Genomic DNA, 62,279 nt, shown 5'->3' with positions numbered 1-62,279 from the left:
TTCTCCATGGAGACAGTTTGCTTTAGTTGGTGTTCTGGTCTAACGAAGATAAACTTCATGTTAGGACATGAAAAAAAAATAAGAAAGTCATTTACACACGATTAACTAAGTTTTAAAATAACTTTTATATTTGAAAGCTTTCACAAAACACACCGTTTACTAGTTTAAAAAAATATACTAACAGAAACAGAGATAAAATACATTTCTTAATTAAAAAAACCACTTTACTCTCTCTCGTCGTGTACTCCTGCTGACATTTTTCTTTCTTCTTCGGTCTCTTTGTTCTTGACAGTTGACACCAACTTCGTTTGCTACTCTGAATTTAGAGCGTTTTGCTCATCAGCAAAGTTGAAATAATGCACACCAACACGGTGCCTGCATTTCTCAGGTGGAAGTGTAACCCGGGCCGGTTAATTACAGGTCGAGTAGTAAAATGGCACCCAGTTGCCATGTGTGCTGATCTAGCTATACATTACTCCTACGTGTCTGGCTCTACGTACGTACAGCTAGGCCATTTTGCCTTTGTCGTTTCCGATGGGAAACTACACGACCTACTTGCAGTTGTCAACTTGTCAAGTACTCCATACACGCACTTGCCGGTGTTCGACGGCATGGCGACGGCAAGGGTGTATCGAGGCGCCCCAAAAAAACAAGCCTCGGAGAGCTCGCCCTTTGCCCGATCGAACCAAATACTTGTATAGCTGCATTTTATACTGTACTGATCTCTATTATACTCGTGCATTGATGCGTAGTAAGCTGGAGTGTTAATGTAGCATCAAGTGCCGGCCACTTGTTTAGTAGGAGTAACTAAATTAGTACTCCGTAGTACTCTACGTGGTTAGAGATCACAATCTGAGGAGGAACGTGCATGCAAATAGTGTGAGAGCTAGGAGACAAGCGCTGGCTGCGCCGTACCGGTAACCCATCTGGTCGATCCGTGCATGGCGCAACTTCTTTCTTTCTTTTTTTTTTTTTTACCCTTTCGCTTTCTCTCTGCTTCTTTTCCGGTGAAGATTTTCTCGGCCTCTCTTCCTGACCAAGATCAACACATACAAGTGTGCTATACCAACGAGAGGAAAAAGAAAAGAGGAAACGAAAAGAAAAGGGGAAAAAAATAAAGGGAGAAAGGCTGTCGAGTGTCTAGGCAATTCATCACGTATTTCGATCTGGTTGGTTGCTCTGTTTCCTTGGTTTTGTGTGAAATGGAAGAGATGATAGGTCGCCACTCAGCAATGCACACACACTATGGTAGTAGTACTAGTAACTGCCGAGTACGGAGAGTCAGTAGAAAGTGAAAAAAGGAGTGCAGATTATGTGATGGAACAGAAGGGTGATTTTGTGCAGGTTTTTTTGCAGCGTGGCAGAAACTGGCACGAGTCAACTCTTGCTAGGGGAAGGATCATAATCGTCTGCTTGCTTGTGTCCGGAGTCACGCAGCATTCAACGATCGATTACTGGGTCTCCAATTGGAAGGCCGTGATTTACGAGAATTGTTCAAGTGCTTGCACGGATAAATAAAAATAGTATTAACAATGTAGTGATGAATGGTTAGAGCAAAAAAGAAATGCATAATAGGTGTGGCCAATGCATGGATTGCGTGCTTTAGCTACTCAAATTTTTCTGTTAAGTCAAGTGGTATTCATGTGTATTAGGCCAAAATCCTTAGCTAGCTAGCTCATGGGTGGATCGAATCATCATGAGCATGACTGCATCCATGCATTTTGACATGTTGCAGCGGCTATCAGGTAGCATTTACAGTTTGTTAATCTGCCACGACCGCATAGTTGCATTAGGTGCACGATCGATAGATACGGTCCGAATCTTCGAGGAAGCAACGTTGAAAGGGCAGGCTTAAGGCTGACTGAGAAATCGGTCCAATTGTTGGGAAAATCCAGTGTTTTAAGCTGCAGGTACTTGGCGTATCGTTATTATTTATTTATTGGATCCTTTCCAGCCAAGCATACCAAATGCTAGCATGACTATACTTTTCTTTCTTCTCCATTTTTTTAATAAAAAAACATCATACCCTAACAATCTCACATTTTCTTTCAAGATACCTTGTACTACTGTTGTATGAAATACATGGAGTATGGTTTTTCAACTGGATGAAAATATTGGCAGCGCATATATATTGGATTGCAAGCAGGCAGGATTGATAGGACTACACGTGCGACCAAGAGATGCATATGCACATTTCAGCGCACTGTCTAGACAGGAGCAAGAGGGGATAACAGTGAGAAACCTGTACAAGGAGTCGAGGATGCTTCAGTCCAAAAACAACCAAACCATGCATATACCAACAAATTGCTCGCAGATACATATAACAAGAACTGCTAGTCCTCGAGCACATACCCAATTATTATGTGTGCAACAAACAGTTCAAAGGCCTTATCTCCTTGTCATTGGCAAGATGGCTAGGTAGCTACTACTCTCTAGGCAATAGAGCATCGATCCTAGCTGCCGTTTTCTAGGGTTTTAGCTGGGGTGTTGTGCATTTTTTGGGAGGCTACATTACTTGTAGCCATGTGCCACAAGGAGCTTGGGGCTGAGGATATTCATGCACATAATCACACATAGTACATTTTTGGGATATATAGGACGGTGATGATGTGTTCACTAACCAATTCAAGTCATGTGTAGCTTGATATTATAACTGATAGGCATTGCTTGTCCTCTCCAACTAGCCATGTTCGAAATGGTTAGCCACCAAGCTCAACTCCTGTCGAGACCCGTTTGTTGCTAGGCAGGCGCTAGCCTCTGAGACCTAAGCTGTTCTTGGTCATTGCCATTGAGCTAATCAAAATTTGCCTGGATTAAATAAAAACATAGGCTTCGTACGCAAGATTACTTTTAAGTACTTCTATGATGCTTCGTGCTTTTGCTTACAATATGTATCACAACAGAGAAGGAACCATTTGGCACTTGACCAAAACCCAGGCCGAGGACGGCATTGGGTGAGAATGAGTATGAATAAGCTTATAAAAGCAGCATGTTTATCTTTGTAATGTTTAAATGTCAAACACAAGCAGGATTTTGTGATTCAAGGAACCAAAGGAAGTCGCAATGCAAACTAAAATGCATAGCTTCAGTTTCAGACAAGCAACACAAGTACAAAACACACCAGAAGCTTCATTCTCCCCATGGATAAGGTCCATCCATTCCAGTCCTTCAGACATGGAGAAAATAAACAAGGGCAATGCCTGCCTTTGGCTTTCCTATGGAGTAGCTCCTTTATGGCCAGTGACCGCCATGCTCATACAATACTAGGAAGGGTGTGCCCAAAAAGAAAAGTGCAACGAAGGACATAAAGCCTCAAGGAGTACCCTACTCATGTTTGCTTGTGCCCTAAAGTTCCCAAGGCTAAGCAAATGCCCCTCCTTTTTTTTCCTTACACCAAGCTCAAGCAAATATCATTTCAGACGACAAAATATTTGCCCCAATGTCTCCTATCATTCCCACTCATCTCTCACTCTCTGTCTCCTCCTTTTAGGTGGTTGCACTACTGCAAACCTTGTCTCGAATGTGTTCTTTTTCTGATTGAACTGGTCGGTTGCACTTTGATATGAACATCTCTCTCAAAAATTAGATAAATGATGTACCTATTGTGCATATACATGGACCAAAACCAAGCTTCAAGCATCATATAATCCTGTGTGGCCCATGGTAATTATGGAGTACTCTAGACTTCAAAAAGGACACCAAAGATAAAAGAGACTACATCATAATAATGCACACAGCCAGTGGAGCACGCATATCGTACAAGTATATCTTTACCTGGATTCTCCAAAGACCCAGTGTTGTTTGCAAGCTGAACTGACCTTTTCGACCTTTGGTTAATTGGGGTGTCAAACTGTGGCTACAAGTGGTTATCTATGGCCTAAAGCTAGTAGTGATATAGTAATAGTAACATGTAGTATATGACTAGTACTAATAAAGATGTATCATGACAAGGAAGACCTCTCTTGCCTATCCCAGATGGATTGATGAGACACCACCAAAGTCAGTCAGAAATGGCTATTGATGTCAACTGGATGTAGAAGATGTATGTTTTACTTCACAAACGACAATGGCAGGGAAAAAATTATACAATCTGGTCAGTAAGGCAAGGATGAGATGACTACTGTTCAGAGGGTATATGATAGAGTACTACGTAAAAGCTATACAGGAATAATAATGATAAGGGGACGTCTAAGATTGTGAGATAACAAAAGTCTTAAGCCTCAAGCAATACGAGAAATTGTACTGCTAAAAGAACCAACAGGTCAAATTGTACATGCCATATTCTCGGAAACATTGAGAAATTTATTTGGTTGTCAAAAAATAGTACAAGTCAAGAATCACTGTTCAAAAAAACATGAGCATCTCAAGCGACCATAATGTCTTTTAGGACTATGTTCCCATCTTTACATGAGTGGATATACTATAGCAAGAGAAAAATATGAAACTGGAAATCATGTGAACCTTTTCAATTTACATAAAGTGAGCAAATTTGTCTGAAATTGCTTAAGGTCAGATACCTTAAATGCTAATTGTCCTGATCTGTGCAAGATTCAAGATAAGAGATCACAAGGTCAGCAGCCTTGCTTCCTGAAGCTATAACATTTCCAACAGCCAACCCATCCTTGTTATTTCCTACAGATACAGAAAAAGCTTCAATTATTTTTTTGAAGTTAATTTCAAGGTAAAGTATTACATGCTGGGATTACAGTTCCTGGCTTGCTCTAGGAAACTCATCATTCTCAGCAAATCAAGGAGCCCCATAAGTTGCATGAGAAATACCAAATTGACTTACTAGAAACAGCAAATTATTCACGTACTCAATCAACAGGAATATGTTTCAAATATCTAAGATTTCTTTTGTACAATAGGGGTGCCTTCATTGACTTGCCTGCGTAAAAGAACCCTGGAAGATTGTTCTCCATTTTTGCTATAGCTTCCAGTACCAGATCATAATTCTGGCCATATAAAGGAAAAGCATTTCTCCAATGTACATGCCTGTGTAAAAGAACATCATATTGAATTCGCAAGTGGTAGTGCAAAAACCTGAATGAATCCTCAAAACTCCATAGTGATGGAAAACCATAACACAAGCACAACAAGAGAAAACATATAGATACTCTAAACCATGGCAGTAGTTTCTTATCACTTACTTCACAAAAGTAGGTTGTCCCTCAACACCCAAGAGCTTTCTTAGGTCAGAGGTCACAAGTTGTTTCAGAATAGCCCTACATAAGTATATATATCAGAAAAATCTAGCAAGAAAAGAAAAAACAACCAAAACATAAATGATCATAATATGGAAGTATACGTTGGAGCCCCAGCGAGGTCTCTATTATGGCTCCCCCCAATGAAAGATGTATATAGATATTGATCATTAGGAGCTCGATCTGGAAACATCATCGAGGAGAAGAGGGTCCCTGTACAAGACGACATGTATAGATTAGAATAAATAGAAATCAGAGTAAATAAGACCTGAGAAAAAGTAGAGCAATGTAGCAAGGTTGATTTGTATATTGAGTTCAATACAGCTAGCAGGGTGACCTGCGCAATTGCGCGGTGCACCAAATTTATCTAAATTTTTATATACGTTATTCTCTTTAAATTTTATTAAATAGTCATCTTGTTGTAATAGTATTTTAGAAAATCGAACCTTATCATCATGGAACCCTAGTCAGGCAGTAAGCGTGTAGTCCGCGAGCAATTACAACCAAGTGCTCAATTGGTCTGATCAACAGTTCAGATCCATGTTGAATTAGTACTATCTATTTATGTATCTGGTATTTGTTCATACTGAGTCCAAATATGATATATATTCAATCCATCAATCTCAACCATTAAAACTTGCACTTGCCAAAATCATAGGGTGTAAATATTTCTCTTTCCCCAATTAATGTGGGAATTTCTAGTCTCCACAGCGAACATGGTTTCTTCTTTCAAGGCTGTTTTAATAATTTTTAATTCGCAAATCAAAATATAAGCAGCTACAAGCTGGATAAAATATAAGTGTAAAGCTGAATTAACCTACCAAGGGTTTTGAGACCATGCTTTTGCTGTTCCTTATAGGGTATCAAGGCACCAAATCCTTCCAATGGTTTTTTGACATCTTCCTTCTTAAAAGCTGTTACCATGAGAGATAGTGGTAGATAATCGACCTGCATATAATAAATAAATATGGATTAAGATTTCTATGCATACTTGATAATTCTAAGGAGCCCAGCTAGGAGCTGCATAGTTTCAAGTTTGAGTACATCAAATAGATATGGATTAAGAGTAGACTTCTATGCATACTCGATAAATTCTAAGGATACCAGCTAGGAGCTGCATAGTTTGAGTATATCAAGTTAGTTAATCATTATGACAGAAATCAAAGTCCACCTATCTCATAATTCTGTAATATGGCAGCATATGTAGGCTGTGGCAGGCAAGCAGCTAACAATACCAGTTTGCTGTTGTATTTCCAATCACGTTCCAAATGCACATATATCTAAGGAAGAACACATTCAAATAATAGGGGAACTGGTACTACAAGGCATCTTAACATGTGGAAGACAATCCCATAAGGTGCAGAATATGGGAAACAAGAAAAGGTGACGAAAGGTATGTCTTCACAGCGGAGAAGTAACCAAGCAATAATACCATTGTTACAATAATTGTGTATTCATGCCAGTAAAATAAAGTCTGGCATCTCCAGCATAAAGTTCCATATTCAATTCAGTACATGTTCAACATATAATGTTACTTGTTTTGATTGGGAATGGAAAATTTACTTAAAAATCACCAGGTGCTGCTATACAAATGACTGTTACTTTAATACACTGTTCAAAACAGTGGTGAAAGTTTCAAACAAGTGGCCTTTGGAAACAATAGTTTCCGTTGCCTTCTCAAATAAACCATATTGCTGATGAACTGCTGATATGCTCAGATTCAAGGGAGTGATGATTGACTCCTGTAAATTCACAAACTAAGAGACAGTCTTACATATATAATAGAAATCTAGAAGATAAACAAAATATTTTCTGTGACATGGATCCATCGACCTAATGGATGAAATTAAATGCAATTTGAAGGATTAAGAGGAATTTCCCCCAGCACAAATTTCTCAAGAACATGCTAGTGCAACACTGCATTTGTTAAATCTAAAAGAGTGATTCTAACCTGACCTTAGGAAGAAAGTCTAGCACAAAGGGAACTCCACCTTTTGTAAACTTCATCCTCTGGACATTAGACAATGGAGCCTAAAGGGGCAAAAAGAAAAACACGGTAAAATATTTTAATTTGTGGCTGTCAAATGATCAAGCTTCTAAAGAGATGAATACAGATAATTTTTTTCTTACAGTCATTATAACAGCATCGAAAGATTGGTTCTTTCTGAGATCTTTCCCTTTAGCATCTTTTGAATCAACAGAAATTGACCAACCACCAGAAGAAGAGACTCCATCACAGCAACATGCCAATGACAACACTTCTGTACCAAGCTTCACGTTACCATCTCCAACTTCATTGTGAAGTGCATCTATTAGTGACTGAAAAGCAATGAACAACATAAAACCTTTACACACCCAGATGTTATGTAGTATAACTGTGAAACTTTTCAGCATGTTTAGCGTGCAGGGCAAGTATCGCAACTCCCAATTAATAAAGTATACTACACGATAATATTTCCCAAAATGTCATCTTCTGAGATTATTCGCTATCACTACCATTCACACTATTTAGTGGTGTCTAAGGCTCTTGGTATGTTTTATTCTTATAGCAGATTTGGCTCGTGTGATACTTCTGTTGCATATCCTGTACTTATCAGTAGCTTTGAGTTTTTTGTTCGATCTAGCTTCAACCTAACTTATGCAACATAATAAGCTCATGTCAGGCTGATAAAAAAAATGATTATGGCAGGATCAGGGTGCAGATGGATGGATAAGCTTGGCTGGATCATAAATATAAAGCAGGACATCAAATCAAAAAAAAAAAAAACAAGACAGTTTTCTCTGGCCTGTAAGACTTCTTAAAGCAGCAATGAAGTTTCACCGACTAAACATATGTCCTAGTTGCAGGAAAATAACAGGTCTTCAATTCACAACATATGAATTCGGCATTTTTTAGTGGCATGTAGAATTGCTCAAACTAAAGTTCAGGGTTTATCACTGTCTTTGATATCTTTGACACTGACAAAAGAAACTACAGGACATCTGTGGAGTACCTGCATTCCACCATGAAATGAAAATGACACACGTTTATTCCTTCCTTTCCCTGGCGAAGCACCTCCTGTCTTCACTGAATCACCCTTAGTGGATAGTTTGGACAAGATGGCACCAGCAATGACAGAGCCATACCTGTGAGCATTGAAAGTGCATGGAGCAACAAATTATGAAGAAGATGACCAAAGAACATAACTGGGCACTAATGGCTTGTTTGGCAACTTGAGGGAAGGGGATTGGGAGTTTACACGAGGGAATTGATGGTGAGATTAAGATGGGAATTTGATTTTTAATCCCAATATCTTGTTTGGCAGAGGTGGTGGAAATTGACAGGAAGTTTAGTTGGAGATTAGGTCATTAATGAAAACGGATGGCTGAGATTTGTTTAGGCAAAGTAAAGGAGGAATTCCCTCCCAATTACCACCCCCTACCCAGGTATTGAAAAGGAGGGAGTTCCTTCCTCAATTCCCCATCTCCATCCCACCAAAATTCCCATCTCTCCCAACCAAACAAAACAGTTAATAGCTCCATCCCTCTAAACTCCCAATCCCTCCTAAAAACTCCCTCCAACCAAACGGACCGTAAAGAAATGTTGTTGACCATATTTATTGCAATAGAAGTGTTGTAGGGTAAATTAAGTGGAAACCCAAAGAAGCAATTATGCCTATTTTGACTCTACAAGCTCATATAGTTAACTATCATGGCCCATGAAGGAAAAAAAATTATATACTTATGAATAAATTTAGATTCTATTCTAGGTCCAATGGTCCACATGTAAGAAGCCTTTGAAGCTTGTATAGTTGCATGAGTGGTACCAGAATTTCCTTCCATCGTTTATCAGATAAATTTAACTTACAAATTAGATCATGTTATGCTCCAACGAATTGAACATATAGCAATTGGACTTATGTTCAAGATCTTAAATTCTTGATACATATACCCACTGCATTCAACTGCCATGATTTTTTATTTTGACATCATGTTTTTTTAATTTCGATTGCCAAAAATAAGTATTAATGATACCATGACTATAAAATACTAAAAATCATAACATTAACTTCAAGTAGGTGCATATCAGGTTAACAAATAATAAGCAGTAAGGACTGAGAGCACCATCTGTCCAATGAAAAAATGATAGAAAAGAAATAGGTAACAGCAGGAACCAAAAACAAGCTAACAGCAGGAGCCCAAAAAAGAGATGCAAGCAACAAGGATAAATGAAATCATTAAAATGCACTATGCAGTAAATTCACATGGCGGTGTTGACATTTGAATGGACAGGATATAGCACGAGCATATGGACGTGGACAAGTGAATTATTGATAAGGTAAATCTTGAATGAACATCAATGCACAAACTACAAACTTACTTATTCTCCAAACAAACTACTACAAACTTACTTATTCTCCAAATTCCATAATGCTGGAAATGCATGACGAATCTGCACAGAAGAAAATATTACTCAAAACCAGAACAGTTCTACACAAGAAGGTGATATGTTTTGATCATTATGAATGAGAATTGTTATGACTTACTGATACGGCTCAAGGAGATTAGCCCCCAAAAGTTCTAGCCGTATCAGTTATCATCCCCAAGAACACATCACAAAGTCAAGCACATATGTTGTTTATACGCACAATTTACATAAAAATAATTATGACTACAATTTACTGTAGAAATGCAAAGGTGCTGATATGGAAAATGCAAATAGTGAGACATGTTATAATAACTTACTGATAATGACTCAGGATCTCCTCCGCTTGTTCCAGCCACAAATGGATCAATAAGATAATCAACAACCTGTAATAAAGTTATAAATTCTTACCCTCTACTGATTATAATGGGCATGTAAGTTGCAAAGTGTTGATTGTATTCACTTAACAATCCATAAATTTCTTCATTAAAAATGAACTTGCCTCTTTTCCAAAGTGGCGTTCAAAGAAACTTGCAACACTGCAAAAGAGAAACCTGATTATCTCTACATATACACAGAAAAATCACACTGCAAATGTATTCTCTCTGGTCAGAAAACATGCTGTTTTTGACATCAATAAGGTCTTCAAAGTGTAGCTTTGACCACTAAATTCTGTTGCAACGTATATGAAAAAAATGGTAAAATCATAATATTATGAAAATACTTTCTCATGCGTTCAATCTAAATATTGAACTGATTTTATGTACAAAGTTTTAAAAGTTTGACATGAAAAATGACCAAAGGGAGTGTGTGATATGAAGTATATATTTGTATTTCACAAGGGCATGAGAATGAAGGAAGAACACAGGAAAAAAACATATAACTATATTATCAGTGGTTCAAGTTTACAACAACTCAAAATAACATCAGTATGAAGGCTCACCTCTCACTTAAATGTTCATCAGACACTTTTCCCGAGGTCCTTCTGCTAGATTTCTCATAGAGAAATGGTTCCAGAAATAGCTTGAGCTGCAAAGATAAGACCATGTTTTACTAAACTCAATACAGTAATATAATATGACGGTTGCAATCAGTCGATCACACAGCTTGAACACGAAAGATCAGGAAATGTACAAATTTGTAATAGTGAACTGAAAACAAGTAAATCAAGTCACGGTGATCAGTTTAATATGATTGTTTCTACACTAGTGAATTTTAATCCATCAGTGACAAGTGGAAACAACAAGCAACTTGTTGCAAATAGGTCAGGAGGTCATGATATGTTGTAGCAATTAGCACTCAATAACTTACATACCTTTGATTTTGTAGAAAGAACAGTGCTTTTCATGAGCGCAATGGGATCTGAGGGAATCTTATGTGACAAAAAAATATATTCAAAAGTGAGGCATACTATAGGAAGAACAAAACAAAATGCATCATATCATGAAAAGTCTATTTACCAGTGTTGGTGCTCCATCTTTGACAATGTAACGCTTGTGTTGTGAGTTAGGCTAAAGGATATCGAAATATTAAACATATCAGTGTAAATTATGAAACAGAAGACATTCAAAGCAGTTAACCATCACAGATAACATTAGCACATACATACTGCTGTTTGCCTTGTAGGCCAAGATCGTCAATAAGCCTGCTTGCCTCCAATTCACTCTCTGTCTGGAGGCAAAATAATTAAATTACAGAGAGAACGGCAAATTGAATCAAGCAGGCATGATAAGATTTGCACGCAGGTAAAAAAAATGCGACTAGTATTGCACATGTGCCCAAGCAATGAAACAATCTTAACCTATTTTGTCAGTGGAGTATTAAAATAATTTATTTATTTTACTAAGAGTAGTACAAAGTAACTAATATGGTAAGTATAATAGTTATAGATCATGGTGAATGAAATCGAATCAGGCTATGATAAGTTACATAACGGTGTTCAATGATGCTCATAGCAGAAAGGGTTCACGTCTGTTGTGGGATACGAATGCAGAAGAAAACACTTCTCCATTTGCAGGAACAACTGTCTGCATTAGTGAGCAGCTTGCATTTCGTTCACAAACACAAGTTTCCTCAGCCTGCGCACCAAGGAGCACTACTCGCTAGTGTGCTCCAGCCCTCAAATAGCCGCAGCAGCGCCAGTGCGCCACAATCCAAAACATACAGAAGCAGCATTTGCAGCAATGCAGACCAACACAGCCCGAGATTGTGATCAAACAGAAGCAGCGAGGCACACCAAAGCGCGCTCACCATGGTGTTGGCCCCTTCGTCCCAGATGAACCCGCCCTCGGAGTTGGTCCGTATCTTCCCACCCGCCCTGTCGGCCGCCTCGAACACCGTCACCTGCACGCCGCGCTTCCTCAGCCTGTACGCCGCCGCGAGCCCACTGCAGAGAGGCAACCATTTCATCAATCATCAAAAAAAACAACCTCCCCACTCACACGCACACGGCACCCCAAACCTAGGGCAGAACTGAACCCACGGAGAGCGCGCGCGGCTCCCCACCCACCTGACGCCGGCGCCGACGACGGCGACGGACCTCCCGCCGCGGGGGTCGTCGGAGGCGGCCATGGCGCGCGCGGGGCGGAACCGTGCGGCGCGCGCGGATGCTGCGACCGCGAAGCGGGTGGGAGCGCGAGCGTGGGCGCGCGACGGCGACGAGGAGGAGGAGGAGGAGGAGAAGGTGGTGGCAGGAGAGAGCATCTGATTTGGGGCTCTTGGATAGCTATGGATGGGGATTTACTTGTTGTCTTGTGCGGGGTTCGTCCTTCGGATCGGAGCCGGTGGGGAAGGAAGGAAGGAAGAGAAGTGGACTGGGAGTGGGAGGCGTGGACTAGTCGCCGAGGAGGCTTGAGGTCAAAACCCACAGGCTTCGCACGCAGTTTTGACCTTTTTTTTTAGTATTGTACTCCACGGGCCAAGGCCCAACTGGTCAGCCAGACTTGGCGTGCATACGGCCCACAATTTGGTTCATGCGAATTTCCGCTCAAATACCAGGGTGCACTGTTTGTCCGAGAGAGAAGATTAAATACTCCCTCCGGTTTTTAATAGATGACGCCGTTGACTTTTTCTCACATGTTTGACCATTCGTCTTATTCGAAAAATTTACATAATTATAATTTATTTTGTTATGAGTTGTTTTATCACTTATAGTACTTTAAGTGTGATTTATATCTTATACATTTGCATAAAATTTTTGAATAAGACGAATGGTCAAACATGTGAGAAAAAGTCAATGGCGTCATCTATTAAAAAACGGAGGTAGTATATAAAAAACGAGATAAGTCATTAGCTTATAATTTATTAGTTAAATATTAATTATTTAAAATTTAAAAAATAGATTAATATAATATTTTTAAAGCAACATTTCCAAAGATTTTTCTTTAAAAAAACAGAAAGTGTGCTTGGAACGAACGCACACGTACGCGACTACTCCCGTCTCGAAAAAAACGGGAGTAGCTATACAACTGTCGACAGTTTTTGGGATGAAAAACTTTCAAATATGACTACTATGTAATTACATTGTAACTACTATATAACTACTATATAACTAATATGTAACTCAAGTGTAACTCAAAATAGCCCGATGGGAGAACTGGTTAGGTGAACAAGCCTCCAAGTTGGAGGTGTTGGGTTTGATCCCTACTGCACGCGTGTGAATTTTTTAAGCCGTTTTCCCTCACTAGCACAAATCTCAAAGCATATTAGACAGCTTAAAATTTGAAAGTTTTCACCCCTGAATTTTTTAAGCTGTTTTCCCTCACTAGCACAAATCTCAAAGCATATTAGACAGCTTAAAATTTGAAAGTTTTCACCCCCTGTTAACTGTCGCCAGTTGTATAGCAAATCCGAAAAAAAAAGAAATCATGATTATGTATTTGAACATACCCTATGTTTAGTAAGGATTTGGTTTTTTTTTTTTGACAGATGAAGTATGTTCCAAATAGAATTAGGCTAAAACGACCTCAATAAAATGGGTTTCCTATTCTTTTCTTAAAAATCTTTAATTTGGGTTTTCTTAAAAATCTTTAATTTGGGTTACGTATTATATAATTAGATTTATGACCTGAATTAATCCTTGTTACACACTTTGATGATCGCACTTAATCCTTGTTAACACATCTTGGCTTACATTTTGGCAAAACACAATAAGCTTAAACCCTTTTTACTAATTTTGCCTTAGCACAAGGTTAATAGGTACAGAGAGACGGTCAATGCCCGCATAAGTGAGACGAGTATGGATATCGCGGCAATGCGAAGGAGACGAAAACGAGTGAGTCAACCCACACGGGAAGATAACATTGATATTGCATTTGCCAAAGTTCACACTAGCCGACGTGGTTCTTTCCTCTGTAGTAGATCAGATCAGCGGATGCCCCATTTCTTGAGCAACCTAGCCAGGGCCCTCGTGAACCTTCTCAACTTCGACTTTGAATTGCGCAGCCGCGACATCTTGTCGCTGCCTGGCTCGCTGCTTTCTTCTTGTTGCTGCTGCTGCTGCTGCTCGTGCTGCGCGGTTGCCTGGCTCACCACCTCGTGCAGCTGCACCCTTGGCTGCAGCTGCTCGACCTCCCGCTGCCGCTTCCCGCGGAACAGCAGGAGCAGCCTCTGCGCCTTATCCTTCGTCTTGCCCGTGCCGTTGGCCGTCAGGGACACCAGCGCCGGGATCACGCCTTCCTGGAGCACCATCTGGCTGCCGCCGTCATCGCCGCTGCAGATGATCCACAGGCACGACACGGCCTTCTCCTTCTCGGCGGGGTCCCCGTTCTCGAGGATGACGACGATGGCGCCCACCATGTCCGAGTCGGCCATGATCTCCTTCTTGCCGGCGCGGGTCAGCGCCAAGTTGATCAGCACGGCCAGGGCCTTCTCCGTCGTCGGGGAGGACGGCGTCAGGACGTCGTGGAGGCTCTGCATGATGCCGGAGGAGATGAGGGTCGGGATGTTTGACGATTGCAGCGACAGGTTGTACAGCGTCAGGAGAGCGTCGAGGCAGCAGGTCTTGCTCATCCGGAAGCCGTCTCCTTGCAGGCCCTTGATCAGGAGAGGCGCGGCCTCGCTCTGCCCGATGATCGCCTGCGCCTCGGCGAGGCAGGAAATGTTCAGGTACATTGCGACGGCAGCCTCGTAGGTTTCAGGCTTCTGTATCATCTGCTCCATCAAGGGGAGGACTCCACCTGAGAGAAGTTGTTTCTTGTTCCTGGAAAATCAAATGCAGAGGTGGAAAATGTGAGATGATGGCAACTAAGATCAATTAAATCATCTACCTATAGAGTGTTACTGCAAGTTGTACGTGTAATAAACTATTGTAACAACATCGTTAGAAGGAACAAAGCATACGTGACATTTTACCTATCATTGCTGACAGCAAGGTTGAACAGAGCCATTGTTCCAACCACCTGGCACTGAACATCATCTCTGCAGACTGCCTTCTTCACAAAGTGGATGAGTAGCTCGGTAATACCATTAGCACCCGCGTATTTCCTAAGCTCGTTGTCATCCTTCAAAAGGAATCTAATCTGCTCGATCACCTCACGTTGCTCGTCGACACACTCATCGTCGTCCTTGCTCAGCACACGCAGCCAAAGCTCACATGTCGCCTCTGCTACCTTCTCGGAGTTCTCATGAGGATGTTTTTCTGGTGAGGCCTGATCAACTTCACATATCTCAGATGGAGCCTCTCCGGAGTTCTGCCGAGTGCACTCCTCCGAAGCAACTTTACCACCATCCTTAATATCATCCTCCGCGCATGTGTCTTCAAACAAGACCGTGCTAACGCCATTGGTCACAAGACATTTGCTACTATTCAAGGATGATATCCTCAGGTACTTGAGCTTGGGAGAATCAGGCGGCGCCGATGGAACTAGAACCCCGTTCTGCTCGCACCATGAAGCTATCAAACCCTTGATGCAATAGTTGGGCGTCATGGAGAGCTGGGATAATTCATTCCGAGTCTTTGGGCAGGTTGTGTTGCCGCTGCTAAACCATTTCTCAATGCAAGCCCGCTCATATGTCTGACCAGATGCGATAATAACAGGGTCATGCATGAGTTGCAAGGAGATCGGGCACCTTAGTTCCTCAGGTGGCAATGGCATGCTACCTGATAAGCCTTTGATCTGCCTGAGATTGAAGGAGCCAACCCTAGATATCGACTTTTCAATAACATGACCATTTCCATGGAGATCAATCGAGCTGGACAATGAACGGGAAGAGCAAGAAGGGCTTGAGCACATGGATGTGTTGGTGAAATCCGTCGTTTCGCTCCTAAAAATGCTTGAGTATTTCCTCATTAGGTGCAGTAGATAAGATGCAACTGATTCTTTCTTTATGTCTTCCTCTGCATGAGCCCTCTCAAGAAGCCTTCTAAGTGCTCTTCTCTCGGTAAGAGCTGTTGCCGATGACGCAACGCCGACCCGAAATGCAGTTTGTCGGAAAAATTCAAGTTCATTGTCATGAAGAAAGCCATTGGATTTTGCCTCATTCTGAACTAATTGATTCACATCCACACCAGCTTGCTTTTCAATCAGATCCAAGGTAAAAACTGCTTTCTCCAGATCTTTTGCGATATCTAGTATCTGAAAATTTCCCAAATAAGTGTGAATTAGAGGAAAAGGTTAAATTAAATCATGCGATTACAATTAGGGTGAAAGCTGCAATACGTCAAACTCATTCATTAATTTAGTAAACTATATAACACTGATAAAGAAGGATCCTTCCGCAATATTTTATAGGTATCTATTTAAGACAGAGCCGGCAAGGACAAATTCTTGTATAACCAGTGGCAACCTGAGAACTGGCTGCTTCTGGAAGTGTTTCTTCCAATTGGTGAAGACTTTCCAGAAGCGCATATCTTGCTTTCTCAAATTTTGCCAGGACATTTTCTGCTGTAAAGGCCTGCATGCAGTTAGGATGTGTAAGTATGAAATTTTGTATTTCTATAATAACAAATAAATTTGGCAGTACTTGATATCCATATACGATGAAACATATCCAAGTACCATCAATTATATACAGTAGCACAAAGACATGTATCCATATTTCACACATTTTTATTTCTCAAAACTAGGAAACATAAATATGTTTGCACTTATGAAAACTGCATACCAAGTATAGCTTGCTGCACTCTGAGCAATACTGAAGTAGATTCTTGGCCTTCTCAACAGCTATGCGCAAGGAACTCAATGCAAGAAGTCCAGAACTGTTTCCAGGCCTTGTAGCTTCAAGGACAGGAATAACATCCAATACTTCAAGAACTACTTTGTGAAGTTGCTTACATAGTGCTCCATGCAGCTGCACAAAGAGGTAGGAACAAACCAGCTTAATCTACCATCCTAATACTCACATTATTAATAAATAGAAATCATTCCTCCCCAAAGAGGGGGGGGGGGGGGCAAAATTATGATATCAAACAGCGGAGCTAAAGAAAATTAAAAAGAAAGAAAGAAGGTGGATGAGATCTATTATTTATCACAATTTACCAACTAATAATTGGTAACTTTATGAGATCAAATATCTTCATATATAAAAAATTATCATATATATATGATGCAACTATGTTATGATTTCTTCTAACTTTTTGTTGAACTAGTGGTAGTATTGTGATATTTATACTTTTACAGGAGGCATTTGCCTTTGCTTTTAAAGGGTGACTATATAATATGTACACAAGTATCACAAAAACTCAATAGTATTGTTCTGAAAGTTCCCTACATTATAAAATGATCTCAGATCAACATAATTAATCATATTAACATTGTAGAACAATTAGCTTTTAGTGAAATGAGGTCAGGTGAATTACCTTCCAATTACCCGTACCAATGAAGTTCCCATCGACCTCGACTTTCTCCATGGTGCCTCTCCTAGTCAAATTTCATCCGCTGAGAAATAAGAGAAGTCATAGAATGAAGAAGTTATTAGTCCTAGAAGAGAATAGTTTCGGCACAAGTATGTGGCAAGGGCGATCATCCACGGTTCCGCCGGAACCAACCAAAACCAGACTAAAAAACCTCAATTAAGCTAAGGATTAGCATAGCCACCAGTCAATTAGTTTGTTGGCTTGCTGCAAAATTAATACAATCGGTTTGACCTTTTTCTTTCAACCCAAGATGAACAACTTCAAGTATGTGCTGCGGAATCAAGATAGTGCATTATGTGTTCATGCATGAACTGAAGTAACCCCCATTAGAAATAAAGGGTTTAAATTTCTCACCGTGTGCAAAAACTGATGGTATAATCTATTTTCCTATATTGATGAAATTTCACCTGAAACATGCAAAGTGCATAAGTTACATATCTTATCACTATAAAAAAAATAAAGATCATTTAATAAATAAAAAAATTACAATCCTTTATATAATAAATTACATTGATCATATAGCCAGAAATAAAGCATATTAGCAACGAAGCACAAATCAAATGATGAAACCTTGACATGCAATTCAAAACACACACCCCAACAGTAAATGAAGAACCAAAAGTCCATGCACTGCTCTTATTGGCAGTTTGGCACATCTAGAAAAGGAGCAAATGGAGCCAATAGATAGAGTTTTAACCTCTAGATGTGATTGATAACCTTAACCCAAAAAGGGGGCCAACACATAGTAAAGTGAAGATGGAATAATAACTAAAAGTGCAAATTTTATCATTCGAACAACTAAACATACGTTAGGACAACTAGTTTCCCCCTGGAAAACATAGCTATAGTAAATCAATTGATCAAGAATGAATTTTGTGCACATTATTTTCTTACTAATGTTGCGACCGCAGGGATTATTCTGCATGGCATGGCATAATCAAACCACATGTTAAAGGACATGTAAAGTCACAAAAAAATAAAGAAAAAAAGTATGCCATGAAATTCAACTGAACCAACATTTTTTCCTTTACATAGCTAAGAGACTTGGTTATATTGTTTACAGGATGATATACCTTGTATTGGTTTACAGGATGTTGTTAGTAAGTTCATCGCCGGACATCCCTGACTTGATACTTATCCACAAATCCAAGACCAAATATAGTGATACTTATCAATTCGTGAATTCAAAAACTAGAAGGGCTCATTTGCACTGACTTTTGGTGGTGAGGGACGTCGAGCGGTGTTTGGTTGTACCAGATCCAACGGAGGGCAAACATACGTACCGTGATCAACGCCCCAAGTGATGCCATCCTCAAGCTAAGGTGGCGGGCTGCCATTGCCATGGCACCATGGACGGCGAACAGTGAAAATCGCAAACAACCAACTGCCCAAACCCCCAACTTTCGCGCGGTCGCTGAGACAATAAGCCATGGCGAAGCCGTTTGGGGGCCTAGATTCCAGTGGAGGAGAACAACGGAAGGGGCATGGGTGCAGTGTGGGCTGCCTCTAGAGACAGCGAGTGAATTGGCATTGGCAGAGGGGAGAGAGTGGGGGCTGGGCGATACAATTCAAAGGCGTAGGGACTTAGATGGAAATTTTCAGACCGCTAACAACATTGCTAGCAGTCCTAAATGTTTAGTTCACACAAAAATTGGAAGTTTAGTTGAAATTGGAACGATGTGACAGAAAAGTTGAAAGTTTGTGTGTAGGAATGTTTTAATGTGATGGAAAAGTTGAAAGTTTGAAGAATTATTTTGGAATTAAACACGGCGTTAAATAGGGACCAAAATGCATAATTTGGAAATGCTACCACTGGCAAGGAGTCCTAAAAGGGATCGCTTTGGAGATTTATCAACCCATCATCAGGTTGGCGGCGGAGGGATTTGGCAGGCGGTGGAGGCCGAGCCCGGCGCTTCCGGCTGGCGGCGGTTGGATCCGCTGTCCTCGCGGCTGGACCTCGTCGGACCCTTGGCGACGGCGACGGGTTCTCTCCGCGGTGCGGCACCCTCGCCGTTGCAGCTCCATGTGACCACGGAGGGCCTCGGCTCAGCATCCTCATCGTCGCGCCCCCCTCCCCCTGGTGCCGGCGGTGTGGGCTGGGCCCGGTGCCCCCAGCTGGCGGCGCCTAGCGATGGCGGGCTCCTTCCCCCGTTGTCCCCGTCCCCCCCCCCACAGGTTGTCCATGCGTGCAGCGTTGGGTCTGGGACGGCACACGTGGAGCTACGAGGGCCGGCGACGTAGCTCTACCCTCCAGCCGCCGCCGGCCGGGGTTGTGCGTGGAGGGGCTGGCTTCGGAAGCCCGGACGTCCTCCTACGCGCGTTTTGGCTGCCGACACGTCCCCTTGGTTGCAACAAACCTCTTCCCCTTCTCCCTAGTGCCCTCGATATTGTGCCTTCTTCCCTCCCCGCTCCAAACCTGGGCCTATTCCATTGTTCTTTGGTTTGCTGGTGTTATTCCCCGTTCAAAATCTTCTCATTTTCAGCTTGCTCTTGACAATTGGTCCAGATGTTTGTTCTGGGATTTGTGCTCCTCTAGCACCTTGGCTGGCCTCTGCTCTGTGCCCTCCGCTGAGGTTGCGGTTGATGATCTTTCATCAGTGAATTCCCCCCCTTAGCCATTTTCCTTTTGTCTAACTCCTGCTCATCTTCACCCCCTTCCTTGAGACCGTCCAAGACCTTTCAGCGTTTCTCCCTCCTTTTAGGCTTCCTTCCCTTGAAGGACGTTGGAGTGTGTTGATCTAACAAGCAACTCGATAAAGTTTGATTGAAGAAAACTCATTGTGGGTGGCCTTCGGCCACATCTTTCAGTGCCCTCCCTCTTCTGGGGCTTCCTTCCCCCAGAGGGCGTCGGCGGGCTTTGATCCAAACAACAATAAGATCAAGTTAGCTTCTTGATGACTTCATGCGGGTGGCCTAGGACTTCTACAACCTTTCTTTGGCCTTTCTTCTATTCCGGCATGCTTGTGGCTGCGTGAGGAAATGGATGTTGATAAGCTAGGGTGTTAGCTTTAGGTTTTGGTTTTGGCCGGGTAATTTTGTAGATGTCGTTTGTCAATTGTTATATTTTAGGAGGTTTTCCTTTCTCTGTTCTCTCCTCTTTGTATTCCCCGTGTATTCTGTTCTCCTATCCTCCAGGGCTTCTGCGTTTCTATAGGTGAAGCCTGCCCTGTGTAAGCTCATTTGGCTTAATATATTCAGGTGGGGACTCCCCCCCCTGCCGGTGATTTAGTCAAAAAAAAAATCATCAGGTTGGGCTGCGTGCTTCCCGGTGGCAACGCGGCATTGCGGCCGATATCGATCCAAGCCCAGATCCACTGGCCGTTCAAGGCCTCATGCTGAATTGCTGATGCTAAACATGCTGGCAACGTGTAAACTGAAATAAATTGAATACTAACCTACTGTGAACTGCTTGAACAAAACTAGTTGAATTGGAAGATATAAACAGTATCGCTTATGCTGACGCAAACCAAATGAGAATATGTTTTAGAAAAGGGCTGTAGCTGCATACTCTGTAGAATTCTGTTTTGCTGCTATTATGGTGGCCTGGCTTTCTTTTGCGTAGCATGGTGTAATCAACACTAATGTTTGGACATATGTAATATAAAATCTCGCACAAAAAATTCAAATACTACATGAAGGCCACCGGTGTCAAAGAAGGCAGACGCAGAGAGTCGGAAGGAAAAGAAATTAGGCAGAGCAACATCAGCTAGCTAAAATGTCAACGTAGAAAACAAATTTGCACCGTTCGCCTAAAAAGACTCTAACTCAAGAACAGAGATTAACCATAATGTTACTACTGAATAAGCTGAGGAATAATCATATATGGCGGGAGATCGTTCGTCCGTACTCGTACCCGAGGGAGACAAGGCGACGAAGGAGCGAGCCTTGAATTCCTCCATGGCTCGGTCCGTAGCTCGTCCTTTCGCCCCCTTGCTCGGTCGGGAGGAAGGAAATTGATTTGTTTTGGGAGAGGCACGAGGGGGGCGGGAGGAGGTGGAGATAACACGGGGAGAAGAGGAAAAACGGTGGCTTAATTTGTCCAGAGCCGCCGAATAATAGCGTATGGCCATGCCAAAGCATAGGCTTGGCGGTTGGCGTGGCGCTACTATTCTCGTCGTCCTCGTCGTCGTCGAACGCGGGTCGGGCAAATTTAGGGCGGCGAGTGAATCCGCGCGCGCGCGTGGCTCAAATGTTGGTTCGTTCTTTGCCAGATCGAGCTCTGGCTGGGGTGATCGGGCCAGCAATGGAGCAGAGCACGGATGGTGTTTTCCTGTGAGACATATGGCTGCGCTTCGGCTGAGTACAGAAACGGGGTGCAGGTTTTGCTGGCGATTACGGTGTCTGTTAGTTTGTGGCCTGATTATAAATACCGTAATGCTGCGAAAATTAACGTATCAGCTGGTTTGCCCGAGTGGTTAAGGGGGAAGACTTAAGATCTTCTGCACTGAAGTGCGCGTGGGTTCGAACCCCACAGCCAGCAATATTTAATTTTTTTAAAAAAAATCTCAAAATCTGCATTTTTTTAACAATAATACAAGTTTGAAAAGTAGGGTTTTGAACTATTTCAATTTATTTTTCTGATTTTCTCTCAAAAACTGCAATATTCGAACAATTTCATTACTCCAATAGAAATTTTGTTTTCTAAAATATTTTTTGAAGTCCAATACAAGTTTGAAAAGTAGGGTTTTGAGCTATTTCAATTTATTTTTCTGATTTTATCAAAAACTGGATTTTATTTTTGAAATATTTCGTAGCCCCAATAGAAGTTTAGTTTCTTTTAATAATTTCTGCAGTCCAATACAAGTCTGGAAAAAAACTGGATTTTTGAACAATATTGGGACCCAACACAAGTTTATATTTCAATAATGAATTTTTTGGACTCCAATACAAGTTTATTCATTTTTTTTCAAAAAGAAGTGTATCTTTGAATAATTTTGGGCCTCTAATACAAGTTTATTGTCAAAAAATGGGACTCCAATACAAGTTTATTTCTTTAAAATAAAATGTGGACAATTTTGGGACCTTCATACGTCTGTACAATTTTGGGCAACATTTTTTTTTTGGGATTCTGAACAATTTTGGAACAGCAATACAAGTTTATTTTCAAAAAATGTATACCAATTTTGGGATCTCCATACATGTGTACGGAAGTATGTTGAACAAAAAATTTGAACATTTTTTGGGACTGCAATACATGCGCGTTCTGAATCAATTTACGCTACGTTCTGGATTAAATTCAAAGAGAAAGCAATTTCGGGACTCCAATAGCGCTATGTTATGTTCCGGCAAATTTCAGTTTTTTTTCGTGAACACGCAAAAGTATTGCACGTCAATATATTAGAAGAAAAAGAGTTCTAGTTACTCTACGCAATCAGCCAGACCGGCTAATGCTAGGGAAAGGAAGAAAAAGCAAAAGAAAAAAAAACTGAAGCTTAGAGAAACTATGGTGGCTGAAAACAGACTCCAAGCAGCGGGAAGGGGCCAAGCCACACTAGACTCCCAACAAATCCCCAAAAGCGACGACGCCAGCTAAAGACCACATATGCCCCTCCGAATGGATGAACTCTAGAACCACTGAGATCGAAGAGAGAGCGGAGTCGAAAACCCTAGAATTCCGCTCCTTCCACAGACGCCAAGAGACCAGGAACACTAGGGAGTCGAAGCTGTCGTAGAGGTGCTCAGGTAAGCAGGCCCTGAAGGACGACCACCAGTCTTGGAACCAGCTGTCACGGGGGGAGAGAGGGCAGCCCAGCCAGGAGGCGACAATACTCGAAGCCAGACCTACCGAGCGAACATGCAGTCGAAGAGGATGTGGTTCGCCGTGTCAAGATCCTGAACGCAAAAGGGGCAGCCCAAGTGACTATCGATGCCACGCTTCTGGATGAGATCAGCCGTCCAGCAGCGCCGCTGGAATGCAAACCAAAGAAAGAACCTGCATTTGGCAGGACCCTTTGCATGCCAAAAAAGATCAGCACAGGCAAAGGAATGCTGGCCATAGAAGAATGCCTGGTATGCCGAACGCGCAGAGTAGCGCTGGTCAGCTGTCCAGCGCCAAATGAGACAATCCTCGACACCTGGCGAGAGTTGTACGTGAAGCACCGCATCCCAAATAAGGAGAAAATGGGAGATGACTGGGATAGTGAGGGCACCTCGAATATCAGAGACCCAGGAGTTGTTCGCTAGGGCAGAAGCAACTGTGCGTGAACCTCAAAAACGTTGGGGAACGACGAAGAGGAGATCTGGAGCCAAGGACGCCACCGAGCGGCCGTCGATCCATTGGTCAGATGAGAAGAGCATAGACTCACCATTTCCCGGCACAAAGAAAGTGGATGCCGCGAACATGTCGGAGACGGTCTGCTAGACTGGGGCCTTTAGGCCATCCTAGTAGGGGTGCCCTGAGCGCTGAAGCCAAAGCCAGCGAACACGTAGGGCAAACCCTGCCAACCTGAGGTCAGTGATCCCCAACTCACCACCGGTTTTGGAGCGACAAACATTCGTCCAAAACACCTGACACTGCCCACCATGGGCTGAGTCCGTACCTGTCCACAGGAAGGCGCGACGCTTATTGTCAATGGCCTTAATAACCCAGACTGGGAGGCCGATCGCCATAGATTCATGGACTGGAATGGAGAAGAGAACCGACTGGACCAGCACAGAACGGCCAGCCAGAGTGGTAAATCGTCCTTTCCAAGGACCCATGCATGTTGCTACCCCGGACCAACACTGTAAATTTTCTGGATAATGTCTAATGATCTGTATGAATCATAACACATCACTGAATCTTGTCTAATGTTGGCCGGAGAATACCCTGAAACCAGCAACCAGATTATTTGCTAACCGCTGGGTGAACCAATCACTATTTACCACAGCAACAGGACAGCTAGAAGCCTAACATCCAGAGCAGCAGAGCTCCTTGTTAAAGGAAGGAACAATTCTAGTCTAGTTTCAATTAATTTTACAGCTCAACAAAAGGGGTTGGTCACACTGACAAAAGAAAAAAGACTGGACTGATCGATTCACTGGTAAAGGTTTGATCAGACGACTTCGACCTTTCGTTTGGAAGAGACTGATGACCTCCATTACTTTGCTCTTGTCACGCTATATGCTGCCTGCTATACCTTTAATTTCCTGTCGCCAGGCAAACATGTTTTGAGGACCAAGGAGAAATGTCATCAAACTAGCCAGCACTGCAATTTGCTTCACATCCCATTTTAGTCGGCTGGTCTGTTCCTTGATGCTTGCTTGCAGCTGCAGGTGCATTTCTCCTTGTCTTCCTTCAGAGTCTGCACACAGGGAAAAACTCAGTGTTGTTTCCGGGTTGCGTTGTGCTTTTATATATATATATATATATATATATATATATATATATATATATATATATATATATATATATATATATATATATATATATATATATATATATATATATATATATATATATATATATATATATATATATATATATATATATATATATATATATATATATATATATATATATATATATATGTTACTCCCTCATATCCGTCCCAAAATAAATCAACTTTTAGCTATGTCTATGTTTGTAATAGAAGTTGATTTATTTTGAAATGGAGGGATACTTGATTACTCATACTGAGCTGCTGTTTTACAGTGCAATATATTGGTATTCCATCTAGCTATATATATTCTGATGCTAACGGGGGTCTTTGTAACTGGACTGGTACATCGACCTATCAGGCTTCTTTAGGCAGCAGTGGCTTCAATTCAGTTTTGCCATTCTGAACATGCAAATTAGTAACACGCATACGTCATTATACCTGCAGCTGGCTCTGCAGTCCCTTGATGTGATCAACTGCTAAGTCCAGCATGTCTGAAGTACTCGTTTGCTGCCACATTAATTTGTAAGAAGAACAAATTAGAAAGATCATCAATTGAACTCCAACTCAATAACCTGAAGATTGTTGTCTGACGAAAAAGTTCAGACAAGGACTGGTATATACATGAAAAGAACACACGTATGGCACACACCTTGTCCATGTTGGGCACCAGGGCCTGCAACTTCCTGAGCTTCTCGCTGATCCTCGTTCTTCTCTCCTGTCATCATCGATCGATCATATGCCTGAAGATTAATCTGGCATGCACGATCCAAGGAGGAACAACAAGAATGCTACTGGCTAGATGCATGCATATGAAGAACATCTTGAAAGGTTATCAATATTCTTATTTGGTAACATATCATGTGCACACAAGTTTCGCATGCAAATTCTATACACACCAACAAACAAATATCACAAAAAATTCTTTAAAAAATACATATTATAATTTCAAAAATGCTACACCTTTGTGTAAAATCTTAACCTCAAATTTGTTATATCATAGGTGTAACAATTTTTTTATAGTTTTAAGACAATAAGTATATCAGAATTTTATCATTTTTGTTGCTCTATCTATGTAATGAATTTGAAGACATGACTTTATGTGTAAATATAATACTAAAAATACATGTATATTGATTTTTTTTCTAATTTTTTTATGATATTTGTTAATTTGATGTACGGTGCATACTATACACGTTAAAGGTCTATGTATCTAGGATACGCTTCCATGCTAGTTGACATTACAGTATATAGTTCGACCCGCTACGTACGTACATAAAAAGTTGGTACTATGATGGGGCGTAGAATTAGCAAGGGAAAATGTCGTCTATACATACCCTCTCTGCGATGCTCCGTGGGTGCGTCGCGCATCCACGCTTGGCCCGTACTCTGAATGGCACCTGGTCGTGCTGCATCTGCAGGTATTTCTCTACGCCAGCCATCTCCCTGGGCGCAACAAGCTGCATCGCAGATGCATGTATATACAAATTAGACATGAAATCATCCCTCACATTGTACACACACACACTAATAAATCAAACTATAAATACGAAAAATGAAAAATAAAGATAAAACGCATATATATATACACCTGAGATTCGTAGTTGCTAAGGGTGGCGATGATGTCGTCGTTGCCGTGCGCTCCTGATTTGCCCGTCGACGTGGAGAACACGATGGAGTTGGAGTCCTCCCATGACCCGATCGAGAACCCACCGGAGGAGAAGGAGCGGACGACGTGGTCGTGGGTGGAGACGTTCTCCTCGGAGCGCCCATGATGATGAGCGGCGCCATGGATGCTGTCAGTGAGGTCCGGGATGCCGTCCTCGGATATCTGGGAGAGGCCGCCGGAGCCCTGCCTGCTGCTAGCGAAGCTCAGTGGGGCCTTCATCTTCTTGTTGTTGTTGCTGCTGCTGCTCATGGCGCCATGGCGAACCTCACCGAGTGATGATCCTGCTGGTCTAGCACTCGATGAGAAACCTATTGCCATAAGAAGATGTTTTTTAGATAATGGATGTTTCATTAATCCGATCTCTATATCCACAAATATTGTTATAAGAAGATGTATAAATCGTGAGTTGGTGACTAAGCAGATTTTTTTTTTTTTTTGGAAATGCTAAACATGCAGCAGTGGTCCGCACATCTGGGAAATGAACTTGTTCCATGCATGCATGTGTTTTAAATCCGTTTCACAAGGTTCATCAGAGAGTAGCACTTACGGTTCGAAGTAGACGATGATACTGTTGTAAGAAAAACACAACAGCAACTTATTCCACAATGGAAAAAAAAACCCTCTATATACTACTCCCGCAAAAAAAAAAGTATGTTTAACACTTCAAGCTTTTCTTTCTCAAAAGTAAAGGAGGTTTGTGCTTCGTTTCATTGAGAAAAATAAAAAAAAGGGAAAAATAATTACAAACATAAGGAACAAATTAAAATGGCCACACTCACATAAACTCGTTACCCAGAAAGCCATCATTAGTCGTCCAAATTAATTGACCTACATACAAAGAAAGCTTACAGAGCGCTCGAGTTTCCGGCTAAACACCACAAATACTGTCATTTGCCACTGCACGTGCTACCACCAAAACATTTAGAGAAGCTTTGAAAATACAATTGTTACGGTTCTTCCAAATCTCCTATGCTACTAGAATAATCAATGAGTTTAGTCCTTTGCGCATCTCTTTTGAAACTTCATTGATGGCTTTACACACCACCAACCTGAAAAATGAACTGTCGTTGGCTGAGATGCAACCCCAGCGCAACCCCATCTCCAAGAGAAGGGAAGTACACACAGCTTGCAAAAGACACGAGAGACAATTGTATGTGTTGTATAGTTTCATCACTTTGATCTCAAAGATGGCATGCACTCGGCTGTGGAAGAGACTAGCCGATCCGAAGCCAACCATCTGTTATTAATTACCAATCAAATGAAGAACTTGCATCGTAAAGGAGCCCAACTTGATAGTTCCTAGGAAGTAAGCATTGTGTGATCATTTAAACCAGTTGTCGCCTGGCCCTCTGAGCTTTGCAATATTATCTACATAACCCTTTAAGATGGCTATGCCCGAGAGCAAGAATAATAGTAGAGCCCACTTTCTACTATTAGCTTATCTTAAAACTAATATATATAGTAGATTAACTATAAGTTTGGCTATAATTTTCTTCTTCTCTCTATCTCTCACTTATATATTTAATGTATTTATCTTGGAGCTTGTGATAAGTTAGCTCTTGCATGAGAGCCAACACCCTTGATTTTTTACTTCCTCTTTCCTCCACCTAAGTATATAGTAAGCTTATAGCTCACTATTATACTTGCTCTGAGTGACATAGTACAAGATATTTTCCATTATCTCTCTCCATTGTACCCTTTTTCTCCTGAGACAACTAAGAACCAACACAATGCCTACATGTGTGTCATGTATAGTCGATTCAACGATCGAAGATTGGCAAATCACTCCAAAGATTATGCAAATGGAGTATTGCAAAGTAAAAGAGGCTACATGCCTAGTTTTGAAATTCAAGGTGCTAGCTGGGCTTGTGTTCAGTTCTTTTATTTTTTTATGGATTTTTCTTTCCACGGAATCATATATATATAATCACAATTTGATGTTAATAGTATTAGAAATATGATTGGGTCTTTGTTAAAACATTGCGTTTTCCACTGCAAATTGTTGTTTTCAGTTATGTGTGGCAAAAATTAGGACGAAAATTGAAAGTTCTTTCTAAGTGTAATATGTATTGTGCCATATTAATATAATATTATAGTGTATGCAATTAATCAACTTGCACATGCGTGATGTTCATCAAAGACATTCTAATGTGTCATGCTAGACATTCTAGCTAAATCGTACTGCCGTCGAACATCGCATGCACGGTGGAGGGTGATCACACACAAGTAGTTTAATCTACGATCGATATATATATATCCCCCCATTGTCACACAAAGTACTCCCAATTCGCAAGTGTGCAAGAAACATTTTTTTTTATCAAAATGCAGTTTCTTAAATAGAACATGCCAAGTTGCAGGGGTGGAGCTAGGTAACTAGGAGAGGGATGCCTAGCTAGGAACCCGGTTAAAAAAAAATATCTATAATTTATCAATTTTCACCGTATGTGCACCCCCTCAATTTAAACTCAAGCATACATATCAGTCTAAACTTGATATAAAGTAGAGTAAACCAAGCGAGTGATACCCTTCTCTATTTTGTTCTACCTCCATCCCTACCAAGTTGCCACCGGATCCCATCGTATAGTATAGTAGTAGACCAGGTTTACCGTTTACGATCGATCTCACGGCGATGGACAGATATGTCAAACTGTTGATGGCTTTGGCGCCGCGTGCAACACTCTTCCACTCACCCCAGCCAGGCAACCAGCGAGTGAGAATGAACCCAGAATGAATTATTCCTCGATCGTCGTCGTCTGGTGCTCGCATGTATATATAGGAGGTGACATCACCTCTACTTTGGTTCGCTGATGTCTGCACGCGAGAGAGATCGATCAACTGAACCTAGACGGGATATGACAGAACTTAATTTCATGTGTAAGGTTAGCGGGCCTAACCTAGCTAAGCTAGCTTAATTACGCGCGTTCGATAATACACCATCAAGCGAAGAACCGTCGTCCAGCCCCTTGGTTAATCAGTCTATACATCACACGGCAGCCGTATAGCAGCGTGTGGGGCACCAATTCGATTAACCTTCTTCGGGTTATAGCTTACCGTCGTCTTGGCCAGACATAACTTGAGACATGGGAAAATCTAAGAAAAAGCGACTTTGTTCTTTTTCAAGGATAAGGAAATTAAGGTAACTTGAATTGCATATAATTCAACACACTGTTGTATATGTTCACACATGAGGCTGTACGTTGTTATCCTATTAGTTCAAGTGCCGCTGTTTATTACGAAAGAAGCTATAAAAATGATAGGTGAGTAGAAGAAATAGTCTCTTAAAATGTAGACCAAATGTGTTACAAGTGGACAAGAAGTTCAATAGGACAATAATAAAAAATAATATTTAGAAAAGGTCTTCGCACTTTTCCCCATAGGATAGATGTACACAATTCAAACAAGGTGTACGCATAGTTTTACTAGTTTTATATATGAAGGGTGCATAATGGACATTATAAACAAGTTGTACGTATAATTTATTAGTTTTATATCTAGTGAAGGGTAGATGCTACACGTACACCAAATAGAGTCTAATAAGATAAGGACAACTTATCCTGTTAGTTCTGAAACTAGTGGATGGCTGATAGGACACGCGTAAAGGCAATGTATAACGGCTTGAAAACCAAAGAGGAGGAAAGTAGCTAGGTCCATGGTAGTGATGTTAGGCTGTCAGCAAAACAAATAAATATTAATAGCATGTTAAAATAGATAGTTTAGTAAATATTTCGGAATAAATAAATATGTGCAAGAAGCATGTGGGCGTACATATGTGTACATATGTGGTTATACAATCCTAAGGACCCACCCATTTCTCATTGCCCCCACCAGAAAACCACCGTAACTGTGCAGCCCGTAGTTTTCCATCCAATTATTCCAAGCCACCCGGTTTGAAAGCAACCCATAAGATATCACGTATATAAACAAAAACAAACCGAAGACAAAAGTTTGGATATAGTTGGTGAAATCAGCAGATTGCAGAATCAGATTAGCTAGGAGACTATACTCTCAATATTGGTCAATGAGTGAAATTCTTAGGGTACACAAAGTCACCTATACTTATATACAAACTTTGATTATATATCAATATATCTTCATGTGTGTTTGTAGACCGGACACACAAAAATAGTATTTGCATATTTTTTGCTGAAGTAATTTGCTTACGATATTGTGATTTTGTTGCAAAAGTAACCCATCACAAACAAAAGATTTATCGATCATATTTCACTTTGCATAGGTAGGTAATTTATTTTGATCCGAAAAGGAACTTGGGGTTTCAAATAAGTATTTTATTCATGGTAAACTTGAGTTTATTTTGAAAACGAACACAAAGATGAACGACAGAGCGACAGTAACGAAATTAAGCCTGCGGCAAATTTCCCCTCGAAAAAAAATCCTGCGGCAAATAAAAAGGGTATGGCGCCGGTCTACCTTCAGATATATAGAGTGAACTTTATTTTAATTTATCAAACCTGGTAGCATCGAACATCCGTTTTGTAGTCTAAACCCTTACTAAAACGATCATACAGCCTTTTTTTTCAACATAAAATGGAGTAAAATATTGCTGCCCCCGAAAGAATATTGCACTAATCGGTGGGCGGCTGCTAATGAACATGCATGCGGCGTAAATATAACAGAAAAATGAAGGCGCTGTTGCAAATGTATTGGATGACTACATTGCACAGCTGCTGATGTACGTGTAACCTGTGCAGTAGACCCAGAAACATTCATCAAAAGCACTCAAATATCAAGAAAATGAGAGAAAAAATAACCAAGATCACACTTGACTAAACATCGCACCATAAGAAAAAAAATCGCAGTAAAAGAAGAAAAAAAAGAAATAAAGACAGAGAAATAAATTGGAATACTCCAATGAGTCAAGAGAAAGAAGAACGGTGGTTAATTGGAACATTCCAAACTCGATAGTAATGGAAGAGACGAATCAAGACGGCAAATCGAAGGTACACGTAATTAAGTGAGCAGAGAGTGCAGTAACCGTTGTCCATGACGGGGCTCGAGAAGAACCCGGGAGGCGAGCTGTTGTGCCGCGTCAGAAACCCCGACTGGTCGCCGCCGCCGCCACCGTCCTTCGCCTCGACGCCGAACTGATGGAAATGGTGCTTGCCGCCGTGGCCGTGGCCGTGCCCCAGCGAGATCTCGGCCGCACCACTCCCGCCGCCGCCGTAGTGCTGCTGCCTCATCGCGCGCTCCGGCGGCTGCTGCTCCCCTCCCCCGCCCGGCACCGGGAAGAACGTCCGCGCGGTCGCGGCGCCCCCCTCCACCCCCGCCGGCGGGGCGTCAGCGAAGAACTGCAGCCCGCCGCCGTAGCGCGCCGACATCTCCCCTCCGCGCTGCTGCCGCTGCGGCGCCCTCGACGGCGCCGGGTTCATGTGCTAGGCTTCTAGCTATAGCTAGCTAGCTAACCAGACAGGAGTACCTAGCTAGCTTCTCCGCGCGGGGGCGCTGCGTCTGCTGCGTGGTGTCGCTTTTGAGGCCGGTCTTTTCGTCGTCGCGTGCCGGGGGAGCGCAGCAAAGCGGGCGCGGGCGCAGTCAGCCAGCGAGCGAGCGAGCGACTGATCAGCGGAGAGGGGTAGGGGGGATCGGACGACCGGAAATATTGGTGGTGGCTTCGTGGAATCGTGGGAGAAAAGCTGGACGCCCGCGCGCGCTCGTGATACGGTCTCGGGGGCCGGGGCGTGTGGAGGCCGTGCGCCGTGCGCGCGCGCGCGGGTGGGGGATGGGTAGCGAGATGGGGTGCGGTGCGGACGACGTGGACGACAAGTGGATCGTACTATACACTCCCCCCTCTTACTGTAAGCGGCAACTGGCTGGGGCGCTGGCCCGCGCGCGCGACGACGACGACGTCGTCTCTCTCTCGTCCCGATGACGCGCGCGCGCGCTCGGTCATGCGGGGACGCGGGAGGCGTGCGGGACCCCTCGCGCGCTGCGCATTTGGGAAACCGCGGCCAGTCGGCCACCACCACCACCACCACACCGGCGCCGCGCTGCTCGGACTATACACAACCGCGCCGACGGTTTGGGTGATCCAGCTAGTGGTTAATCGATCAGCCATCGGGGCCCGGGTGGGTCCGGGCGTTATAGGGGATGAGATCGATCGGTGCCTCGAATGCGCACAGGGTTCGTTGCATTTGGATCGACAGTTGCTCAGTTGTACGTCACCTGTTGTTATCGTATTTATAAGCTTGTAATAATGGAAGAGTTGTTTAAGTAGGTCTTCTCCTACTTGCAACCCGTGGTCTTCTGTCCTTGTCTTGTGACTCTGTCTAGTTAATTAAACATACGCGCGTGCGTGTTTAGCGGCCGGCTTTGTTTGAGCTAGATACGGTTTATAGAATCACAAACCAGCGAGCATCTAGGACCGATGTGATGACAGTAGCACACTAGCATGTACGTACTCCTGTGGTACAAGCTGGTCAAGTGGCAAGTTTAGCATTAGCTATATACACTCCAAGTCCGTACATGCATGACGGGAAATTCTGTTCAATCGTCTCTCGAGACCGTATGTACTTTGTATGCTAGTTCTCGTGTATTACGCTAACTCTCCGTTTGTGTACTCTCTTCTGTTCAATCTATCTCTTTCCCAAAACTTTCAGAACTACAGGCGCGTGATTTTTCCCTCTCTTTCCTCGGTCAGCTTCCAAACAAGCTACTGCGCATTCAGGTGGTAGTACCAGTTTTGGCCAAGAATCCTCAGGAGTCGGGTCTCTCGTACAGTCGTACTACAGTACTATCACAGTGCACTTGATGCGCTTATAATCGCCCCCATGCATACTGCACATCCAAAAGCAGAAGGGCCCAGAATTCATGTCACGCACGAGCGCTGCTCCCGGCCGCACCACGGCCACATGCAGTCCGCACTTGCTACGACGGCGTACAACTTCTAGTACTATTTGAGAGATCACCGGCTAGCTTCCGACGATGACTGTGACTGTACGAGTGGACGAGGCAGCCAGCTCAGGCAGGCAGGCAGGCATTGCCATCCAAGCACGGACAGAGATGAAGGGAAGCAAGCAACTGCAACTTGGCCGCGCTTTTGGAGTCTCCATGCATCCCCCCTAGCTAGCCGTGGTCTACCGGCCGCTCCAAGTTGGCGTATAGATTTATGCCCACCTGGTACGGAAGCCTCGCGATAAACAACGCCCAACTGCCCAAGTTGGCGAGCGCGAGAGGGGGACACTGGGACAGACAGGAGGACGACGCCCAGCGCGCCCGCGGCCAACCATCCGACGCCAACGTGCGGCCACCTATATATCCTAGGGAGAATTCTCTATATGCATGCCAAATTAGCCTTGTCCCTTATATGCCACTGAAAATTGGCTTTTTCCCTCTATGCCACTAGTTTGAAATTGTCCACCCTCATATGCCACTGCCGTCACCCCTCCGGCTCATCACTGTTAATAGGATGTTAGAATGACATATTTGCCCTTACTAGTTGCTATAGAACCAGTTATAACAATTAGGTGAAATTTGGCAAGATATTTGCATGACAAAGTAAAGTTGGTTGATATGTATATGTATGTACATTTTAGTGCTAATATAGCTGTTGGATCTGAAAAATGAATTTTTGCATCACCACATACAGTACCATCACATATGAATTTCCAACAAAAGCATGAAAAATCCGATTTTCCACGTACAGTACCAATGTATCATCACATATGAATTTGTAACAAAAGCATGAAAAATCCAATTTTCCACCAAAAGCCACATACAGCTGAAATAACATGGTCATGACATAAATGTTGAAATCAGCACATACAGTGCATCATCTCTCATCACAGATTTGCATACAACCCCAAAATGCATCACTATCATTAAGTGCCACATACAGTACCATCACATATGCATGTCTTGCAGTGCCATAGAAGTGCCATCTCACCACATACAGTACCATCACCATATACATGACTAAAATGCATCAGCACCATAGTACCAAAACGCTAGATTAACTGGAGTACTACATAAGTACCGTGCAACCAGAGATCACAGTACCAAAATATGTGAGCACATGTTAATTAAAAAGGATCCCTAATTAAAATTTAGAGATTTCTTTTTGCTCCTTGTACTCATGGCTGGACTATCAGGAGACACAGGAATGAAGTTGCCTTTTTGTTTGACTTGTGCCAAAGGCGTAGTAGCAGCGCTATCCTTTGTATTCTTCCTAGGAGCTATCTTGGCTTTAGTTTTGGTCTGTCTTAGCCTTGGCCTTAGAGTTCTCTCCAGGCGCTGCTAGTGGCATCAACACACTCAAAGGTTCAGGTTGGTTGGATCCTGTCACTGACCTTGATCTGACATTGACATAAATGGTAAAGGAAAATGTAAGCATATGAGGAAGTCATTATTGCAATGGTAGATGGAACTAATATACCTAACTGACCCTGATGAAGTATTACTGAGGTCCTGTCCTTTTTTCCCGGTTTGACAACTTTTGCTTGGTGGATATGTCATTGTTGCAGACAATATTGCATTTTGAGCAGAAGATGCACTAGGAACATGTACAATGCTAGTTTCAGCATGTGCATTACTAGACTTTTGCCTTTTTTTTGGAGGTCCCCTGCAAACGAGTAGTAGGTTGTATAACAGAATTTACAATGAGGGTAAACATAAAATATATCACATTATTATCAATTAAAAAGGTTACCTTTCAGCTAGCATTGCTTGGTAATCAGCAGGATCACCCTCTCTGCAACTATGCCAATGATGACCATAACCCTTACACAACGGGCACTAATGCTTGCCCTTGTTAACTCCTCCTGGGTTGCCCTTTTCACTACAACCTCTATATCTTGTCCTTTTTGGCCTGCCTGCTACCTTTTTAGAACCGGTGGATGCAAGAAGTCATGGGTAGGATTGGGCCATTGAGATTTGTCAACCAAAGGAGGGATTACTTTTGAATAAGCCATTTGGAACCTACTAACAGAGTAGCACTCATCTACAAAATTCTCAAGTTTGCAGCCTCGGATGGATGTGATAAAAGCTATAGCATGTGTGCATGGTTTGCCTGAAACCTGCCACTCTCTACAGCTACATGTCCTATCTGTAAGATTGACAACAAACCTACCACCAGAACAAAAGAACAAACATGGTATACTTAGGAAGTGCACAAACTTGGCAATTAAGTTGCAATGAACATAAAAAAAAACTAACCTGTGGCCACTTCCTCCCTTGCACTCCACCTCTGCTAATGCATCATCACTTCTTGTAACCTCATGGTTCAAACCCCTGCTCTTTTCATTCAATTCATTCATAATGTGTGGTAGTATATTCCCTTCTAGCTTTTTTGAAATTGATCTTCTCCTGTTCCACTTCACCATTAACTTGTGCCTAATCTTGTCCATGAAATCCACCAAGTGCAATCCTTTATGTGGCCTGATCCAGCTATTGAAACATTCAGCCAAATTATTTGTAACATAATCAACCTTGCATTGCCCAGAGAATTGGCTTCTAGTCCAAAGCCTAACATGGTTTTTCCTTAAATAAGCCATAGCCTCTGGCTTTGCTTCATCCATTTTCTCAATGTGCTTCTGGAAAAAATATGGATTATATGAGTATGCTGCAGGCCAGAGGTTATCATCAAACACCTTTCCATGAAACCTCTTTTTGAAATTATTCACCAAATGTAGCATGCATTCTCTATGTTCTACATCACGAAAAATGTTATGTACTGCAGTATCTACTCCTTTCCCTGCATCTGTACAAATTGTGAGACCTTCTGGATTACCAATAGCATCCCTAAAGTCTTTCCATGAACCATTTGTAGTTTTCATTGGTCTCTGAGTCCATCACTCCAAAGGCTACTGGGTACATCCAGTTATGCCCATCAACAGCACAAGCAGTTGCTAGCTGTCCCTTGAACTTGCCGGTCAAAAAAGTGCTATCTATTGCTACATATGGCCTGCAACCATCTCGAAAACCATCTATGCAAGGTTTTAGTGTAAAGAATAGTCTTCTGAATCTCAACTTATTCAGCACTGTGTGGTGATCAATTACAACAAGGCTTCCAGGGCATTCTCTTTCAATTATTGCCTTGTAACTGTACAATTTGTCAAAACTGTCCTCCCATTTACCATACAACTTTTCAAGAGCCAATTCCTTCCCAGCATATACCCTCTTGTAGTTAATCAGAACTTTGTGAGTTTCAAGGATCCTTCTTTGCAATTCTTTTGCTCCCACGGTTGCATCCTCTAACAACCAATCCTTAACCTTTTCACATATCCAAGCCTTACTTGCAGGTTTAATCTTTTCACTTCTTCTTGCACTTGAACAAGAGTGAGGCACACTATTGGTCTTCACCTGTCAAAACAACAAAGGAACAAAAACATTGTTTCATTAGCAACTGCAAAACTATGAAACCTGTTGAAAAAACAATAGAAATTAAGTTATAACCTGCATTGTAACACCGTCTTGCATAGTTGAGGCATGAATTCTCCACCCACATCCCTCAGCAGCACACTTGGCAATGAACCTCCCTGGGTCAGTCTTAACAATGTTATACTCGAATTCATGTTTAATAGCATGCTGAGCTATTGCCAATCTGAATTGCACAATGTTTTCATACACACTATTTTCTGTCATCGGTGGATCATTACTATCATATGCCACCTCTGGATCTTTAACAGGAATAGCATCTTCGCCCACCCACTCCTCCTCCCCTTCCTCCTCCTCCTCCCCCTCCTCCACCCACTCCTCATCCCCTTCCTCCTCCTCCCCCTCCTCCTCCCCCCCTCCTCTACCTCAACCTCAACCTCATCCCTTTCCTCACTGTCCACCTTAGGCACATCAGTAGGCTCTTTCTCTTGCCCAGCATTAGTGACAGCCACAACAATTTCATCATCTGAATACATATCCTCATCGTCAACACCGACATGTTCATTTTGTTCAAATAAATTTTCCAAGTACATATCAACAACTGGTTGTGTGCTGCTGCTAGGCTGAGATATAGTAGCCTGAGATGGCATTGCAAGAGATGGAGTACATGGCACCTCATGTATATTAACTGCATTAGGTTCTGCCCCACTAACTACCTTTTTAGGTGTTGGCCAATCAGCAAGTGGCAGAACTACAGCTTGCTCATTGTTCTTATGAATTTGAATCAACATAGATATTTCCTTGCTAGTCATATTCTTGTCAAACATTTCTAGCATTGACTGGTCTGAGCATACTTGAGGGTAGTTTCTGTTTACTGGATCAAAATAGTTCATTGTTACAAATTCATTCACCCCCCATGGGTACTTCTCTCTAATGTGATCAATAAAATCCTTGAAGTTTGTTCTGTCGCTATATATCACTTCCTCTGTTCTAAATGTAAAGTTTTCTCTACTTTGGTGCCCATGGAGCCTGATTTTCAACAGATATGCTTTACCAGGATCCATCCTATCCAAAATGCATGCCAAAAAAATAAGTGCATCCTACCATGTATGCAACAAAAATCATTGCCAAACGGGAAGGGGAAAATGGACACATACCCTTCAGGCACCCAAGATTGGGGAGGCGATTTGCTTGCTTGAGCCTTCATCTTTCGCTGTTGTCTTGGTCGCAGCCACCACCTCAAGCCGCAGCAGTAGCCGCCACCGCGGGAGCTGCCGCGGGAGCCGCAGTAGCCGTCCGCGCGGGCGCCACAGCTTTGAGGAGTAGCAGCAGCAGCCGCCGTGGCTGCCGCAGCCACCACCTCAAGCCGCAGTAGCTGCCGCCGCCGCCTCAATCAGCACCAGCCGCCGCCGCCGCTGCCTCAAGCAACAGCAGCAGCCATAGCCGCCGCCTCAGTCTGCACCAGCCGCCGCCGCCACCTCAAGCAGCAGCTGCAGCCGTAGCCGCCGCCACAACCTCAAGCAGCAGAAGCAACCGCCGCCGCCACCTCCTCAAGCAGCAGCAGCCGCCGCCACGGGAACCGCAGCCACCGCCGCCGCCACCACCTCGCGCAGCAGCAGCAGCCGCCACGGGAACCGAAGCCACCGCCGCCACCACCACGTGAGCCCTTGCCGTTGCCCTAGCCACCTCGCCGCCGCCGCCGCCGTCGCCGCCGCCGCCGTCGCCCGTCGATACGATTTGGGGATAGCTAGGGTTTGGCGATAGCTAGCTGCTGCAGTTTGGGGATGGCTGGTGCGGGAGTTCGGTTAGTTTGGGCCATATCCTCAACTTGGGCCAAAGGGCATTTTTGCCATTTATGCAAAAAACTGACAACTAACCCCATCCTATTAACAGTGATGAGCCGGAGGGGTGACGGCAGTGGCATATGAGGGTGGAACAATTTCAAACTAGTGGCATAGAGGGAAAGAGACAATTTTCAGTGGCATAGAAGGGATAAGGCTAATTTGGCATGGCATATAGGGAATTCTCCCTATATCCTACTATTATCTCTCCCGTGTATACATAGCGCGCGCGACGCGGAGCGGAGGTGGGTGTGGGTGCAGTGGCTAGCTGCTGATGCTTTGGTTCGGGGAGACGCATGTTTCTCTCCTCCGTGCGATCACCGGCGCCGCGCGCTAGCTTGAATAATGAACGGATGGTATGTGCTCGTCTCATGAACGGGGTGGACATCTAGCCATTTATCGCATATAAAATAAAAGGGTAATTTGGAACCATACCATTATAATTTTGCAAAGTTTAAGATATGTCATCGGTATCTCAATGACAAGTAGGACCCATATGAGTCGATGACATGTGGGTCAGGATGGCATATATCAAATTTTGTAAAATTATAATAACACGGTTTCAATTTTCCATGGTTAATGAAAATTGAAGATAAAATAGTATGTAATATATGACTCCACAAGTATTCAAGTTCAAATTTGATTTATACAAGTTGTAACGAAAACAACAAATTAAAATCTAATTAGTTTACGTATATTCACAATTAATTTTGTTGTTTTTGTTAAAATTTGTAGATGTCAAATTTGAATTTATATATTTATGAAGTGATATATTTCATATTAATATATCTTGTCTTTTTTTTGAATTTTTTTTCATAGATATTTAGTTGACATGCAATAAATAGGTAAACGTCCACCCGGGTGATTAAAATCCCTCTCTGACGTTACCTAGCTAGCTATAACACTATCTATATACTCTCTCCAACCAAAAGTTTAAGACTTATTTTATTTTCTATTTTTTTCAAATGAATTAGGCATATTTATAGCCTCCAATGCTAAATTAAATTATTGATCGAAATTCAAGTACCTATCTTAATATTTACTGTTGCGTGTCTTTGGTCTTCGTTATATGCAAGCTAAGTGAGCTATTTCTTTTCTTGATTTTGGTGATAGAAAAATAAGTCTTAGATTTTTGGATGGAGGGATTATGACACAGTGGCATCGGCTTGCATAATTGCAGTCGCATAGGTTGGCCCTGTCCAACTAGGTCACAGGGTTAGCGTTCATCGTCGTAGGTCGGAGATGGATTAGAAAACGATATAAGTAGCCGGTAAGAATGATTCCTAGTAGCATGCACTCTGCGTGCATCATAGAAATTCCATGCATGTGAGGGGGTGTTTAGATCAGGGGTGTAAAGTTTTGGCATGTCGCATCGGGTATTATATAGAGTGTCGTATGAGGGTGTTCGGACACTAATAAAAAACTAATTACAGAATTCGTCAGTAAACCGCGAGACGAATTTATTAAGCCTAATTAATCCGTTATTAGCAAATGTTTACTGCAGCATCACATTGTCAAATCATGAAGCAATTAGGCTTAAAAGATTCGTCTTGCAAATTAGTCACAATTTGTGCAATTAATTATTTTTTAGCCTATATTTAATACATCATGCAGGTGTTCAAATGTTTGATGTGACAGGATGAAAAATTTTGAGGTGGGATCTAAACAGGACCTGAGACGCATATATAGTCTTTTTGGTGAGTTTAAAGTAAGATTTTTTTCACATAAAACGAGAGAAAGTTTATTAGTATATAATTAATTAAAATTTAATAATTACAAACTTTAAAAATAATTTGTTTGATTTTAGTGAAACATTTTCTATATAGAATGTTTTTGAAAAAATCATATCAGCAGTTTGAAATGTGTGCTAATGAAAAATGCACTGGTGGAGAAACCATCATTGATCGGTCGACCCAAATCTACAATAGTCCCAGTTTCATTAAAAACCGGGACTAAAAACGATTTTTAGTCCCGGTTTATAAGAACAACAGGACTAGATGATTTTTAGTCCCGGTTGGTTCCATGTCAGACCGTGTCAGGCGCCTAGGATCTTTAGTCCTGGTTTGTAACACCAACCGGGACTAAAGATCTAACTTTAGTCCCGATTGGTGTTACTAACCGGGAATAAAAATCAACACGTACTATATAATCCCTATTACTTATCCTCTTCTCTCGTTCACGCAACAAACTCTGTCTCTTTCTTTCTTTCTTCCTCTCTAACTCCTGCCTTATCTCTTTCTTCCTTCCTCTCTTTTTTTTTTGATCGAACGAGTGTTAACAGTGAAATTTGGTAAGCCCGGAGTAGTCATCGGCTTAGAGTCAGCATCGGCTTGGAAGTCCTGAGATTAGCCGATGAGAGTTGTCAAGTCGTCAGTTGTCGGATTCTTGCTATATTCGGTTAAGGAAATTGATCTACTAAAGGAAGCTTATCCAGAAGAGACCGAGTTCAAAGAGAATGCGGCATGGTAAGTTATCTATTAATTAGGAATAGTTTGTTAGTTTCCTTTTATCTCTAGGAAAGTGTGTTTAGTGTCTTATAAGGACTTTATCTTTTTCTTTTATCTTTAGAAAAGTTTCTTTCTTGTCCGACAAGGACTTGTATCAACCCATGGGTATAAATATGTACACCCGGGGTCTATGTAATCTATCTCCACGATCAATACAACTCAGCGCATCGCCACCATCTTTCCCGAGGTTTTTACTTATCTTCCGGCGGGATTTGGGCACCTGACGCGGGGCTGCATTGGTTCAGTTCGATCTCCGGCGAAAGGGTAAGTCCTACGTTCTGTCGGGCCCTGGTGAATCTGTCATCTACGTCGGCATCGTTCAAGGCTGCATCGCTTCGATCTCTTGGATCGCTCTGGTTTGGTTGATTGATTTGCCTACCTGATATCTCAAGTCTATCTCTAATTCCATTGTGTTTAGAGACGCATCGGTTTAGTTGGGACTGTCTCGGTTAGGTCCGATCTTCTGTCTTAGCCGATATATCTCTACAATTACAATGCTGTTCTAAATAGATTTGTTATATCCATCACATTAGACAGATCTATCGGCTCATCGAGTATTAGATTATCATATACAATCTCGTGCTGCATCGGTTAGGTTCGACCTACTAGATTGTGTTGATAATATAAGTCTTGCTAAGCTAATAGGTTCATGCTAATATTTTATCGGGGTGCTAGCCGATAAGTTATCGGGACGTTGCATCGGCTTATAAGGATTACATATATATACAAGTTGGATTTAGCCGATGACAACAAAGGTTTCACTGTTTAATCTAATCTTGTGGATTTCATGACATTGGACCTCCAGCCGATGTGTGCTTTAACCTTCGGATCAGTGCTTATTCTATCATATCAATGCTAGCCGATTGGTTTATACTGGATTATATTGTTATTTTATTACATCATCAACAACCGATTGCCATTATACCATTATCTACATTGGACATATAGCCGAGTTCTTACACCCTATCGGCATCGGCTATTATCGGCATCGGCTAGAATCACTACATCGGCTTGTCAGCTGATCGGCTGTTTTGATCTACTATTTGCATATCCTGTCAGTTGCAGAATCAAACCGACTGGCACGCCCGCATCTCATCAAGATTTGGACATGCACAAGATTTGGACCGGCACGGCGGGCCGTGGGGCGGGGCGGCGGCCTGTGCGACGGCCGGCGTGGCGGCGCGGTGGGGCGGCGGCCGGCATGGCGGCGTGTAGCGCCCGTTCCGTCGTGGCGCCTAGCGGGAAAATTATCTCTTAAAAACCCTAATTGCGAAATTTGTTTCTTTGCTTGTTGTCTAGTGTCCGTGCCATCTTAAGATCTCAATCCCCGATCTATCGTCGAGTCCAATCCCGAATCCAATCCTTCCAAATCAAATTCCTCCGCAAAAGTCTATTTTGCCTCCCCCGGGGGTCGATGGGCCGATTTCCTCCCGGCCCATCTCCCCCTCTCCCCCGGCCCTCTCCCCTCCCCGGCGCGCTCCGCTCCCCCCCCCCCCCGCTCACCGCGCGCGCGTGCGCGAAGAGCCGCGCCGAGTGCTCCTCCTCCTCCGCTCCGCCCGCGCGCGTGCGCGTGAGCCGCCGCGCCGAGCGCCCCCTTCCCCTCTCCTCGCTCTGCCGCGCCTGCGTAAGCCGCCCGCGCCGAGCCAAGTCCTCCCTCTCCGCTCCCTCGCTGCCACTTCCCGCGCGCCGTGTTCGCGTGCGCACGCCCGCGCGGACACCGCCCGTTGCAAGCCGCGCGCGCGTGCCGAGTGGCCGACCGCCCGGTCGCCGCCGCCGTCATCGCCGTCGTCACCGCTCGGCCCCCGCCACTCCGCGCGCAAGCCGCCAAGGGACGGAGGCAGCGCCCCTCCTCCCTCTGTCGCGTCGCCCCCGCTCCCCTCCTCCTTTTTCCCGAATCGGCAAAAGGGCAAGCCCCTTTCTCCCCCTCCTTTTTCCCCTTTTCCCCCGCCGGCGTCATCCTCCCTGTCGCCGCTTTGGCCGCGACCGCCGAGCGCAGCTCGCGCCTTGACCGCCCTAAGTCGGTTCCCAAACCGACATTGCCGCCCCCTTTAAACCCCAGCTCCTTCCCCTCCAATCTCCCTCGTTTTCGCCTCCTCGCCATAGCTGCCGCCCCCGTGCTCTGTTCGCCGTCGCCGTTCGTTGTTGCGCGTGTCGAAGGAGTCGGCACGAGCAAGGACGCGGAAGGGGACTTCGGCCGCGCCCTCTCCTTCCTCTTCCCCGGCCCGAGGCCGGAGAGATTACTCCCGCGCCGTCGGCCTCTCGTCACAGCGCCCCTCCTCATCTCGGTGATGCCTCCCTCCGTTCTTCCTCCTCGCTCCATCTCCCCCCCTAGCTTTCGGTAGTAGCTCGAGTAGACTCCCCGTAGTTAGCCGGCGCCGCCCCGACCGTTGTCGTCGCTCGCCGCGTGCTCGCCGCTCGAGCTCCGTAGCACCCACACGTCGCCAGCCTCGCTCGGCGTAGCTCCGTCCAATCCGACGCTAGCATCGAGTTCCCGAAACCGCGTAGATGCTCTCACCGCCGGGAATCGACCCCTCGTGGCCTCGCCGCCGTTTCCCTCTTCCCTCCCCGCCGGTTGTCGCCGCCGCGATTCACCGCCGTCAAGCTTCCTCTGGCAAATCCGAGCCGTTGGCTCGTCTCCCCTCATCACGAGCAACCGCCCGATGTGCTCGCTTTTGTCCGTATCGCCGTGGTTCGCTCCGCCGCTCGCCGCCGCCGCCCGCCGTCCATTCGCGGCCGGGTCGTCGTCTACCTCCCGCCGGCCCGCGTGGCAGCCACGTAGGCGCCACGTCGGCGCCAGCTCAGCCTAGACCGGGTCGAGCCGACCCCGGTCAGTCCCTCCCCATGCGCGCGTTCCACCGCGAGCCGTGAGGCTGCGCGTGGGCCCGCCGCATCCGCGTCCACCGCGAACCGCGCGCGTGCACCGCGTCCCTCCCCCACCCGCGCGCATGAGCCGCGTACTCCCTCCGCACGGTGAGCCGAGCCGCTGACAAGCGGGTCCCACCCGGGACCGCGCATGGTGAGCCCGGTCCACCGGCTCTCTCTCTCCTCCCTCCCGCGCGCGCGCGTCTTGGGCCGCTCTGGGCCGCCTTCTTGGGCCAGCCGGCCCGTTAAGCTCGGCCGAGCCGCCCTTTCTCTCGGGCCGCGCCCTAGCCGCCCGAGGGAAGTCTATATTCCCTCCCTCTCCCCTTTTCTTTTCTTTTTCTTTTCCAAAAAAAAGGATTTAATTAAATCCTTTTCCTTTAGACCAAAAATCCAATAATCTTAGAAATTCAATATCTTCCCAACCGTAAATCCGTTTGACTCCGTTCAAATTCCAAAATTTCTCAAATCTCGAGATCTATCTAATGGCACGCTTAGAGGTCATTAATAGGGCTTTATTTTCGCCATTTGTTGAGTTGTCCCGTTTTGCGTATAGTTTCCGAGCCCGAAGACCCGCAGTGCGAGGATTTCGAGGATCAAGCTCCAGATCTCGAGCAAGGCAAGCCACCTTTGAACATCTTGAGCCTATATTTGAAATCTAATTATATTGCTTGCAAAATATTATGCATTGATAGGATTGCACTTAATCTGTTGTTCCGTCTGCAAGGCAGATTGGCAGACCTACCTAACTTGTTGCATTTGATCCTTCCATTGTTAATTGCTATACCATGTCCCCTTGTAACCATCCAGTTGCGCCTCGATATTCGTGCACCCTGTGCCAGTATCGACGGTCGCCTTCAAACTTAAAATCTGAGTAATAACTTGGGTAAAACTGGAGTTTTACAAAAGACTTGGAAAACCCGACACCTGGGTCGGCGCTTGCGAACTAAATGAATTTCCAAAACCGCGGACCGGGAAACGTACCGGGTGTACGGTTTCCCGCTCTCGCACTTAAGGACCGATTCCTTGGAATTTCATCCAAACATAAGACAAGTATGACCACATGGGTGGAATGGGACACCCCTGGCTGAGTAACTAGCTTATCAGGGGAGCCTTGATGCCGAGAGACATGTGGATTCGCCGGGGTGGTGTCGGGGAGGACCCCTGGGCTTCCTAGCACAGTATGGTCTGGGACCTAACCTGTTGTTGGTCTGGGACCCCTCTCGTCGGCATATGGTAAACCTGTGTCGGCTTTGGAAATGCCTTGTCATGAAAGCTTGGAGGTCTCCCGACGTGGCTGATCCCCACGGGCTGGGTGATCCGGGTTAGTAATGTCGTGTGGGTAAAGTGTACCCCCTCTGCAGAGGTTAACAAACTGTTCGAACAGCCGTGCCCACGGTCATGGGCGGATGTGAGGTGATTCCTAGCGTAGTTTTGTTTGACTACTGCTTGTGAAATTGCTGTGTGAAAAGGGGTTCGGTGTTTGAAAAATCTGCAGCTGATGGGATGAGCTAGGCCCGGGTGGCCGTTTGAAAAGTTGTTGGCCCGGGTGGCCGTTGAAAAAGCTGTTGGCCGGGTGCCAACCTTGTTTAAATTCTAAAGACTGATACATTACACATACTCCGACCGGACGAGACGCACTGTCTCATCCGTGTCGTTTGAGAAGCACTCACTTAGTTGTTTCAGAAAAGAGTTCAAATAAAATTAATTGCAAAAACACCAGCCTTTCCTTGAAGCCTGCATTAAACACTTATTTCCCATGGCTTGCTGAGTACTCCCGTACTCACCCTTGCTCTGTATAAATAATTCCCCCCCAGTTGCTGAAGAAGATGAAGCGGATCCTGCTGATGAGGAGTTCTTCCAGGAGCAAGCCGGCTACGATGAGTTTTAGGGTTTCGGCCTAGTTCCCAAGTCGCGCCTGTGTTGATTGGTCCAAGTCCTGGCTTCCGCTTTCCTTTTGTAATGCAGTTGTGAGCTCGGGATCTGTCCGCAGCCCAACATGACTGTACATCTACTCTATAATAAAGAGACCTCTGTTGCTGTGATATTCTGTCTCCCTGTGATACCAGCACTGTTTCCTGGGACTGGTATCGATTAACAGGTTAATTTGGAGCGTCACGGGCTAGTTCCGGTCGGGACTAGTTCGGGGCGTGACACGGCGGCCTGCGCGGCGGCGGGCGGCGGTGCGGAGAGGAGGCGACAGCGACCGGCCGAGCGGCGCCTCTGTGGCTTTTTTTCTTTTTTTTTTAAAATTTGTGATTTATTGCATGATTCTGTGATCTATTTGATTTGTGTGCGATGTGAACTTGTGATGTATTTGCGATGAATTTTGTAGAACTTGTGATGTAATTTGATTTGTGTATTTTTTTTAGGATTTGCGATGTATTTGATTTATGTGTATAAGTAACTTAAAGATTTGTGATGTGGATTTGGGATGTTAATTTGATTTGGGATTTGGGGATATGCATGCCACTTAATTCGGGAGAAAATAAAAAAGAAAAAAAAGAAAGATGACCATCTGTACTGCTGTTATTCCCTCTTTAGTCTCGGTTGGTAGACCTTATCTTTAGTTCCGGTTGGAGTTACCAACCGGGACTAAAGATCGATCTTTTGTCCCGGTTATTTCACCCGGGACTAAAGATAGCGATCTTTAGTCCCGGATTCGTAGTCCCGGTTGTCCGGGGTTACGAACCGGGACTAAAAAGCATTTCTCCACCAGTGATGGAAAAGTTAAAGTTCGGAGAACTGGGCCAAGCAGCATATGGAGGCGTCGTCCTCGAACGTCCTAGGATATGTGATTGGTACGCCGGAATCATGGCTCACTGAAAGATGCAAACCTTAAATTCTAAGCCAAGCAAATGAAAGAAAGCTTGGGCCAGAGATCGAATATTATTTGTTTGCACTTTGTAGAGAAGAGGGGAGGGGGGGGGGAGTAAGGGAAAAGGGTACGAGATTGATCGGAGCTGACGGAGACAAGCATCAGCATGCACGTAACCTAGCAAACGCATGCAAAGAAAGGAAATATATAGATTATGCGAATTCAGCTGAAAGAATCCCTTACGAAAGTTACCCTTGCGTGCCATCTGAAAAGGCAGATCAACAAAGAACGACACCGGCTAGTATAATACTATATCCCCTTTTCTATGACGGAATGCGCAAAGATTATTATTATATCATGATGGCACAGCCGAACTTCAAACTGTTTTGCTCTTAATTAGGTTGACGAGACCTTGAAAGCGACGCAACTGGATTAATAGATCCATAAGCAGAGATTCGCAAGCTACCGACGTGTCACACAAAAAGAAAATAATTTGTGTAGCTGCCATCAGCTAATGGCATCGACACCCTAATTTTAACTTGCCAGTATTGGAGAATTTGCAGAGTTAGATCTTTTTGGTATCAGTGTCTTAATTTATCTATTTTTGATCAATGTATCAGTGTTCTTCCAAGTTCCGACGTAGATCAAGTGGTCAGCACCAGCCCTTTTCAATGGTGACGTTTGTTTTTTTAGAAACCTTTTCAATGGCGAAGTGATTCGATTCCAACAGTTCGTTATGATTTTGGTAGTACTAGGAGTAATCTCAATAGGTTTTTGGGCCAAATGGGCTGCTCAAGTCGTCCATCTGTGGATAACGGGCTGTGTTTTTGGTAGTACTAGGACTATTTCAATGGAATAGGCAGGCGGGCTGGCCCATCCATCTATTGTATTAAACCGGTATGGTCCTAAACCGCTAAACCGGCATGGATCTAACTAAACTGGGGCTAACATGTCAGCGTCTCCTCGGCCCCGAGGCCCCAACGGAGATAAAGAAAGACGCTTCCTCCTTTTCTTTCCAGCTTTTGTGGCGACACTGCGCGGTAGAATAGATGCCTCACTTCCCGCGACTCCGCGAGCTCCAAGCAGCCTCCAACCACCGACGCGAAGCCCGGGCAGCTGCCAGTGCCAGGCTGCCAGCCACGCCCTCCCAGCATCTCCTGCCTGCCTGGACGTACCGGTGCCAAGAGTGCACTGCACACACTGCCACACCCTCCGGCTTGGCATTTACGTTGGCCAATGCATCATGGCATGCAGTCATGCATGCAATGCACCCCTGATCAAGCAAACGCCTCGTCCAATTGGCAGGGCCAAAACAATGTACAGTACGTGATACTAATATTCTATTCTGCCTCGGCGTCGCCCAAGCAAAGAACCGTCGTCCTACTGGCCTGGCTGGCCTGGCTGATGCCGCTCGCACGCCTCGCACCCCCGCGCGGCGCGCGCGCCGCTACAAAAACGTCGCCCGGCCGCGCCCGCACATGCACGCGTGCACTCAGAGAACGGCGCCGCGCGCGCCCGGCCTGCCTCTCCTCGATCTCGCGGCGCGTGCGCCAAACCATGCGGCCGCCGTTCCGGATCCGCGGGGTGCGCCGCATGTCCGCGGCGCTGGCGGCCGTGAACGTGGCGGTCGCGGCGGCCGGGGCGGCGGCCGAGTGGGTGGGTGTGACTGAGCGCTGCGGGCGGAGGGAGGAGGCCGCGGTCGGCGCGGCGGTCGCGCTGGCGGCGGTGAGGATCGTGGCCATGGTCGGCACGGCGCGCGCTCAGGAGGTGACCGCGCTCGCCGTCGTCTCCGCGGGGGGCAGCGGCGGCGGCGGCGAGGGGCCGACGGTGGAGTTCGCCAAGCGCGAGACAAGGGTAGGTCGCTCGCGCTCTCAGGCTCTCCGGCCTTAACTGGTGCACTTGTGTTTTGGCTTGTTGTGTAACTTGTGCACTTGTGTTTTAGCTTCGTGTGTGAGAGCTGAGTCGCGCGTGACTTCGATTGGGCGGCTGCATACACAGCAGCACGATCGTTCAGCTTAATGAGAGCATCTCCAACAGTCTCTCCATTCCACTCTCCAAGCTAAATTTTAGCCATTCTAATAAAAAATCATGCTCCAACAGCCTCTCCAACCGATAGCCATCCGGCTGGCCAAAACCCTCCCTCTACTAGCCAAATTTGGCCACTCTATTTAGCTAGCCAATGGTGGGCCCCACACAACCCATCTCCACCATCCCCAGTTCCCCACACGACAACCGCACGGAAGGAGCACGAGGAGGAGGTGCTCGCCGCCGCCGCCGGCCCCCGTGCGGCGCGGCCGCCGCCTCCGCTAGCCGCGGCCGCCGTCCCCCGCTCGGCGCGGCCGCTGGCCCCCACGCGCCACCGCCGCCGTTCCCCGCCCACGGTGCGGCCACCGGCCTCCGCTCGCTGTGGCCACCCGCCCTCTGCTCGGCGCGGCCGCCGTCCCCCGCGCGGCGTGGCCCACCGTCCCCCGCTCGCCGCGGCCGTTGGCCCCCGCGCGCCGCGGCCGCGGCCGCCGTCCGCTCGCTCCCAGCTTGTCGGCGCCGCCTGCTTCCAGCCAACGCGAGAAAAAAGAGAAAAAGGGGAAGGAAGGGGAGAAAGAAGAAGGGAGATGCTGACATATGGGTCCCGGCGTCATAGAGTCAAAGTAGAGAGGGTAGATAGAGAGGCTGTTGGAGTGAACAACTAGTTTGACTAGCCAAATCAAATGGAGAGTTGGCTATATAGGTGTTTGGAGAGTTAGATTTGGAGAGGCTGTTGGAGATGCTCTGAGAGAGCCGAGACAAACGATGCCACGTACACGTACGTACGACGCGCGCGAGTTCAAACTCGAGGCGCGACGCGATGATATGTATGGGCCGCGGCCCACACGCGCCTGTTTCGTTCGACAGGGAATTGGCGTTGGCGATATACCAGGGACGTGCCACTCTTGTTTTTCCTTTGAACGGCTCGCGGCAAAATAAGCCGTCAAGCACGAATAGTATTGTCTAGAAGTTTAATTCGTTCATAGGGTTGACAAGTTCTTTTTTTTTTTAGAAACGGTTGACAAGTTCTTTTGGCAAGCTGAAAAACGAATTATATATGCAGATCATATAGTCAAAATGGTTAAAATGTTTTAAATTTCAGCCAATGGAGGAAAGATTACTATCAGATGGTATTTTTACCTGAAGGTAAAGTCCAAATTAAACCAGTTTGACTTGTCTAGTTACTCCTTTTGTTCCAGAAGATATAATCTTATATTTTAAAATCGAGGGAGTAGAAGCTAGCCAACTCAAATAGATAGGGAAGGTGATATTGGTGGTCAATAGGGAAGATTATAATTAAGCAACGATCAAAGTCTTTTTCTTTTTTTTGGTAAAAAAACACTTGACATACTTTTATGTTAGGTAATTTTTCTTAATTTCTGTAAACAAAATAATTGGTTAAAGTTACGTCTTATCAAATTAGAGTCTAAAATGACATTATTTTGTGACTAGATAGTATGTGATATATAAGGTGGAAAAACGTGGTCCTTGCTCTCACAGAAAAAGCTGGGAAACAGGGTGGCTGGTATTGGTAGGATCACTGTTTTTTTTAATCATTTTACTTCATAACAAAATGTTTTGTTGGTGTAAGTGGCATTGATGTATTAGGCTGATTTTAATTAGTTTGACGCTTTACCAAATCCCCATCTAAGCTTCAGCATACCAAAATTCAGTACAGAGGCAGGCGCCCATCCTACCTCGCCTCGTTGACACTCACATATATGAAGATACACGCACACCCTACCTCGGAATACGTCGTATACCACACATCTATGAAGACACACGTACACCTTACCTCAGGATACGTTGTATACCACCGAAAATATAATTAGACAGTCAACTCTATGAGACTCACATATATAAAGATACACGCACACCCTACCTCGAGATACGTTGTATACCACCGAAAATATAATTAGACAGTCAACTCTATGAAGACACACGCACACCTTATCTCGCCTCGTTGTCTACCACCGAAAAAGTAATTAGCCGTGTCAATTCTAGGATTTGAACTCAGGTGGGTTGGTTCCATCACAAGGGAACCTAACCAGTTTAACTACGCTCACTTCGCAATAGGTCAAAGTTTTAGATTGAATTATTTGGTCTTCTACTACACCAAAAAAAATTAGTGTCATAAAAATTTCGATATGGTGGCAGAGCGAATTAACCCATCTTTCTCCCGTGTCTATACATTCCACGTTGCACTAACCTTTTCTTAAAAACTTCGATTGAAAGCCCATCTAGCACCCGAACTTTGAAACCAGATATACAACCCTCTAAACTTTACAATATTGTTTATATAACCCCAAGGGTGATTTTGGATAGCGTTTATTTTTATCTAATTTGTATATAAGTTGAATCAGTTTGATCACATGATATACATATTGGACATATATGAGATCTCCACTTTGATATTTCATTTTACCACTTGTTCGCTCTCACTTAAAAACACAAGTACCAACATAACAGCAGTATGGCATCACTGTATGGTATAAACTGACAACCTATATTGATGATACCTAATTTTGTTATATTAGTTATTTAAAAACCACTAGTTTAAGCTTAGAAATACGGAAGACCACCATCTAAAACCACCTCGGAGGATAATATGAAGGGTATTGTAGAATTTAGGGGATTGGATGTTTGGTTTTAATGTTCAGGGTGTTAGACAAAGTTTTGGAGGACATTTGAACTTTTTTCTTAAATTAAACAAACTTTCTTATGTTGTTGTTAAATTATAGTCACTTGAGTATTGATTTTCCTTGGACCTAACAAAGGAAAAGAAAAAAAAAGAGGTTACAGTGGATGTTTAGATTCCTATATTATGCCTATAAAATCTATGGCAAAGGGAAAAATCCTCCACTTCTCTTATACCCTAACCCTCCATTCCAAATGAGTGAATAGTGTTAATTCCTACTTATATTAATTTGAATCATTCACTTTTCCTCCAAAAATCCTTTAAATCGAATGGACCCTTAGCAGCCGACTCATTTCAAAATCTCAATTATGTACTCCTTTTAAAAAGATACTCCCTCTTTCCCAAATTGATCATCATATAATAGAATCCAAAATTTCTTAAATTGCTCATCATATAACTGCATGAACACGGATTTCATCGAAATACAATTGATGCAATATGAGAGACTGTGTGCATGATAGGGTGTAATTGGCATGGGTTTTTAATCGACGCATGCTCTGTGGAAGAATGGGTGTGTTGATTGATGTGATTTAAATTATCCTTAGTCTTAGTGCATAAACTTATATGATGATCAATTTAGAAAGAATCTGGGAAGGATGAAGTATTAGTAGCGGTGACAATGGATCTGCCACTGCCAACCCAGTATCCCATAATTCCTTTTGCAATTTTTACAAATTGGCCAATAATATTTGTTAATATTATGAAATAGTCAAATATTTATTTTTCGAACAAGCAAATATTATATATTTAAATAACCATAGTAAAATATGGGTATTTTGCTAGTAACAACAAACAAAGTATTGCAGGAGTATACAAAGAGAGACTATTGCTTAGAATGAACGTCAAGTACTCACGTGGTCCACGAATATTTAAGCCTAGATCTAAAAAAGCGAATTCCGAAGGACAGCTTCAGAAGGAGAAAAAAAAAGGAGGAGATTTAAACCAGTTGTCACATGCCAGTCATCACATCAGCTCGCGCACCAGAACAAACAGCGGGCGGCGGACGCCGCGCGACTCCTCTAGTCGTCTCGTCCGCCCCCGAATCCACCTCCCGCGACCGCGACCCGAAAGCCTTCCCCGTTTCTATTTCCGCGGCCGCCTCCAACCACCCGCGAGGCCGCGACCCTCTCCGCTTTCCATGGCCGCCGCGGCCGGGTGAGAGAGATGCCTAGAAAGCCCCTCCTCCCCATCCTCGCCACCCGCGGGCCTCGTCCCCCGCTCCTCCTCCCCCACCTTCGTCGCCTCCTCTTCCCCCTCCTCCCCCGCCGCCGCCGCGCCCCCTCCTCGCCGCCGCCGCCGCCTGCATCCCGACGGAGGGCCGCCGCGGCCGCCGCCATGGCGGGCGCCGGCGACCCCGTGGCCGCTGCTGCGGTGGCGGCGGCGTCGTCGTCGGCTGGCGCGGCCGCCGCCTCCTTCCGGCTCGGGATGGTGCGGGTGGTCTCGTTCCTCGTCGGGGGCCTCAACGTGGCCGTGCTGCTGCTCGGGCTCTACCTCATCGACGGCGTGCTCCCACCGGGGTGCGGCGGGGGGCTCGCGCTCGCCGCGGCGCCCGCGCTGGCGGGGATCCGCGTGCTCGCCATGATCGGCACCGCGCGCGCGCAGCACGCCACGGCGGATGCCATCGCGAGGCGCCACCTCGACGAGGCCGCAGCGTCGGTCGCCGCTGACGCCGTTGCGCGCCACGAGATCAGGGTGAGAACTCGAGCTCCTTGCCGGCTAGCTTAGGCCACTTTAGTTGGGTGATTTGCTCGGCTTAACTCTGACGTATCGTAAAGTCGTGATAAATTGTGCTTTGATTTCAGTTGGTTCAACCGTTCAAGGATAAACCAACGCATTTTTTTGTTTGTTTGTCTAGGTATGGTTACAATACGGGATTATTTGAGACACGATCAATCTGAACAAGTGGACTTGATTTCACCATTTATCAGAATTTTGAGGCGAGTTAATGCAAATGCGTGTAACTGACGGGAGTTGTCAATGGTGCTAAGATACAGCGTATTAAGCTTAGATGAACTGCGAATACATCTTATTAAGAGCTTTTATCTGATGCATATGGCTGGAGGACAATGTGCTTATAGCCAAACACTATGAAGCGACTCAGTGTTACACTGTGACCGTGAGCTTGAGCACCTTTTTATTAGATCACAGAGACCTGACATGAGGGTTTAGGGTTAAGATTTCGAATTGGAATCTAATATCATATTTGTGGATTTGAATTGTTTTCCTGCCACTTGTTGGCATTCTGCATTGTTCAAATTGAGTTCATTAACTTTGTAATCATATTTAATCTATTGATATAGGTAATCATAAACTTTTTACAATAAACAACACGCATTAATATCATTATAAATCTGGAGAATATTGTTGACGATATATCAGTGAGGATCATGGATTCATAGTTCTTAACTCTCTAGCATAGCATTATAAATCTGTAATCTGGATACCATCCTTTAAGATGTATCAGTGAGGAGGGCTCAGAATATTCTTTATGGGTACTGATGGGATATTTGAATTCTGCCATAGAAGCTAGAGTAGGTGTAAGAAGAGTAGAATTTCTACTGAGCACTTATTTATCATACTGCTATTTCTGTTTTGTTTTGCTCAACAGGTGAGGTATAAACGCTGGTTGTGGTGGACTAGATTCGGCATGGCAGTGGGTGCAATGCAATTGGTTGGGGCAATTTATCTCATGCTTGTCATTGTCAGAGATATTTCAAATGAAAGAAGAGCCACTTCCTGTTTCTTTGGTATGTTTGAGTCAGATGATCAGATCCTGTCATATATCTGTAGTGCATTTCAGCTGTGAATGGTGAACCTTTGTTAGATGAAATCTTTCTGCCAAGTAAACTTTATACATAAACATTACTGGAGCCTTCTCCCCTTAGAGTTTCCAAATGAAAAAAAAATATGGGTAAAAAGTGTCAATAACTTTTGCCTTTACTTAATATAGTACTAAATTATGATAGGTTTTGATGGCACTAGTATTTTATCCACTGCCTACTTGCTTATGATTTTTTGTCCTGCTCCATCAATTCTGTTCAATAATTGGCCTGCCTTGCTCGCAATCTAGGACAGGATGAAGCTGATCATGTCTCGAAACGAGCATTAATTGCTTTGTTTCTTATTCTTTCCTGGGTTGTGGTCGTTGTCCAATGCTTCACGGGTTCTGATATATTAAGGTGGAGGTCGTTCTATGCAACACATGACATGGCATGGAAAGCTCATTACAGGGAAGTGTTCGATCATGGAATTCGAGAAGCTTTATGCTGCCTAGGGCGTGCAAAGTATCTGTAGGTCACTACCTATTCTTTTTATGCTGAGAAATATCACTATTTATTTACCTATATGAGCTAGTTGTCTTACATACTGATGCAGAACCGTATTGGAAGAGGATGAGGTTTACTCTGTGGCAAGACTTCTGGGTGATTTGGTTGCATATCGTGCTTCTGGGACAGGACATTTGGAACTTTTAGCAGGTCAGTTTTCTGTTTCATTGCTTTCACATTGAATATGTTCTGTGTCCTATTTGGACTTTCAAAATTAAATTTGATGCCAACACACATGATGACATGAATATTCTAAATTTTGTCACTTACCTTCTAAAGACGTGCACAGCTATGTAGGTGTTTAGGTTTTCAATAAGCAGTGAGTAAATTCTACTAGGCTCAATTGTACCATTCAGAACTCCAACATAAACTTCCGTTTTTGTTACCACCTACTTGTAGTCATATGTGTGCAATCTGTCCACCTCCTAAAAACATGACTTATGTACAAAATCTAGAGAGGAATCTATTTAGCACAGAAAATTGGAGGTGAGTAAATTGTAAGACAGTAATACAGTGTTCCCGATGAAACCCCTCTCATTGCAAAAATCTATAATACATATATTGTGAATTCAGATGTTTAAATGAATATGTATAAGTTACATTCTTCATAGGATATAGATGGGTTTGGTGCAATTTACTTGATAGACCACGGAAATTTCAATATTGCAAAAAGAGTACAGAGCTTAAAGTGCTGCTCTGTTTGGAGTTAAATTACATAGCACCATGCTTTCATCTTTTCTACTTTGAGTAGTTGCCTGCTAGCGGTTAGGTTACCATGGATAGTTGACTAAACAGGACCAGATTCTCCGCATGGGTTGTATTGCCGTGTCACTTTATGACAAACTATTTTATCAGTATAATGTAGACTGTTATGAGTGTACAAGCATCACATATGATTTTTTTATGGAATTCCTTGTTATTGTCACTATATTGAGAGCATACTAAGGATCCATTTTTACGGTGCATGTTTTAGGGCTTGCACTATTACAGAAAAATGAAAATTTGCCTCATTTGCAAACTGACCTTACGGAAGCGCCACTGAACCTTATGCAAGAAGCTGCTATCCTTCATCCCTTTGCTGAAGCATGTTACACGGTTGGAAACACTATCTAACTGGAACAAGTTTAATACCTCCCTTCCTTGTATAATTGCATTTGACGTGGTATTATTTCAGGGACCTCTCCTTGATGTTGGGAGAAACCCTATTTTGTTTCCATGTGCATGGGTTTACAGACAAGGTGTTTTAACTCCATGGTCGCGCAGAAGGTATATCTCCTGAACTCTCTTATACTTCTCAGTTGTGTGTTTATTGCCAAATACCCCTATGGTTGATGATCCTCTTTTTGGCCAGTTCAGCTGGAGATTTTGTTCGGTAAAATGTGAAGCAAGCTAAATTTGATTTTTATTTTGCTTAATCCTCCTTGAACTGGACCAACTGTTACATTGAGATAAGTTTGAACATCTTATGCTGTTCTTGCCTTATATGACATCCACATATTGGTCTTCATGCAGGCGCCCTGCACTTGATGGTGACAACTGGTGGCGAGGGCATGCTGCCGCTTTCCTTCGATTTGTTCACATACCAGCTGCAGCACTTCTACGGGGCCGTGTTTGCCAGGTAACACGAGTTTGGATAAAATTGGAATTTATAAACTAAAATTGCAATGATGAAAAATATATTTCAGCCAATTATGCAATCGTTCCAAGTGACATTTGTAACCTGCCACATGTTAATGTTACTTTAGCTCATAGTTGATATCTACTTTATGGATCCCGCCTGTACCTAATTATGTACATTTCGACGTTATTTGGTGAATTGGTTAAAGTAAGCCATCCTTTAGGTTGCAGTAATGTACTTCACATACCTTAAGTAGCTGTGTCATGTGCGGCACATGTATACATGCCATGCTTGGTGACCCAGGCAAATGGGCCTGCATAAATAGAGGTTAAGAGATAAGCATCCCTATGTTTTAGTCAATAGAGGCAAATCATGTATTGAAGGCTCTATCATGCTTTACCACCTTTGCAGCCCTCCTGCTCATTCTCCTCCCTAGCCATGTTATTACCAGTTCACTATCTATGGCTCCTGGCTGGTGAGGCCTTTGCCCAACGCACACATTGCCACATTTACCTCATACATGCCCTCTGGGAATGCAACGAACTGAGAGCCTGAGAGTAATGTGGATGACCAAATATGTTTGCCGTACTGTGCTGATTTTGTTGTTACATTAGACATGCTTACAGTTGAAGGGAGGCATTGAAACCCAGCCATACTTGATAAAGAGCATAGCACGGTTGGTTTTTCAGTAAAATCATTGAACTTGATTTGATTCTTTTTATGTATGCAGAGCAAGAGGGAAGCTGCTTACTTTGTCGTGGTCCTCCATGACAAAAAGACAGTTGTTATTGGAGTTCGTGGAACTGAAACACCAGAAGATCTCATAACCGATGGATTATGCAGAGAATGTGCATTTACTATGGAGGATTTGGATGGACTAGTAAAGTAATTCCCTCTTGATAGCCATCTCGTCTATTCTTATCTAATCTTTCTACTCTTGTGGTCAAAATTAGTCTTTTTTTTTCCTCACGGACTACTTGCTGCAAGCCATTTGCTGATAGTTAAATACCAATGGTCAACCCTGTGGTGCTCTGATTAGCATTCACATGATTAGAAGAACATGAACAATCACAAAATGATTTAACCTGAAATTTCAAAATTAATTATTCTGATCCTTAAACTCCTGCTCTTCTGAACTTATTATACTAATTTTCTTATTTACTTCTACTTGCCAGTTTTGATTATTTTTGCCATCATATGATCAGTTTTCTCAATGGAACACGATGCAATGCAAGTTGTTTTGTACCGTTCAATTGCATATTATAGGGTTTATTGTGTTAATCAATTGGAGTTTATGTGGTAAATATGATTATAATGGCGAGGTTCTATTGAAGGCTCATAGGAAAATACATCTGAAATATCACCATTTGTCAAAGTCCACAACATGTACACCCAAGCTTTATGTTACTGGTAATCAAATCAGATAATTTGATCTTAGTGATGGACGTAAGTTGTCCAGTTGATCTACCTTACTTAATTGTCTGTTCACATTCCATTTAATTTGGCAGTCCACTTTGTTTACATCCTCGAATTGTTTGTGAAGTAAATGGCCTAGGATGGGTAAATGGGTCAGCCAAACCAGATACTCTTGCATCCCTATTTGACCTACTTTAGTACAGTGTATGAGTGTATAATATCTTGAAGTAAAACTGATAGAAGGATGAGAATTAATTAGTTCATGAGGTTGAGGGACCACTTTAGAAACTGTGCAACGTTTTCAGGGAGCAAACCTATATGCTGGCCATTTTATTGTGCTATCTACTGTCCACAATCTGTTTTGTTGACACTGCTAATTCTTCAGATGTGAACAGTTACCTGCAACTACAAGGGAGAGAGTTATTTCTACCTTTCCGCATTATGGACATGGTGGAATTCTAGAGTCCGCCAGGGAGCTTTTCATGCAACTCAACGACTGCACAGGAGGTGCTAGTCTAGTTACTGTTTGTTGTCTGATATTGCAATATTTGACTGTTTGCAGCAGAATATGTACTCTTTGTTTTTAGGAAACTAGTACCTCATATTAGAAGATTAGATGCAATGTGTGTGTTAATATTGTTAATTTAAGTACAATAAATGACTATAGTGGCTAATCTGCTCTTCTCTTGTCACAATGCCAACCCAGATAATTCGTCATCCCTAACAGTTGGATTTCTTCCTGCACTGGTGGGGGAAGGCAGTGAATGCCATGGATATAAAATTCGAGTTGTTGGGCATTCTTTAGGGGGTTCTGTTGCTACAGTTCTTGGAATGATGGTAATGCTGGCTGAATCTTCACCTTTTATCTTTAGCATAGCATGTTGTTATTAATCATATTCTTTCTGCAGCCTGACATTACCTTTTTCTGATTTCCCTATTGACCAACATCCTTCTGCACCGCTATAAAAGTGGGTTACTGTAGTATAGGCATTATATACGACAACATAAAGAACATCTATGACTATCCCATTAAGCTTGTCTGAACTACGGGAACAGCAGAGTCATCTGTGTGTGTGTGTTCGCGTGTGCGCATCTGACGTATTGCCCAAAAGGCCAAAACTTCTCAGTGAACTTTGTCTGGACCAGGTCATCGTATGATTGTTGATTTGTATTTTTGTTTTTGACTTTCTTTAATTCCCTGCCTATAATTCCTAATGAGTGTTACTTTTGTTTGGAGTGTATGGTGTCCATGGTTCTCCATAGTTTAACTTTGTTCTCTCACAGCTTTTTGGCAGGTATCCAAACGTGCATGTATATGCATACGGACCACTACCTTGTGTGGACTTTGTAATAGCTGAAGCCTGTTCGCAATTTGTTACAACGTAAGACTAAACTAAGAATCAATTACAAAATTCATTTATCAATGGTTTTCAATTCATGGTGTGTTGCCCTCTTGACAATTTATTAACTTCTTTGAGTATTCGTTTCCTCTTCCTTTCCAGCATTGTGTGCAATGATGAGTTTTCTTCTCGCCTTTCAATCAACTCAATTCTGAGGCTGCGGTCTGCTGCAATAAGGGCTCTTTCAGATAACTCTCCAGCTGATACAGCAATGATACAGAAACTTGCTCGCAGAATTTTGAATGTTAACAAGTATCATGATAATGGTCCTGATGGTGGCATAATGGAGGACTATAGTGCTAGGCACCACACATTTGAAGGAAATTATTTTATCTTACCCTTTTGTTCCTTTTGGACAAATATAGAAGAACTGATGACTCGAATCAATCTTCTATGCTGTTCAGAACCTTTTTTTAATCTCATTTGAATTTTCAACAAGTTTCTTTCTGAATTCATTTTCACTATTACAGGGAGGGCAGTATCTACTGAACGACGGTTTCCTCACCAGGATGCACCTTGTACTTCTGAGCCAGACCTCCCAATTTTGCAAAATGGCATCAATGGGTATAATGGGTCTAATTCATCCATAGATGTTATGAGCTCTCAGGGTCTACATACTGATTGTGATGCCCAGACAATTTCCCTTCATGGGCTCGATTCTGGTTCAGAACAGCGTCACACATCTTATAGGGATATACCAGTTGAGCCTCCTGAAATGTTTCTTCCAGGCCTAGTTGTTCATATAGAGCGGCAAAGAAGAAGCCTCTTCCCTCTTTGGAAATGCTGGAGCTTGCAGGGAAGTGAACCACCATATAAAGCTTTTTTTGCAAAAAGGGAGAACTTCACTGATCTTGCCGTTACTCCTTCGATGTTTACGGATCACCTACCATGGAGGTAAGATTCGAACAGTATTTAATTATAAGAAATGCACACATAATACAGCATATTTTATAGGTACTACCTCCATCCCATAATATAAAAAGTTTTAGAGTTGGACACAGTTATTAAAAAAATAGGTAGAATTAAATGGGGAGATGTTATGATTGATTGAGAAGTAGAAGTAGATGGGAAAAGTGAATGGTGGAAGGGTTGTGATTGTTTGGGTAGAGAATGTTGATAGAGAAGTTGTTATATTTTGGGACAAATTCCGAGTGCTAAAAGTTGTTATATTTTGGGACGGAGGGAGTACCTTGTATAGTAGCCAATGTACTGTTGCTAGTACCTTTTCCATGGCTATGTTGCTAAGAATTTGTTGGACCATATGACAACAAAACAACACACAAAGAATGAATGAAGAACTGATGGTTAGTCCCTATTGTGTTCTTATGTTTAATGTGCATCTCAGTCAAGTATGCGTGTTTGTCTGTCATGTCAAATATAATTTTGTTGATTTCTCGTGTGAAGTATTCATACTCTGAATAGGAACTCCATTTCTAGACTGGGGTTTTCTTGTAATGTCACGTTGATTTGAGTTAGTAACCTTTTTTGAAAAATGATTCCTTTGGAGTGCGGTAGTAACCATTTATTTTCAACAGCTGTTGACAATTCAATGGTATGCCTTTGCTAGTTGGCTTTTGGCAAACTCGCCTTTTATCTGCGCACAAGAAAGTTGCATGCTCACTCAGTTGCCGTTACATTTGCATTGATTTATCCTAAAAACCTAGAGCTATTCTAATGTACTGTTCTTTTTAAATTTTAGGTGTCACTATGCAATGCAGAGAGTTCTGGAAGCGCAAACGGCAGCAAGTTGTCCTGATTCACCGGTAGAACGTTTGGTCTGACCAGGAGTCCAGGATAGAGTTGTTCTCAGTACAGCTGAAAGCAAATAGAGAGAATGTATATGAATGCCACTTTAGGAGCAATGCAGCTTCACTGAAGACTGAAGGAGCAAAATTTTCACATGCTGCCAGCATATTTCTATGGAAAGCAGTTATGTCTGTTTACATGAGATCTCTGTGACGACAGCTCTACATTCCGCTGAGCTTACTGACAGTCCTAGACTGGCTAGGCAGGCACCGGACGCATGGATCAAAAGAAATCTGACGACTTCATATACAGCAAAGCAACATCTTATTTCTATCTACCTACCTACCTTGGCAATGCCTTGTGCGTGTACATTGATCATCTAGTGCAGGCCTACACCCTGATAGTAGCGGTTTGTTCTCATTCTTTATTCTGCAGCCATTCCTGCTTGTTCATATCCATTTTTTAATTTGTGCAAGTTAACATGATGTACATATTCACACGTGTTAGCTAGATTGACTGATTGACAGGTGAAAATTTAAATGTGAATATTTAACACCGAGATCAACTAAGATGGTTACGACATTTTTTTTCCACTGTCCAGCATTTTCTTATCCAATACTGCATTCATTCAGAGATGTAAAGGTATACAGTCTGATGATGTTTGTTGATTAATATATGGCTTGTGCGCAAACTTATTAGGATTTTCCAACCGTGTGCCCCTGTTTATTCAAGCTTATGTGCATTTATTTGTTACCTCCACATGATGCCAATTGCCTAACCCTTTAAATCCTCCAATTTTCCTGCTAATTGCCAATCGACAATCGCCTACCTTGGCAATGCCTTGTGAGTAGTACTTTTTTTTTTTGTCCTTCCAGAACAATATCCATTCTCTCCCTTGCCCTTCTAAGCTCATCTTTCCGATCCTTACGAAAAAGTTCGGATATTCGTTCTGTTAATAGTTCATGATTGTTGTGGTAATCACAGAGTCCAACTGGTTTATGGTGTGGCGATCTGTTTGGATCTTATCACGCGCACCAACACGAATTATGTAAGATACCAACGGCACGATTTTTGTAAAACATTTTTATAGATCAAATTATCAACTTTATAATATTTAATTCATTTGTTTGCACGATCAAATAATTGTCATATAAACTCAGTTTCATTCATCATCTATCGCGAAAAAAAAAAACACTCACCTTTAGCGTTTC

General features: G+C 43.6%; 4 protein-coding genes, 1 long non-coding RNA gene and 1 other non-coding gene across 7 annotated transcripts; 2 read left to right on the top strand and 4 right to left on the bottom strand.

Annotated features, from left to right (window-relative positions):
• Positions 1 to 4,281: 4,281 nt before the first annotated feature.
• Positions 4,282 to 12,380, bottom strand: LOC4336237 (protoporphyrinogen oxidase, mitochondrial). The gene is made up of 17 exons (XM_026024760.2): positions 12,119 to 12,380; positions 11,860 to 11,995; positions 11,215 to 11,280; positions 11,070 to 11,120; positions 10,925 to 10,981; positions 10,553 to 10,638; positions 10,112 to 10,148; positions 9,930 to 9,995; positions 9,596 to 9,636; positions 8,198 to 8,330; positions 7,335 to 7,523; positions 7,161 to 7,235; positions 6,026 to 6,152; positions 5,309 to 5,417; positions 5,151 to 5,225; positions 4,889 to 4,995; positions 4,282 to 4,632 (listed from the first exon to the last, which is right to left on the bottom strand). The coding sequence occupies exons 1-17, from the start codon at positions 12,310 to 12,312 to the stop codon at positions 4,526 to 4,528; spliced, it is 1,656 nt and encodes a 551-aa protein (XP_025880545.1). The 5' UTR covers positions 12,313 to 12,380; the 3' UTR covers positions 4,282 to 4,525.
• Positions 12,381 to 13,758: 1,378 nt separating this feature from the next.
• LOC112936149 (U-box domain-containing protein 6) lies at positions 13,759 to 21,503 on the bottom strand. Its single transcript, XM_026024759.2, has 7 exons — positions 21,318 to 21,503; positions 17,819 to 17,871; positions 17,408 to 17,486; positions 16,714 to 16,899; positions 16,396 to 16,503; positions 14,962 to 16,184; positions 13,759 to 14,809 (listed from the first exon to the last, which is right to left on the bottom strand). Exons 3-7 carry the CDS (start codon positions 17,456 to 17,458, stop codon positions 13,975 to 13,977), a joined length of 2,403 nt encoding a protein of 800 aa, XP_025880544.1. The 5' UTR covers positions 17,459 to 17,486; positions 17,819 to 17,871; positions 21,318 to 21,503; the 3' UTR covers positions 13,759 to 13,974.
• A 358-nt stretch (positions 21,504 to 21,861) lies between these two features.
• TRNAL-UAA (transfer RNA leucine (anticodon UAA)) lies at positions 21,862 to 21,944 on the top strand. The gene has a single exon. It is a non-coding gene; the product is annotated as a tRNA-Leu (tRNA).
• A 2,250-nt stretch (positions 21,945 to 24,194) lies between these two features.
• LOC4336235 (transcription factor bHLH80) lies at positions 24,195 to 32,338 on the bottom strand. Its single transcript, XM_015781197.3, has 6 exons — positions 31,485 to 32,338; positions 26,414 to 26,799; positions 26,160 to 26,282; positions 25,475 to 25,540; positions 25,264 to 25,332; positions 24,195 to 24,747 (listed from the first exon to the last, which is right to left on the bottom strand). The coding sequence occupies exons 1-6, from the start codon at positions 31,876 to 31,878 to the stop codon at positions 24,676 to 24,678; spliced, it is 1,110 nt and encodes a 369-aa protein (XP_015636683.1). The 5' UTR covers positions 31,879 to 32,338; the 3' UTR covers positions 24,195 to 24,675.
• Positions 32,339 to 34,224: 1,886 nt separating this feature from the next.
• Positions 34,225 to 38,607, bottom strand: LOC4336234 (uncharacterized). Of its 2 annotated transcripts, none has more exons than XR_010740693.1 (6): positions 37,975 to 38,607; positions 36,896 to 36,978; positions 35,657 to 36,802; positions 35,151 to 35,566; positions 34,878 to 35,063; positions 34,225 to 34,797 (listed from the first exon to the last, which is right to left on the bottom strand). It is a non-coding gene; the product is annotated as an uncharacterized lncRNA (long non-coding RNA). The 2 variants fall into 2 exon arrangements; XR_010740694.1 differs by having other exon boundaries at positions 34,887 to 35,063.
• A 14,034-nt stretch (positions 38,608 to 52,641) lies between these two features.
• On the top strand, positions 52,642 to 61,661 carry LOC4336232 (uncharacterized). The gene is made up of 14 exons (XM_066309993.1): positions 52,642 to 53,254; positions 54,171 to 54,309; positions 54,633 to 54,852; positions 54,938 to 55,038; positions 55,862 to 55,983; positions 56,063 to 56,154; positions 56,401 to 56,506; positions 57,237 to 57,391; positions 58,308 to 58,429; positions 58,629 to 58,759; positions 59,207 to 59,304; positions 59,425 to 59,643; positions 59,794 to 60,216; positions 61,022 to 61,661. The coding sequence occupies exons 1-14, from the start codon at positions 52,727 to 52,729 to the stop codon at positions 61,101 to 61,103; spliced, it is 2,538 nt and encodes an 845-aa protein (XP_066166090.1). The 5' UTR covers positions 52,642 to 52,726; the 3' UTR covers positions 61,104 to 61,661.
• The last annotated feature ends 618 nt before the right edge of the window (positions 61,662 to 62,279 follow it).

Source organism: Oryza sativa, chromosome 4, assembly GCF_034140825.1.
Source record: "Oryza sativa Japonica Group chromosome 4, ASM3414082v1".
In the NCBI taxonomy this organism is placed as follows: Eukaryota; Viridiplantae; Streptophyta; class Magnoliopsida; order Poales; family Poaceae; genus Oryza; species Oryza sativa.
This window is presented reverse-complemented; position numbering and strand designations above follow the sequence as displayed.

Bases quoted from the DNA above. Each gene is read 5' to 3' on its own strand.
- LOC112936149 (XM_026024759.2), bottom strand. From the start codon at position 17,458: ATGGAGAAAGTCGAGGTCGATGGGAACTTCATTGGTACGGGTAATTGG. The intron at 16,900-17,407 runs GTAATTCACCTG...CTCTTTGTGCAG, and splicing joins TTGGTACGGGTAATTGGAAG to CTGCATGGAGCACTATGTAA. The intron at 16,504-16,713 runs GTATGCAGTTTT...AACTGCATGCAG, and splicing joins AGTGCAGCAAGCTATACTTG to GCCTTTACAGCAGAAAATGT.
- LOC4336232 (XM_066309993.1), top strand. From the start codon at position 52,727: ATGCCTAGAAAGCCCCTCCTCCCCATCCTCGCCACCCGCGGGCCTCGT. The intron at 58,430-58,628 runs GTGCTAGTCTAG...ATGCCAACCCAG, and splicing joins ACTCAACGACTGCACAGGAG to ATAATTCGTCATCCCTAACA. The intron at 60,217-61,021 runs GTAAGATTCGAA...TTTAAATTTTAG, and splicing joins ACGGATCACCTACCATGGAG to GTGTCACTATGCAATGCAGA.
- LOC4336237 (XM_026024760.2), bottom strand. From the start codon at position 12,312: ATGCTCTCTCCTGCCACCACCTTCTCCTCCTCCTCCTCCTCCTCGTCG. The intron at 11,121-11,214 runs GTATGTGCTAAT...GATATCCTTTAG, and splicing joins TACAAGGCAAACAGCAGTAT to CCTAACTCACAACACAAGCG. The intron at 5,226-5,308 runs GTATACTTCCAT...ATACTTATGTAG, and splicing joins GACCTCGCTGGGGCTCCAAC to GGCTATTCTGAAACAACTTG.
- LOC4336235 (XM_015781197.3), bottom strand. From the start codon at position 31,878: ATGAACCCGGCGCCGTCGAGGGCGCCGCAGCGGCAGCAGCGCGGAGGG. The intron at 26,283-26,413 runs GTGTATATATAT...TCTGCGATGCAG, and splicing joins TTAGCAACTACGAATCTCAG to CTTGTTGCGCCCAGGGAGAT. The intron at 25,333-25,474 runs GTGTGTGCCATA...TTAATGTGGCAG, and splicing joins TGGTGCCCAACATGGACAAG to CAAACGAGTACTTCAGACAT.